At 36.3% G+C, this 64,688-nt stretch overlaps 1 protein-coding gene, 2 long non-coding RNA genes and 1 pseudogene across 6 annotated transcripts; 3 read left to right on the top strand and 1 right to left on the bottom strand.

The window, feature by feature from the left end:
- The first annotated feature begins 9,460 nt into the window (after positions 1 to 9,460).
- On the top strand, positions 9,461 to 13,260 carry LOC121386729. Its single transcript, XR_005959696.1, has 5 exons — positions 9,461 to 9,618; positions 10,657 to 10,902; positions 11,275 to 11,446; positions 12,329 to 12,466; positions 12,690 to 13,260. It is a non-coding gene; the product is annotated as an uncharacterized LOC121386729 (long non-coding RNA).
- Positions 12,950 to 51,550, bottom strand: LOC121386728. 4 transcript variants are annotated; one of them, XR_005959694.1, is made up of 9 exons: positions 51,450 to 51,550; positions 46,540 to 46,803; positions 44,823 to 45,083; positions 40,352 to 40,705; positions 21,366 to 21,695; positions 19,158 to 19,269; positions 17,851 to 18,975; positions 13,609 to 13,832; positions 12,950 to 13,082 (listed from the first exon to the last, which is right to left on the bottom strand). XR_005959694.1 is itself a non-coding variant. In XM_041517724.1 (8 exons), the coding sequence occupies exons 1-7, from the start codon at positions 51,535 to 51,537 to the stop codon at positions 18,852 to 18,854; spliced, it is 1,533 nt and encodes a 510-aa protein (XP_041373658.1). In that variant the 5' UTR covers positions 51,538 to 51,550; the 3' UTR covers positions 16,375 to 17,953; positions 18,846 to 18,851. The 4 variants fall into 4 exon arrangements, 2 of the variants coding, with proteins under 2 accessions (XP_041373658.1, XP_041373657.1); XR_005959695.1 differs by lacking the exons at positions 12,950 to 13,082; positions 13,609 to 13,832 and adding an exon at positions 16,375 to 16,913 and having other exon boundaries at positions 17,088 to 18,975; XM_041517724.1 differs by lacking the exons at positions 12,950 to 13,082; positions 13,609 to 13,832 and having other exon boundaries at positions 16,375 to 17,953; positions 18,846 to 18,975.
- On the top strand, positions 19,444 to 19,514 carry LOC121386985 (annotated as a pseudogene).
- Positions 51,551 to 60,105: 8,555 nt separating the features above from the next.
- LOC121386480 lies at positions 60,106 to 61,794 on the top strand. The gene is made up of 3 exons (XR_005959663.1): positions 60,106 to 60,212; positions 61,225 to 61,298; positions 61,725 to 61,794. It is a non-coding gene; the product is annotated as an uncharacterized LOC121386480 (long non-coding RNA).
- Positions 61,795 to 64,688: the final 2,894 nt, after the last annotated feature.

The raw sequence follows: 64,688 nt of genomic DNA, 5'->3' as shown, positions 1-64,688 counted from the left end.
AGAAAAAAAATGTCATTACTTTTTCTTAATTTGAATAAAATAATCACCGTATATTACTAACTGCTTACTGGAGTGTGTCAGCAAAGTCGTCTTATTCATGCCAGCTTTCAATTTTGTTGTAAAATGTATGATGTCTAACATTTTAATTCCACCAATCTCATAATTTTAGACCAAGACTTCTCGTTTTATTTTATCTGGTTTGCCATATACAATTAAAAAGCAATTTATTTATTTATTTATTTATTTATTTTAACTGTATCCGTATTGCTTTTACAACAACAACATAACTGCAAGTTTTGTTGCTGACCAACGTTTCAAAATATTTGCCATTTCAAGTATTTTTGGTTCTATATGTTGCACAATCATTTCTTCTAAGTAAAGTGAGAATGTTATACCAAATAAAGTGAAGCGATCTTCTCCCATTCTAGTTTACATGCTGCTAGATGAAAACCTCTTGAACATTTCTTACTTTCTATCCGTATAATTTGAGATTAAGAGTAGTTTATTTTCAAACCAGATACATCTCCATACATATCTAATATTGTTAATGTACTTCGAGAGATTGGGATAATCCATCTAAAATAAAAGTTGTTTCACCTACATATATTGATATATATATAGCATAACTTTCCCCAACTATAGTTATACTCTTAATGTCTTTGGAGCTATAATTCATATTGCTAATATTTCATAACAATTTATAAAAATATACGGTGACAGTGGCTCGTCTTGACTACATGCTTTCTATAGTAAAACTGCCCATAAAAAACACATTTTTGTAATACTGTCGACACTTGAGTTATTATGTAAAAAAGATTTTATCCAATTTTTAATTCAAGATTTAAATGAATGAGTGAATGAATGAATGAATGTTTAACGACACCCCAGCTTTTGGTGTCAAACCATGGTAAATGCGAACAGTAAGTGATGATCAACATCAATATACAAATTCAAGAGTCAAATAAAACACAGTGTAAAGAACTGTGAAAAAATACAAATATCACAGATATATAAAATTAAAATTTAGAGTAAAAGTATCACGTAAAAATTGTAAAACAAATTCTGGATGGAATCGAAGTTATTCCATCACATTATGTCGGCCAAATATACCTTTTCGTGTTTCTTTAAGATTACACTGACAGTGCTCACATTGAGGTGGAGGAACTTTCTTTAGGATAAATGAATGGGTCAAATATGTATGACCGATGCGAGCATGACACAATACTATTTCATCCTTATCATGCACTGTCTATATGAGGACTGCCACTCTCCCAAGACTGGCTTGATAGCATGAAGATTGTTCGCAACCGCACCGTCCCAATCATGATGCCATGTCTAAAAGATAAATTGGTTAATACTATATTTAAAATCAGTATAATGCACACCAACCCTGCATGAGGCAAAACCAAAGCAGACGTGGCAGCTGAATCTGCCTTTTCATTACCCCTGATGCCAACATGCCTGGGCACCCAACAAAATACAATGTCTTTATTGGCTATGAATGAAAAGACACACTTTCGTAAAGCTTGGAGACACGAAGGTGAGTCGGTAAAAATAATATATTTGGATGCACTAGAATCCTTTATTTCTTCCAAGGCTTTAATGACTGCCCAAACTTCAGCACTAAAGATTGATGCCGAGTCAGGCAGTCTCATGGAAATGATACTGTCTGATGAAAAAACTGTGGCACACGTCACAGAAGTCCCATCCCGTGATCTGTCTGTATACACAGGAATGTAATCACTAGTCCAGGGGCTGAGGGGAGTCCTGTGTGCAATCATATGTCCCCTCATTTTGACTGTTGATCCTTGTGAAAAGTTACAAGGGAATAATGATGCTGCGACCATATTGGCAGCCATATTGGATTTCGCCATCTTGTAATAATGTCTTGGGATTAGGAATGGTCTCAATGGATTCCTTGACTCACAAAACCTAGGTAAAGACACAAAAATTATCAATTTAGCCTAAGTATGTTAAAAGTTACAAAAAGAGAACAATGACGCGGCTGCCATATTGGCAGCCATATTGGATTTTGCCATTTTGTAATAATGTCTTTGGATTAGGAATGGTCTCAATGAATTCCTTGTTCCTGAAACTCTAAGTAAAGACACAAAAATTATCAATTTCGGTGTAACATTTGAAACGTTACAAGACAACAATGACGTGATGGCCGTATTGGCAGCCATATTGGATTTTGCCATTATGAAATAATGTTTCGGGGTTGAAAATGGTTTAATTGGATTCCTTGACCCTGAAAACCTAGGTAAAGACACCAAAAGTATCCATCTAGCTCAATTCCCTGTCACGTTATACCTAATTTAACGATATGGCGGCCATCTTGAATTTAACCCCTTCTGCCCATGATCTGCGATGTCCACCCAAGTTTTTCTTTATTCCCCTAGGGGTCCCCTGTTAGGAGCAAGAGTCAAAATGAGGGGACATATGATTGCACACAGGACTCCCCTCAGCCCCAGGACTACACAGTACTTGTCTTGAATTTCCATGAAAAATTGTTTGTACACAACAGCATCTGTACGATCTTTCTTCAGATGCACAAGATCAAACACAATTTTAGATGGTGTAATCCACCAAGGTGGTAAAACAAAGTATGAAGGAGTTTCCAAAGTGTCAGTGAAATCAATGTTGGAAAGCAACAAAAAACGCTTAATGCGAAGACCAAATGTACGGATAGCATTTAGCCTTGCATCAAACAACTTCAAATATTTGTTATCAAACACCGCAGTATGTGTAAGATGTGTTGGTAATGATCTAATCTTGGTCGGATACTGCAGATAAGGCTTTGCACGTCTAGCACCCAAACAAGATTCATGTGCATCAACGTGCAAGCTCTCTACAGGAGATGTTCTAAATGCACCAAGACAAAGACTAAATCCCTGGTTGTGTACAGGATCTAGCATCTGCAAGTAAGACTTGTGTGCCGACCCATACACAATGCATCCATAGTCAAGTTTTGACCTCACAAGAGATCGATACAGACGGAGCATAACCTTTTGGTCTGCTTCCCATTCCATATTGCCAATAACTTTCAAAATATTGATAGTTTTTAAGCCCTTCTTTTTAAGATATTTAAGATGAGGCACAAAGGATAGCTTTCTGTCAAACATAACCCCCAGAAATTTAGTATCCTCCACAACCGGAATTGAATTCTTATCGAAAAACAACTGTGGATCTAAGTGAATACCTCTTCTCTGCCCATTGATGAAGTTTATTCAAGCTGCAACATACGTTCAATGATACTCATATTGAACGATCTATAGCAAATCTGAAAATCATCGACATATAACGAGGAATCCACTCCAGGTGTTAAACACTGGGTACTGCTGTTAATTTTCACAGAAAATAAAGTTACAGACAGGATACTACCTTGAGGTACACCCTTCTCTTGTGAGTGAATATCGGACAAAGTCGACTCCACCCAGACTTTAAAAGATCTATCTTTTAAAAATTGAGAAATACAAACAGGAAGTCGACCTCTAAGGCCCATGGCATGGAGGTCATTTAAAATCCCATACTTCCAAGTGGTATCGTAAGCTTTCTCCAAATAAATAACCACTGAAACCAAGTGCTGATTATGGATGAAAGCTTCCCTACAAAATGTTTGAAATCTAACAAGATGATCAACCATGCTACGTCTAGATCTGAACCCACATTGCACGTTAGTAAGCAATTTGTGAGATTCAAGATACCAGACAAGTCTACGATTGATCATTCATTCCATGGTTTTACAAATGCAACTTGTCAAAGTGATAGGTCAATAACTAGTAGGATTAGTTGGATCCTTACTAGGCTTGGAAATAGGAATAATAATTGTTTTCCTCCAATCAGAAGGAAAGTCACCCGAAATCCAGATGTTATTAAACATATTCAAAAGAACCATCAAAGATGATTCAGGTAAATATTTTAATAACTGATAATGAATTTCATCCGGTCCTACTGAAGTAACATGGGCTCTACGAAGATCATCCTGCAATTCCTCCAAAGAGAAATGTCTGTTGTATGCTTCAGCATTTTTGGATGAAAAATTAATGGACTGCTTTTCAGCTTTAGTTCTGACAGATGTAAAAGCATCTGTACTGAAAGCAGAAGATGAATTATGAGAAAAGTTGTCTGCCGATGCATTAGCAATGTCACGTTGAGACGTAACACACATATCACTGACAGACAAATGATGAACTGTATTACTAGATTCTTTACCTTTGATTTTATGGATCTTATTCCAGACAGATTTCACTGATGTTTGTGAATTCAGCTTGGAGACAAAAGTTCTCCAAGATGACTTCTAACTCTGTCTAATCTCTCTATGAGCCTTGGCCCTAGCAATACGAAATCCATCCAGGTTATCCTCAGTAGGTTCATGTTTGAACCTCTCAAGTAACCTGTTTCATTCTTTGAATGCATCCTTGCACGTATCATTAAACCATGGTTTATTGAAACGCTTCGGCACTGCCGAAGTCTTAGGAATAGTTTCACCTGCAATGTCCTTCAAGATGGAAGTGAACAAAGACATGTGATCATCAGCATTAGTAATGGCAAATTGTTGCAGACGAGTGTTGGATAGATGCCGAAACTGACCCCAAAGTCCATCATTCTCCAAAATAATGTGAAAGTGGTCACTAGCACAAGGGTCTGAACCAACTTTCCGGGAGAAATCAAGAAAACGTGAAGGACTACAAAGGGTTAAATCTTTTAAAGTGAAAGAACCACTAGCAGAATGAAAATATGTATAACTTTCATAATTAAATAAAAGTAAGTAATTTGTTGAGAATTAAGTCTTCTAATTGTTTACCTCTAATATTAATATACTCGCATCCCCACAAAGTATGGTGACATTAAAATCCCCCATAAAAATAAAGGGAGTAGGGAGCTGGTTAATAAGATCTTGAAGATCCCTTGGATTAAAATTAAAATGGTTTCGAGGAGGTAAATAAACTGAACATAGAGTAATAGTTTTATGAGCCGTGACTTTTACAGCCACATGTTGTAAATTGATATTTAATGTTACTATACTCTGAGGAATGTTTTCATTAGCAATAATGGAAATATCCCCAGCTGCTCTATTTTCAGTTTCTTCAAATTTATGATAGAGGTTAAATCCTCATTGTAATATAATCAGTGTCCTTCAGGAGTGTTTCCTGAAGACACACTGTAAGAGGATTATGTTTTTGAATTAAAAGACTTAATTCGTCAAAATTAGGCGTAAGCCCACGGCAGTTCCACTGAATGACTGAATTAGTAATCAGGCGGACGTATGGGATTGATCTTTGTTTTTTCCTTCGACTGAGATCGTTAGTGAATTTGAGACAAATCATCCATCTCATCACCCACGTCCATCGCCAAAGAATCAAACTAATTATTCATCGGGACTGAACGCATTTCAAGTTTTTTCAAACGCCTTTTCCTGACTGAGGAGGACCACTAGGGCTTGGCACCATAGCATTCGACCTACCTGATGGATACTGCGAATCCAGTGACACTTGTGTAACTTCTGTAGATGTTTTAGGTGTTTGGAAAGCTTCCTTCTGCTTCTGCGAAACGTCATTGTGTGTCTGGGCTGCCTTATCAGCCTGTTTAGCAGCTTTTTCAATATCAGAAAGCTTTCGATATATCGCCAAGTGAATGAATGTTTAACGACATACCAGCACGAAAAATACATCGGCTATTGGGTTCTCGCCAAGTGATGTCAGTATTAGTTGAAATACTTCTTATGGAAACCTTGACTGCCATAGCATACGATTTACCTGCTACGACATGTGTTTCTGTTTACATAAGTTTCCTAGCCTCAGGAAATGGCAAGTTTTTGTCAACTTTAATCTATTGTACCCTTTTCTCGAATTTCCATCTCGCACATTCTCGCGAATATGCGAAATGGTTTCCCTTACAGTGGATACAAAGAATGTCATTAGTACATGTTTTGCTGTCATGGTCAAACTGACCACAACGAGCACGTTAGCTTGTTTCGACATGCAGTTTGACCATGACTAAACTTCTGACATTTAAACAGCGTAAGAAATTCGGTATAAATGGCACCACAGATATACTGAGATATCTGGCTTTGACTGATTGAAGAAGGACTGGTGTATTGAAAGTTAAGATCCAATTATTCGTTGGAACAAACTCATTGTTCCGACGAATATTAATCCTTTTCACCAATGTCACTCCCTACGATGATAAATGTTCAGTTATTTCAAGTTCGGTGACTCCTTGCAGATCTCTTGACCGGATTACCTCCTAAAATTAATTAAGGGAGGCGTTAGGCAATACTTTTACTGGCACATTACACAATGAAGTGGACTTGAGAAGACACGATGAATGCCACTCAGTCAAACATTCTACCAATAGCGAACTACATTTCAGTTTTTGCACAGACTTTGGCTCGCCAGCCAAGCCGATAAGCCCCTTCTGAATAGCAAATGGAGATCATTTGCTTAAGGCCCCATCAACAGATGAACTGATGACCAGGCAGCTCGACCAGGATTCAGAAGTAATAACTTTTGATTTGTTCAAGTTGAAACTAGTCCTGAATTCCTCATCAGATGATGATCAATCCGCAACCATGGTGTGGACCCTTTTCAGGGTCCCATCTGAAGTTTGAGAGTTGTTTTCACCCATACTATAGAGTCATGAATTCATGAACCATACCCCAACCCATCATAGAGTCCAACAAGGGGACATGAAGCTGCGGATAACCACCAGACAATCATGCCAGGGATACATGGTTGATATACCCAGGCAATAAAAAACACAAGAAATCACCTGATTGACCCTAGCCACCGCACAAGAGCAACAAATGCATATGGTCATTCAAGGAATGGTTGTACTTGGCAAATATAACAAAAATAAATGTTTGTTTGCTCTTGAGAATGGCGTGACCAGCCTATTGATCAGGTCAGGCCTCCCTGACCACCCGTCTGGCTGAATTCTAGGCCAAAGTGATGTGTTGCCAGAAAGAATACCCGTAGGTATGCCCCCCAACTCAACCACCAGGATCCCATCATCCAGCATTACGAGATGCACCTTACGGCCAAGAAGGTTTCCCAAAAGGGGACTTGTGCTGTATTGGCCATTCTCCAAGATAATGTTACACCCCTGTACCACGGTGAGGTTACAGCACGCGCAGGGGTTGAAGATTTAAAGTTAAAACTATCTAAAGATTTCTCAATAAAATGGCAGGAGGCGGAGCCGAAAGCTTTTTCAAAGTCTACTAATACTAACATTTCTGGTATGATATATTCGGTATATTGCATTATGTCATAAATTAATGAGTATTTTCACCTATACTGTAAGTACCTACCTTTAATAAAACTAGTCTGATCTTTTGCTATAATGGTATATAATATTAGTTTCATTCTATTCGCAGTGCATCCAGAAGCAATGTTGTATACACAGTTTAGAAGAGTGATGGGTAGCCAGTTCTTTCAAAGCTCTTTTTGTTTATTGACTTTTGGGACCTATTCTGTGTGTCATCAAGGCTGCTGTCCATGTCTACGACAATCCGGTTTCTTGTGTATAAACATTTGTGCTACGGCGTGTGTAGACATTCAAATCTGATGCACATCAAATGAGCGTTCACGCTTCTGATGAAATGCGCGTTCACGCTCCTGGTGAAATGCGCGTTCACGCTCCTGGTGAAATGCGCGTTCACGCTCCTGGTGAAAGGCGTGTTCATGCTTCTGGTGAAATGAGTGTTCACTCTCCTTGGGTTGTGAATCGTGGCATTGTCGTGATACACGTTAGATCTAATCTGTTGGTGATTTTTCATTGAACTTGTTTTATACCATATGTTTTAACAACTTTTGGTGAACCGATCAAAGTTGTAATACTATTTAATAAAGATTTCAATATATCTAAAAAAAAAAAAGGAAAAAAAAGAAGAAAATTCTGGATAACATTTTCTGAATGAATCCTTCGCATTGATATCGGAAGCCGATAAAGTTAGTTTCGTTTTTGTAAAGGCGGTGTGTGTAATAGTTATACCCACACTTTACGAGGTGTATCGGTGAATATCCCTACACTTTTTGTCTCACGACCAAAACTGTTGGGATATTCAGGGATACACCAAGTAAGTGTGGGTATAACCCCACTTAAGGTCGAGTTAATTATTATATTAGTTCTACGGCAAATAAAATCAATAACTAGAAAGTAGTAAATAATGAAACGAAAATGAAACGTGGACCAGACGTCGTGAGCCTCACATTTTGTTCTTATTTTACAGTTTGTACCTGATGCCGACTTTTATTGTAAATTTTAATATTATCTATCTGTGATATTTCTATTTTTGCACAGTTCTTTACACTGTGTTTTAATTTAACTGTTGAATTTTTATATTGATGTTGATCATCAATTAATATTTTCATTTAACACAGTTTGACACCCAATAGTCGATGCATTTTTCGTGCTGGGGTGTCATTAAATATTCGTTCATTCATTTAACAAAACACAGACACACACACACACACACACACACACACACACACACACACACCTACCTTTTATGAGCCCAATTATTGAAAATTAAATATCATTAATACTGCAGGTGCTATTGTGTTCGTAATTACAAATTAGTCCAGCAGTATTGGTTGAGAATCCTGTCCCTGGTCTTAATCCAATCCCCGATTTGAAGTCACCAGTAAAAAGACAGCAGACACAGAAATGTTTTACTTATAAGCCACAACAAAGAACAAGGAGGATACAAGTTAGACCAAAAACAAAGGATTTCTGTGTACAACACTGTCCAATCACCGTTTCAGTGGGTTAAACTTATTATGACCAGATCTTGGAGACAGTGGTGGTGATGATGATAACAATGATGATGATGATGATGATTGTGATGACCCAGATTCTATACCTCTATTTGACGAATCTTGTGAAGATGATTCTGAATCTGACGAAGAACCAGACACACAGTCATACATTCTCAATTCCAATTCAATGCCAAATGACGAGAGACAATATTTAATTGCTGAAAATGCACTTGCTGACTTAATGTCACTTTGTCATATAAATCCACATGCTAAGGGGAACTACAGAACTAATACTGGGGGGAGTGATGTGGACGAGAGTGACAAGTCCCCACCAGATCTGATATGTGATTTACTGTAATCATGTCATTTTCCTTTTGCATTTAATATTTTCTTTTTTATACTTTAAGTCAAGTTCCAGTGATAGCACAGCTGATTACTAACTATTAAAACAAACATTGTGAAGTGCTTATCAGTACTGATTTATCAGTAAATTGATGTGCATTTATATAATAGTGTGTGTGTGTGTGTGTGTGTGTGTGTGTGTGTGTGTGTGTTTGGCTTAAAACACATTTGATATGGTCAAAATTCATATCATACTTTACAGGTATTCATATGTTATAATTTGTTAAAGTAGGTTTGTGCTTGTTTGTACACTTATGTATCTTAATCAATTTTTACTTTTAGGTAAATGAAGTAAATAATTCGCAGAATGTGGAATTGTAGGGGTTGAAGAGGGCATCAGAGCAGTTTGGCTGTCATGTACTAGAATTGGTCACTGATCGCCATGTCCAGGTGAAAAAGTACATAAGAGAAGGCCAAACGATGCATTATTTTGATGTTTAGCACATGGCTAAAGGTTAGTTTGTTTAATTATTGGTTTTACAAATTAATTGCATCCAATAGTTATATAATGGACATGTATTTAAGAAAATAAATCAAACGAGATATTGTGTGTACTGAAAAATAGAAATGTGTCTACCTTATCATCCAGCGCCATTTATAATGAGGGTAGGTATGCAGGTCCCACACTGTCCACTGCCAAATTGTGAAATTGCTAATGTTCATAGAATGTGGCTACAACATTAGACTTTGGCTGCTAAATCTAGAGGGCCAGGACTAGGATCGATCCCAGTCGGTGGAACTATTGGGTTATTTCTCATTCCAGCCAGTGTACCATGACATAAAAGATCCCTTGCTACTATTAATTGAAAAAGTGTTTCGGGTTTTCGCTCCAAGACTATGTCAGAATTACTAAATGTTTGACATCCAGTAAACGGTGATTAATAAATCAATGTACTCTAGTGGTGTCGTTCAACAAAACAAACTTTATTTACTTTTTAAAAATTAAATTAACCACATTTTAAATATTTAAAACCTTGCTAAAATAAAATTTGTTCCAATGTGAGTCTCCATTTGAAATTTAATTAATAGACTACAAATTAATTATTTATACTTCTGTGTACATACATAGGCGTATATGCTCCGATTTGTCTATAGGTGTGGGAGCCAAGCTGATTTCCCCAGAATCTGGATAACAATTGTTTTCATATTAAAATTATTACTATATAGGGTTGCAAACAAACCACAGCATATTTTCGCTGGATTACAACTAATATTGCAAAAAAATGAAGACCTCCTTGGATGGCTACTGATCTCTCTCCACCCCCATTTTGTACGCATATTTATACAAACAAAGTCTGTGAATTCAGAAAAATAACCGCAGAACATTTTGTATCACACCTTGATTTGCTATGTAAGTCTAGAGATTGGTACACAATTGTAAAACATGTCAAATAATAGTTATTAATAACTTTTCTTTTGATTTGCAACTGATGTTAATATATATTTTTAAAACCACATCTTCCCTGAAAACAATTTTGTATTTTTCATACAGGTGTTCGGAAGAAACTTGAAGCTGCCTCTAAAAAGAAACGTTGTCTAGATATTGTGCCATGAATCAATTCCATTTCCAGTCATATGTATTGTGTATCGGGAACAAGCGGCGATGACAAAGACCTGAAGCTGGCGAAATGAAGGTCAGCTTCTAACCATGTTATCAATGTTCACATCAGCCATGGAGTGAACTTTGCTGCCTGTGAACACGAAGCCTGTAACATTGAGAGAGTGTGGCTCACAGCGGGTAAGTCAATTTTTTGTTTGTCTAATGTTTAAAAACTAGTGTTTATATACTTATATTTAGCGATATTCCAATGATCAATTATAATCCAAGTTAACTGGTTAGTGTATACATACTGATTTTAACCGATTATTGATTACGAAACTCCAACTAATTCCCAGCGCTTCAAATATCAGAGTAATAATTTATGCTATACTGTCCTGTATCATGTGTTACACATTTTATACATTTTGCAACAAAGATAAGTATTGCAAAAAAATAATAATAATAAAAAAAATAATAAAAAAATAAAGAATATTAAATTTGTAAAAACCTCTGCATTTGGCTGCTTTATGTAAATTCTGAGTTTCATTGTAAATATGTTTATGTTTTCAGGATCTAGATCCCAAAAGTTGGTGAAGGCTATCGTCAACAGCCCATATCTCATAAAGGACATCCCACATCTATCCAAACTGCACCAGACGTCATTCCTAGAGGTGTACCACCATGTTGTAAACCATTTCGCCCCAAAAAGTACCCATGTCTTCATTTCTGCTATTTAAGCTAGGTAAAGTATACCCTGATAATTATTTTTATTGATTATCTTGGTTTAGAAAATGTTTAGTAGTCATATATTATTTGAATGACGGATTATGCCAATATTTTCTTTTAAATAATTTGGGACGTCAGTGTTATATTGCTAAAAATAAAGATACGGTTTGTTTTGTTTAACAACATCACTAGAGCATATTGATTTATTAATTATCGGCAACTGGATATCAAACATTTGGTAGTTTTGACATGTAGTCTTAGAAAGGAAACCCGCTACATTTTTCCATTAGTAGTAAGGGATCTTTTATATGCAACATCCCACAGCCTTTGATATGCTAATCTTGGTGCACTGGCTGAAATGAAGGATAGCCCAATGGACCCACTGACAGGGATCGATCCAACAGCGACCACATATCAGGCGAGTGTTTTACCTCTTGGCTACATCCCGCCCCTGCTTAAAATAATGATCGGAATGTAATTACTAACGTAACATGTGATGGGTCGTAGACAAACCAAATGAAAGTTTTTCCCATGCAAATGTACATCAAAATGTCTTTCTAGTATGTGCAATTTTGTCTGGGCAAGTGTATAAAAGACATTTTGTTTAATGAAAGAGTAGCATATGTAATAGCAATATCTCTCACGTCTCTGCAAAACACAAAGCAGCGTTCTTGTTATACGATTAGTCACACCCATGTGTCAGCCCTACTAAAATCAAAACATACAACACTGAAGTTGTTATGATTTAGGTGTTCCTACAGTATGATTTGATCGCATGCGACAAGTCGGTGCAACTAATCGCATAATGAGAACGCCGAATACCATTCTCAAAATAAGTAACAAATATCAGATGTTCTCCAATATGGTTGTTGATATACAATATGCATTTAATTTTCAGACTGCATCTTGCTGCTTTCCATTATAACGGAAATGGAAATAAAGCTCAAGCCATAGCACTCCGTGTTGGCGATTGGTTTATCAAAAAGCAAAGAAAAGGATGCAGTCATGAAAGCTGTGAAGGAAATCTCTAGCTTCAGTAAGTAAAGTGTATATAACATACCTGTTGAAATACCTGTTGCAAATGATAAATAATAAATGTATCCTTTGTGGTAGTTACAGGTTTCTCCCAAGATTACCTGATCTTGGACACAGAATACTAGTAGCCATAATATAAAATGTTGGAGGTGTACATGAAAGAACTAATTAACAGTATAATGCTTCATTTTATGTATTTTTACATTTATAAACTTCATTTTCAGAGTATGTGCACACACTGATGGAATACTTAATGCAAAGACGATACCAGCTGGATAATTACTGAGTTGCAAGAATAGATGCCATACAGGCAGTGTTAAGCATGCCTGGATTCTTAACAAATGACTATCACAGGGTGGAGAAAACAGAAGCTCACGATTCAGTGCTATTTGATAAGGTGTATATGTGATGAATATCAAGTGATGACAAAAAAGAAAAGAAGATGTTACAGTGTTATGAAAAATTTTATTAATTTATTTATGGTCTAGCATATTGAAAGCCAGTAAATTTCCGATGGGAAACTGTCTCTAATCTTCACAACTCATACAGGAAGCACACGGCGATTTCTTTGACCAATCCATCTCGCAAATCGTCTATAAGCAATATATCTGTATGTCCTGTAAAGGAAGAAAGAGTGAAGAAATTAAAAATATTCAATGCATCGACGTATTTTATGGACACGTTACTGTTCCAGTGTGTTTCCATCAAATGATTTTGTTGTTAATTATCTTTAGAAACCCTAAAACATGACCATGTTTAATTGTTTATTAAATAAAGGTCATTTTGTGAGAGTTATTCCTGAGTGCACATGTACCTTGAAAATATTGGCATATAAATTTTATTTAAATCTTGAATTTTTATATTGATGTTGATCATCACTTTGTTTGTTTGCATTTACCGTAGTTTAACACCCAATAGCCGATTTATTTTTCGTGCTGGGGTGTCGTTAAACATTAATTCATTCATTCATTTTATATTTTTATGTGTACAATAAAGCTATTCTAGGAAATGCGTAAGAAAGATGAAATTGTGGTACTTGCCACTAAATATACTAAACTATGCCAGGGTCTACTATGTTGCATTTAACCATCTATTTTTTACTGTGTCAAGTGAATTTGATTATCTAAATTAAATTCATCTCACTCGTGAATGGGATCATTGTCATCGAGTGGGCCGTCCATACGAACACAGTCCAACATGGCCATCTCCAAGATATGCATGTTGAGGTAGTTTACAATAAATCCTTCATGCTGTGACACACACAATCACCATCTGCCATGTCGGTCTTGTATCTAGCTGATGGCACCTCCATACGACATAGGCATTCTTCTGCCGTGGACATCACGGCACAATTACCACAGTCACACCTGAAACAAACACGTATTTATTAAGCAAAAGAGAAGAAAATGGATTGTATTCTTAAAGATATCATGGATATTTATTAAAAGTAACTGACCTACTTTTGTTTCTTACTTCTTTCTTTCCATAAAGACAGGAGACACATAATTTTTGTTTGAAGTACTACATACACTTAGACGACCAGAAACATTTTGGATGTTTAAAAATGAATAATTTAAACAAGTTATATGCAGGATTTTCAAATAAACACTTCAAATAAAAAGCTGTAGTAGCAGAAACTGTTTTACACTGTCCAACTTACCAAGAGCCCCAACAATGACTCAATAATATTACCATAATCCATTAAAGTTTATATTGTTTCATTTTACGATTAAAAAACACCCTGTTATTGATAAATAGCAGATGTATATATATGTGTTTAATGTTTTTATTTATAATGTGTGTGTGTGTGTGTGTGTGTGTGTGTGTGTGTGTGTGTGTGTGTGTGTGTGTGTGTGTGCGTGCGTGTGTGTGTGTTTAAATTATTTATCGTAAAATACTTACGGAAGACCTTAAAAAGAAATTGTATATTTCTGGAAAATCAACACTACCAATATTTTTATTCTTGATTTGTTAAAAAGAGTTTGTGTGAAATGAGTACATGTACATATGTAATATTTTAACTGGACCAACATGGATGAATGTAATTATTAATAGCTTGTATTTGTGCAAATCTGGTGATAACTCTATAACATACAATGTACCTTTCACGAAAAAACAGAACTTCGAAAGGCCTTTGTTAATCGCATGGGTACCGCAACAGAACCTGATCATTTTAGTTATAGTTAAACTAAATCTTCAGCTCAATAACACAAAATTAAATCAGGTCTCAACTGTCAAATTCCTTGGGGTGACATTTGACCAAAATTTACACTTTAGAAGTCATAGTAATGAGGTTTTCGACAATTATGCCAGGTATATAAACATGATAAAAGTACTGTCAGGGACAACAGTGATTCTCATTTATAATGCCCCTGCAAATACCGTAACCTCATCGTAGTGCAGAGGTAAAACATTCTCTATGAGAATGGATAATACATTACAACTCCCCTATTGTGGTACCTTGTTTGCCGTGAGGTACATCCCGTAATGCTGGATAATGGTACCTCTGGTGGTTGAGTTGGGGACATAGCTACGGATATGTTTTCTGGCAACACACCACTTTGGCCTGCAGTTCAGCCAGACGGGTCGTCAGGGAACTCAACCTAATCAATCGGCTGGTCACACCAAGCTATTGAGCAAACAACCTATGTTTTTCTTCTTCAAATTGTATATATGGGGATGCAGAACAGGTGAGAGCCGGTACGACCATGCTTCCCCTTCACATTTTCCCTGTTACTGTACTCAAAAGACTTAAGATTCCACAGACCCTATTTTAACATCTGAATTTTTAAATGTGAGTATCTTTAGATAGTTTTAATTTTAAATCTTCAATTAAGAATAAAAATTGGATAAAACCTTTTTTTTAAAATAATAATTCAGTGTCGATAATATTACAAGAAAATTATTTGTATTGAAGTCTTAATATAGAAAGGATATAGACAAGGTGATCCACTGCCAACTTGCATTTTTATAAATTGTTCTGAAATATTAGCAATACAAATTAGAAACTCTAAAGACATCAAGGGTACAACTATTGATGGGGAAAGTTATGGTATACATCAATATGTAGGTGAAATAACCTTTAGTTTAGATGGATCACCCGAATCTTTCGAAGTACATTAAGAATATTAGATATGTATGCAGATGTTTCTGATTTGAAAATACACTACTGTTAATACAAATCAATAAAATGTTTCTCCATTTTATATAATCCAAAATAAACCAGATAAAATACAACGAGAAGTCTTTGTCTAAGATTATGAGATTCGTGGAATTAAAATGTTAGACATTATACATTTTACAACAGAATTTGAAGCTGACATGAATAAGACGAATTTTTCTGCCACACTTCAGTAAGCAGTTAGAAAAAGGAAATTCCTTTCCGAATCTAAAACGTTTTCTAGAAAGATGTACTGAATAGCTGGCTTATATTTCAACCTGCAATAAAGATGACATACTAAGTCCTAATATTTGGTATAATTGCAATATATTAATAAAAATAACTCCCAATAATGTATAATAGTATATTAAAAAGGGCATAATATTTATACATGATTTATGGGACGACAAATGACCATGCATAAACTTTGATATATTTAAAGGCATACTGTCACGGATTTAAGGACCTTATTTCTTAAAAAATTTATAATAAATAAAAATTACATTAATTGTTGAAAATCCAAGGCAACCCTCTCGGCAATTTTAGTTTTTGAATTAAGGACCATTGCCATAATTCAATAATTTTTACAAAATATCATTAATAAATGGAGTATAGTGGTTATGAAGATGGTTGAATAAAGTACATTTAAGGACAAATCAAATTATTTTTGTTCAGGCAATACTTTGTTAAATAGGTCTGTGGTCTGTGACAATATGCCTTTAAAGAAAAATATAACATAAGATCAAATGTTTTAAAATATATGTAAATCTTTATTAATTAATAACAGGGAAATCTTTTATACAGGAACAAATTAATTCAAATAGCCAAACATTCAATTTAGGTAAACAACCTATATTCTAATTCAACACATTTGTAAGAACGAATCTGATTGGATGTCTATTAAAAATTTCAGGTGGTAAAATCACCGATAAAACCGGTCGCAAATATTCTGGCAGAAATACGTCATAGGTTAAGCAAAGAACAGGGCTGTTTTGTAATGGCGTCATAAAGACAATTTCTGTAGCGTTCATATTACATACAGAAGTCGTTAAATACTGAGAAGTTTTTGTCACAAATGAACATATTATTCTTTATTAGTCATATTTAAATATGTCAAATTACACATCTATGTTCGAGCCGCTAACTGTTCGTCCACCCATCGTCTGTTAATATGCTGCCCAATGACGTCACCAGCTGGTGACGTTTAAATATTCTTATTCTTACTAAAAATGCGACAATTTCCTATTGATAATCAACCAGCAAACAGTTTAATTAGAATAGGGATAACCTTACTGTGTTTTCCGATTTGTAGACGTATATCGGTGGTTTTACAGTCGCAAATTTACCGTTGTATTGGCTCCGCTAACGCGTCGCCAATAAAACTAAATTTACGACAGTAAAACCACCGATATACGTCCGCAAATCGGAAAACACAGTAGGGTTATCCCCTAATTTACATAACAAATTAAGCTCCTCTTAAAGGACAAATCGGCAACTAAACATTTCAAATCATCTATTGTTCCAACGTCACCTGTTAAATATTCTGACGATAGGTGTGTTTATACCTGTACAGAATGGGCAAAGTATTACGGTTTACTATTCTGCTCTTTGAAAAAAGTCAACTCTGTTGTGGTTCCAGTATCAAATTTTACATATAATTATAACGATAAGTTATTAATAAACAAATACATATATTAATAAAACAAACGAGTTACATACAAAATACGACAACTATGAACCATGGATGAGAGTTCTAGAACGCTATAATTTGAATCACTTAATATTACATGTTTTTAATCACGATGCCAGTTTGGGAAGTTTATCTACATGTACTTATCCTTTATCTTTTCGGTAAATATTTATTTAGTTTCTATTTCATTCTGATATCCATATGTTAAATTATTTTCAGATTAAGATTATTTAACGTATGTTTGCTATATATAACATGTAACATAATGAACTAGGGACCCTATCCCTCATATTACCATAACACATTTTGAGACAATTAAAAAAACCCCAAAAAACCCCCCAAAACCCCAAACCTAAAACAAGGTAAGTCGTTTATATAATATACATATATAATGAAATTTCACTGCTATGGTATGCTGCATTGTAGTAGATATATTATCACGTGTGTGTGTGTATGGGGGGGGGGGGGGGGGGTGTTAAGATGAAATAAAATACATATTGTCTGAAAATTAAACATATCTGTTTCAAAGCAGTACCTAACTAGGATAACACACGTGATAACTCCACTTCGACTGCCCTCTGCAGATAAGATTTTTCACTGAGGTAACTGTGGTGCCGTTGATATTAACATCGACTATGCTTTACAGGGAAGAATATGATAATTGTTGTAATCATGACATATCACAATATGGGTTTCCTGCATATCATAATATGTTATAAAGAAAACCCATGATATAAGTAGAAATTAAATATTTGGATCCCTTTTATCAGGACTTTGAACACAGTTAAGAAAAGCAATCGAATATAAGAGATCAATGTTTTTGTCTAATAACGAACTTAAAATAAGTAAATTAACGATATTTATATAGGCGTGGAAATAACTGATTATTTTTAATAGACAGGTCTGGAAATAATGCCCTCTAATTGACCACCAACTCAACTCCTTCTGTAGACTGATTGGTCCCTGAAAATATATATTATTTCAACCCGCTTTCAAATAATAATTAATTAATTAATTAATTTGTAATTATTGGTAATTATTAATTAATTTAATTAGTAATTAGCATTAATTCGTAATTAATAAATAATTCGTAATTAATAATGAATAATTACTAATTGAACTTGAATTTAACACTAAACATATTCATTAGACATTCAAAAGCCAAAGAACAAGAAGAGAAATAATTGTGTTTTGAAATGTCGATCATAAAACCTGCACTCGTTTAATTGGTTAACTGTTTCGAGTGAGCTATAGTTGGTGGTAGTTACAGGGTTCGCAGTCCGGTACTGGCTTAGCGAGTTCTTAAGGCCTCAATGCGTAGGTGTACAGCCACTACACCCTCTTCTGTATCACTAACAAGTAGCCAACTAACAACTAACCCACTGTCCAGGATTGGCAGCCCATATAGCTGAGGTGTGTACCCAGGACAGCGTGCTGGAACCGTAATTGGATATAAGCACGAAAATAGGTTGAAATGAAATGAAATGCTCAAATGGACTGCTCCGAACATTCACTAGTAAGCAAGTTTACAACTAATTAATTTGACTGTTCCAAAACTGGATTGTCAACTAGGACGCTCTCATCATCTTCCTCTTGAGTTGTCTTTTCAGTTTTCTCTTCAGTTTTCTCTTGCTCATCTTTCGGTTGTCGGTTCACTCTTCTAAGGAGAAAGTGTTAAATTTATTAGACATCAGTTACTGAATGGGAGAATGATTTAGTTTTTTACAGCTCACATAATACTGTTATTATTTTCCACAATTTAGATGTATTTAAAAGAAATATCAAACAGTCGTGTTGGTTAAAGCTCATTAAAACATATCTGTATTGAAGAGATTGGATTACCTCTTGTAACAGCACCAACATGCTGGAACAGCGACGGCCAGCAGAACAGCAACCACTACTATTATAATAATGGTGGATTCCGAAAGCTGACTCTCTGGATTGTCTGGAGTAGCTGAAAAGAAATATGAACAAATATATCATATAACTGTGACACACAATCTGCATTACTGCGGTTGAAGTAGAGGGTCTTGCCCCCCCCCCCCCCCCCCCCCCCCCCCCAACTTTGAAAATTGTGCCTCCAGTTGAAAGAAAGAAAGAAAAAACAGTTTTAGTTAATATCGTAATAAAGATCATACTTTTAGGGATCATTTCTATAGTATGCATCGCCAAGACAATATAAAATTATACACATATTTCTCGCTACTAACACATTTTTATATACAATACATTATATTAATTCAAATAAATGTACTTTTTGTAATCGTATGCCAGAGACAATTGAACATCTATTTTATGATTGATGATTTTGGAAAGATTACAAATTGTATATTCAATACTATGGAAGAGTGAATAATTATAGATAAACATATTGCCATTTTGGGTCTGCTTAGCACACACACTCACACACACACACACACACACCCGAATACATATGCAATAAATTGGTTAATTATTAACATAAAATATTATATTTATTCCATGAAAATACAAAAACAAAAATTAAACTTCTCTGCCTTAAAAACTATAATTAAAGAAAAGTTGGAAACTGAAGAATGTATCTTATATGAAAAAAGGTAATTATGAAGATTTCAAGACAAAATGGGAGCAGTGGTATAATTTATTTCAAACATCATAAAAGTTTATCTATCAAATATTGAGATATATTTATTTCAAAAATACCTTCTTCGCACTTTATACTCCTTCACACACCTTTTCATAATACTTTCTTGTATCAATACTAATTCCGTACATAACATCATTTCCTTTTTCTTTTCTTTTTTCCTTCTTGGCCCCAGATAATAATAATTTAAAAAAATTAATAAACCCCCCCCCCCAAAAAAAAAAAAAACACAACAAAAAACCCCCCAAAAACAAACAAAATATCAACAACAACAATATACATAAAGTGTGTGTATTATATCTATTCATGTGTATATACTTTGACATTTATATGTATGTATATAAAACTGTGTATACCATATGAACTTTAAAAAAATATTGTGAGACAGTGAGCTCAGGGCACCCCAACCCTGACACTGCCATTTTATATTCTGGGGGCAATTAAAAAAAATTATAATAAAAAATAAAATAAAATAAAATAAAATATTGTAATAAAATAAAATAAAATAATTCATGATTATAGTAAGTACCACACGGGTAATGAAAGTAAACTGGCTTCTGCAACTCTATGTGCTACTCTTTTCAGCAGGAAGAGATTTTTTTTATATGTACCATCCAAGAGGCAGGACTATACCTACCACGATATTTGATACCCCAGTGGAGTACTGGATAGCACTAGAAATATCACAGTAGGTCATGTAACGGGGATCAATCCTAGATCGATTGAGCATCAGACGAACACTTTACCACTGAGCTATGTCTAATCCCTTGTTGTCTGGGTATTAGAAAATTAAAACCTAATGTATGGCATATAATACTGTTTTGAAACTAGGTAAAATTTAATTTAATTTTGCTATAGTTTGGTTCTTCTGACACTATTGGTCAATTGTTAGCCGACTTATATTTTTTACATCACAGTGGACAGGTTCAGGCTCTCTAGAGTTAATACGCTTTTAACACAATCTTTTTTTTATCAGTGTGTAAAGTAATTATTAAACTGAGTGCATTTTTTTTTTCTTTAAACAAAACAATTGTACCATTATAATCATTTATTTGCTCAACTAATATAAAACCATTGCATGACTTATCATTGGTTGAAGAGGAGAGTATTAAGTATTTTGTAATTTTATCTTTTAAAAAAGAAGCGTTTTCTTTCATTCTTACAAGCAAGTGAATTGTTTATTTCCATTAAAATTTAATACTGAACAATTTTGTTTTGGAAAGGTCTAGCAGTTGGCTACAACTAAACATATCACCTATCGAACCAGGTGATATAGTTAACAATGTATTAAAAACAACACGCACGCACGCGCGCACACACACACACACACACACACACACACACACACACACACACACACACACAAAACAACAAAGCAAACACGCAATAACAACAACAAAACAAGGAACAAAGTAAAGTCGACTTACTGTTGAGATTCATGTTACATGAAAATGGACCAGCTCCTGTTGATCCATCTCGACAAATCCATTCTCCAACATCTGTTTCAGTACTAAAAAATTGTATTGTAAGGTCATACTGTGTAGATGATACAATAGTTCCAGTGTAGCCAGGTATTCCCCCAGATTGGTTACATTTTGTGTTTGCTGTGTTGCATAATATAACCGTTTGTGGTGATCCACCATTAGGTCGTATCCATCTGATTCCACTAACTATAGTACCGGATATTTTGCAGGTTAACGTTAGACTCTCTCCAGGTCTTCCACCATTCATACAATCAATATCTGTAGTTGCAGAGCCTGTAAATCATATCAATCATACAGATAGAAAATATCAATCAAATGACATTTGATTATAATATATACGACAGCAAACCACATAGTGGAGGACTGCCATTGGTAGAGTTGTTATAAGTATTAGGCAGCGCCGAAGTCTATTGCATTGTCTGTATCTTTAAAGGATATAACAAAAATAATAAATAAATTATTCAATAAATATTGCACTACAATTGGAATATAGATGGGGGGCATCAATACCTACACATTGTTAAAACATGGATGGAATCTGAATATGAGCACATGAACCACGCACGATTATTCACACATTTGTTTTTGCAATGATATGTTTATACACTGAAACCAGTGCTCTACGTTCGTGTTTATACCTTGCTCTTATTTGGTTAATGGCACAAACGTTTTTTATCTTTCCTGGCTAGTCTTTAATTGTTACTAGCCACATTGTCTTGTATGTTATACATGTGTTGTAATCATCATAATAGTATGGTAGGTTTTCCGCAAAGACGTAATTTCTGGAGGAATGCTAAATCAAGACACATATTCAGAACTGTTTGTGATATTGAAAGTTATAGTAGAAGACAATTCATTGGTTTTATACCAATAGCTATTCCACCTGATGAATTTAAAGGCACACGCTGCACATATTTCTACCACTCAAAATGTTATTTTTCAACTATTCTGAACAGCAAAAGAAACGCAAGTTACAATAAGAATACGAATGGTATTTATTTTTAGGTAGCATTGTACAAAACTGATGTAAACTAATGAAACAAATTATTAAAGCCAAAAGTTTGTTAACTTCAAGGAATGTTAATGGGCATCAGTCATAAATTATAACAAGGGCAGACAACCCAGACAGAGTAATCAATAATCAATATCGTGTATGTCCACCATTTGCATTCACAACTGCGACACGCCTTCTATACATGGAATGGATCAGACGGTTGATAAAGGCCATGGGGATAAGTGGAAAGCTCTGAAGTATGATTGCCTGAAGCTGAGCTGCATTTCTTGGTCTTGGACGAACTTTATCAATTATTCTTTTCAGCTCCTCCCATAAATGTTCAATTGGATTTAAGTCGGTACTAAGGGCTGGCCAAGACAACATTCTGATGTTATGCTGCTGTAAGAAGTGAACCGTAGCCCGAGCTGTGTGTGGTCTGGTGTTAACATGCTGGAATGTCTATTGCGGATGACGAGCCAAAAAAAAAGCACTCTATGGGGTCTGAGGGCCTGATCAATGTAACGCTGAGCTGTAATACCATTACCTCTTCCCGGATCAATATTCTGGAAGACAACTGGGCGAAGTCTTTGATTCAGGCCAATTGCAGCCCATATCATAACACTTGGACCACCCCATGAATCAATTTCCATCACACACTGATCATCATAACGATGTCCACGTCTGCGCCATATTCGAACTCTTCCATCAGCATGGGATATGCAAACCCGACTTTCATCTGTACAGATCACATGTCTTCACTTCCGGGGAAATGTGGCCCACTGTAAACGGTTCTGTCGGTGCTTCTGAGTCAAACTGGGACGACGGGCAGGACGACGACAACTCAGAGTGTTTATACGGAGTCTACGTCTAACTGTGTCACCACTGATGGGTCAGTTGTGAACAATTGTCTGTCGAGCTGTTTCACTGGCTGTCAGGAATGGATCGCGAAGATGCAAGCGATGAATATGTATGTCCTGTCGTTGGGTGGTGACACAACGATCGTGGAAGGTCAGTAGTACTGTTGGTGGTGACAAAACGATCTTGCAGACGATAAATGGTTGTCATGTGAACGTTAAAAGCATTAGCAACATTACTAACGCTGTCACCTGCCTGTAGGCGTCCGATTGCTTGTTCCCGCTATTGTGAGGTAAGTCTTGGCATATTCGTACGACATAAATATTGGTGAATACATTTTTAAAGATTGGGTATTTTTATACCCTATAATGTCATGAACAAAGCATGCTTTTTGATTTTCACGAGGATCTCTTACTTGACAATCCCATGACATTTTCCTATGGTATGTTTTGATGACATGCTTCAACCGTAAATGCGAACAAAACGAAATGAAAACTGTTACAAGGGACGATTTGCTTCAAAATACACCCATTACATTACATGCAGGTGAACAATCTAACTTTTCAATACATTTTTAGCCTCTTTAAAAAACTAGCGGGGGGAGGAAAAGGGGTCTCATCGAACTCATGGGGAACTCATGGGGATTTTACACTATACCTGGTATTAAATAATAAATAATAATCATTAGCTAAAGAACTGTGATTTGAGAGAGAGAGAGAGAGAGAGAGAGAGAGAGAGAGAGAGAGAGAGAGAGAGAGAGAGAGAGAGAGAGAGAGAGAGAGAGAGAGAGAGAGAGAGATGACGATGGAGGGGGGGGGGGAGAGAGCTACAAACATGAATGCAGGTACTACTGATATAAAATGGTAGGTTTGGTCAGTAGCTCTACGTACTGTTCTTGAATGCACACCTACATCATAGGCGTACGAGATCTCATTATTATAGTGTGTGTGTGTGTGTGTGTGTGTGTGTGTGTGTGCGCGCGCGCGCGTGTGTGTGTGTTTTTGTGTGTGCAGGCTGATTTTTGCCCGAATTAAAGCAAAAGGCCCAAATCTGGATAACAACATTTATCCATGTTAACATTGTTGCCAAACAGCTATATAAGTTGCAAATGAATTATCAATACGCATTTTTACATATGAAGAAAGGAAATGTTTTTATTTAACGACGAACAGTAGTCCTATCGGACCTCCATAGCTTAGGAACCATAGTCCTACCCGGGCTTTCATTCCTGGTTTATTTTTAAGTTGTTTTTATCGTAGGACTTGTATTCCTACCGGACATAAATTCCTTCTACAGCAGTGACAGAAATACCTTCTACAGCAGTGACAGAACTACTAGTCTGGCAAATTAGATGTCCGTTTATTATACTCTGCTATTTGCACGAGCTGCCAGGTTTTGTTAGCCTTCCCTCGTAGTGTGATGGATAAGTGTACCAGTTTTTTAAAGATTACTGTGGGTTCAAACCTCCATGTCAAAAATATTTTTAAGTTTGAGTATCAACTTAATTTTTTTTTTTTTTTACATCATAGACTTGTGGATTAGACACGTGAGTGAATTTTTGTAGTCGTCTTACATTTTTGTTAGCATATTGATGCAGGATGTATATCTTGCTTTTTTTCAAAAGTATATAATGCAACTACAGATATAAAGTAGGCTATATGTCCATGTGTTCAACACGAAGAAATATACCCCCCCCCCCCCCCCCCCAATATGTAGCCAAAAAGTGTTTTAAAAAATATATATATATATGAAAACTGGTAACTCCAAAAAACTTAACATTTGGTGAACAACAAAAGACAATTCCTATATACACCAACATAATTTTTAATAATATGTTTTGTAGGTTTATATTTTGACGGTAAGTCACAATCTGATTAATTGTGATTTTCTTAATCTTTTTCCGATCGGACTTCCATTCCTCGGAATCCTAGTCTGTGGGACCTGCCTCCCTAGGAATTTAAGTCTGTGGGACGTGCATTCCGAGGAATGGAAGTCCGTGGGACTTTTATTCCTGGTACTCCTAGTCTACAGGACTTTCAGTCCTAATATTCCTAGTCCTCTGGAATTTATTTTGCTTATAGATAGTTTGCTTATTACATATATATGATTCCTGAAAATTCCTGAAATAAAACTTTAAAAACTGTACTTAAATCTAGTAGTTAGTACTTATAACTAGTACTATAATGACCAGTTACTACAATATAAAATAACAGGAACAATAAGCATGAAACTTTGACTTTTATTGATGAACAATTAAAAATAGCATCAAAACACTTAATTATCACTGACTGCCTTAGGGCAGTTTTGACCATAAAAAGCATAAGATATGAGTTGGGGAAAGGGTCTGTATTATTATACCTGGTCGTGAGGAACACCATAAGCATTCGAGACTGGGTGGAGGTGGGGGTCGGGGGTCACTCCCCCAGTGGGGGGGGGGGGGGGGGGGGCAATGGACACGTTCGGGCAAAATGAGCTGGCCTAAAATCTTCACCATGCAATTCCATAATTTTACTCACAATATTAGTTGTAATCCATGTAAAAATGCAGACTGATTTGTTTGGAATCCTATTTAGCGTCTTGGTAGCAATGCGAATATACATATACATTGTGTTCCAGATTCTGATATTTTCGTTTCATTTGGCCAATAAAAATCAGCAAAAAGGGAGCCTGAATGCCCATTGCGACCAAAACTGTCAGGTGTAAAAGTGTCATGAGTAGTTAGTCTGTTTAAAAAGATCTTTGTAAATTGTGTGTGAGCAGAGAATACGTTGAAATAAATACTGCTAATTAATGGAAGTGTGCTTCAGAGTTTAGTAAAATACACTTTTGACATGTCGTCACCTTCAGGAAAAATTGCAACTGAATGTAATTAAATTAACCGTTCTCAACAAGTTTCTTTTCTCTTTCCATTTAATTATTTAATTTCTACTTCATGCGGTGCATTGTCATAGTAAGTGAATCTACAAATGTCAAGCGTAGCCTGCTCAGAGGCAATTAGATGCTTTCCATGGTCATGTCGGGACTGAATGGGTACTAGTATTCCTGAAGGTGTGAAGATCGGTTATTTACGGCACGTTATCGCTGTTGTTAAATATCCCTTTTATATAATAGTAAACATTTACTGTGGCCGCTTAATACAGGTATTTTAGCGATTTGGGATCCGATTTGGGTGGCCGCTGGCCGCGTTAGACAGGTGACCGCTTATTACCGGTGCATATTTACGTTATAAATCATCTGTGAGGGAAAAAAGTGGCCGCTAGGACATGTTTGACTGTATATATATATATATATATATATATAATATATATATATATATATATATATATATATATATATATATATATATCGTGTTGCCCCCCAAGAACTAAAACCCTACTGAATTTAGACCTGTTAAAACATATATTTTACACTAAATACAATATGGATATTTGCCACCTTCAGCCAAATGTATAGGCCCATAGGTTAAATATAGTTAAAATGTTAACGAATTCAAAATTCTAAGTAAAATTGCGACGTCGAAAATCTATGTAAAATGTTATCTACTTTTGTCAGATTACCCTCAAACTTTTTTTTCCATTAGCAAATCGATCTTTTGATTTCTTGCAACATGATTTCTTGCCATTTCACTCTTATTTTATACTTCCATTCATTCTCAGTGAATACTGCTGTGCCGTAAACAAACTTTAAAGTACATAAAATTTAACTTAGCTTTTGGCGTCTCATTTGTTTTACTTACAAATTTGAATCTATTGTTATTTTAACCTATGTGCCTACAATTTTCACTGAATGTGGAAAATATCCATATAGTAATGAATATTAAAATTGCAGTCCCCATAATTTTTAGCCAATTCCATATTCAGTAGGGTTATCGTTTTTTTGGGAGGCCACTCGATATATACATTGACACACAATGAAAACGCAAAACAGATATTTTTCAAATTTTTTTTGTGATTAATGAAAAATATATTTATTGGACTTAAAATAACAATTTATGAGAGGAAGCCATTGATTGGTACTTTTGTCTGGGTTTTAATCCAGGTTTTGTTCTCGTTACACATACAATAGCAGAAACACACAAAATGGTGTGAAATGCGTTCACTACATGCCCAATCATGATGCATGCGATGCACGTGAAATGCCAGTATGTGGACACATAAAAAGCACGTAACGGTGTCATATTCCTCGTCACATTAAGAATGCCACGACTCAGAGAAGAACAAAGTGAGCGAGCGTTGGACATGGTTCAAGGGGGGACTTCGCAAAGCCAAGTTGCTAGGACCTTCAGTCCATCCATCAACTATTGGACGACTTGTAAAAGTCATCAACAGACCGGGATTGTCCGTGATCGACCTCGACCTGGTCAACGTCCCGTTACGATCCCACGCCAAGATCGGCAGATTCGACGACACCACCTCCGTGACCGATTCAGAACTGCGACGATGACAGTAAGCAACACGATAGGACGTCATGGAAGGCATATCCATCCGATGACGGTCATCCGTCAACTCAGAACGGCTGAACTCAGATGCAGACGCCCGTACAACGGTAACATCATGATACCGCGAGATCGTGCTGCGAGACTACAGTTTGCTCTCCAGAATGGTAATCATCCACCAGCCTTTTACTGGAGCATTGTTTTCTCAGATGAGTCCCGTTCCTCTGTCTCCTTTGCCGATGGAAGAGCACGTGTGTACAGGAGACTCTATGAACGGTACACTGACGGATGTGTAAGGGAACGTGATCGGTTTGGCGGCGGTTGTCTTATGGTATGGGGGGATATCAACTGTGATTTCAGGAGTGATCTCATCATTGTCCACGATGCCCTTACAGCCCAGCGTTATGTTGACGTTATTTTAAGACCAGTTCTCCAGCCACCTTTGGGTCGTCACCGAAGACCAGGAGGTCCCCTTCTGTTTCAACAAGACAATGCCCGTCCACATACTGCAATAATTACCCAGACATTCCTGCAACAAGCCGGTATCATCATTATGAACTGGCCCTCCGTTTCACCGGATTTGATCCCAATTGAAGATATGTGGGATGAGTTAGGACGTCGTGTACGTCACCGACAGCCACCACCGCGTAACGTCGCTGAGCTTGCACAGGCGTTGCAGGAGGAGTGGAGGAACATTCCTGTGGCTTATTTGAGATGTTTGTGCCAATCCTTTCCCCGTCGTGTTCACGCATGCTCACGGGCCAATGGTGGAAACACCAGATACTGGGGGGGGGGGGGGGGGGGGGGGGGGGGGGGGTGTTGAACTTTTCGATTACGAATGCAACTCGATTACTGATGATAACTGGCCATGTTTCCATGTGAATGTATCTCATGAATACCAGTCATTAACGTCATATTACATTATTCATCAATTCATTAATAGTTTGTCGTTAGTTGCAATGAAAAGTTGTTTTTGCGTTTTCGTTGTGTGTCAGTATATAATGCCTTTTATTATCTTTGGCACATTAAACGATTACTTTACAACAGAACCGTAGGAGCTTTTTATTAACGTGTGTGTTTGGGGTGGGGGGCGCGGGGTGGGGGTGGGGGATGATCAGGGCTATTACTAAGCATGGGCGATCATCCCCCAAGACGTGTTGCAGATTCGGTTGTATTTAAACGCTTTATTGTTTTGGCATCTGAGTAGCAAAATTAGCCATTTGCAAGTACAGTTCTTAACAAGTATATGGGACAAGGGCCTCTACTTCATATACGCCCACAATATTGGCAACATTCATGCGCCTATATCAAAAACAAATAATCTACTATAAACACATGATCTGCATAATAAATAAAGGTAAAAATATGGCTTGTGAGACATTCCATATCAAATCAATCACGTTTAGGATGCACCGTCTCGGATTTAAATGAAATTTGGTACACTTATAATAGTCAACAAGAAAACCTCGGAACGAAATGTTTTTGTATCCTGTGTTTTCATTTGACGAAGAATATGTTTGACCAGCAGCAGTCTGTGGATCAACTGTGATCAAAACACCACGTTTTTACAGTACATCATTGTAGTCTTCCACAGCAAAAATTTCCGTTTATCCGATAAACTAATTTTGCTGTGATGAAATGTACAATTCAAGAATTGCTGGGAAGTTGGACTGATCTTTGGGGTGTGTGGGGGATTACGTTTTAGATGGACTGTTCCATAACTGATCACATGTGGTGACAGGCAGTTGTTTTGTTATATACTAACAGGGCTTCTAGATTATGGCAGCCCCACTCCCATGGATAGTGATATTCAATGTTGGGCTAGTAAATTACTACCATCGCCATGTCCGACAGCTAGTGAAAAAAAGTTGTCAAATGCTGTATTTAAGTATATTTTGTAAATATGAATATCCTGCCCCCACCCCATCCACCAAATTCTTAGTGTTTTGAGCTCTATCTCCCTCTGTAGGTGACATTATTACTATTAGTAAAATTGTATTAACTTAAAATAAAGAAAGAAAGAAGTGTTTTATTTAACGACGCACTCAACACATTTTATTTACGGTTATATGGCGTCAGACTTATGGTTCAGGACCACACAGATTTTGAGAGGAAACCCGCTGTCGCCACTACATGGGCTACTCTTCCGATTGGCAGCAAGGAATCTTTTATTTGCGCTTCCCACAGGCAGAATATCACAAACCATGGCCTTTGTTGAACCAGTTATGGATCACTGGTGGGTGCAAGTGGTTTACACCTAACCATTGAGCCTTGCGGGGCACTCACTCAGGGTTTAGAGTCGGTATTTGGATTAAAAATCCCATGCCTCGACTGTGATCCGAACCCAGTACCTACCAGCCTGCCACGACGCCACCGAGGCCGGTTAACTTAAACTAAATTACGGCTAGTGAATTTTTAATCGTGGCTAGTAAATATTGAAAATCACTGATCCCATGGCTAGTAGATTTTATAAAAATTCGAGAAGTCTTGTATATACCTACCATAAATAACATAAATTTATATTTCAAATAATTATAAGTAGAGAAAATATGGGAGACCCCCTACTTTTTCCACATAATAATTTTGGGCACAATCATAACTTATTCTGCAATTGACTACTTGTATTTATAATTGATATATCAGTTATTCACCTTTGAAAATATCAGGCGCGTGATAAATCAATCGCCTTATAACCTCCAGGTAAGTAACTTTGGTTTTATATGGAAAATCCCCTGCGCGTGCTGTAACCTCAATGTGGTGCAGGGGTGTAACATTCTCTTTGAGAATGGCCAATACAGCACAAATTGAAATTTTGAGTAAAAGTCAGTATCTATCTGTGATATTTGTATTTTTCACAGTTCTTTACACTTTTGTATTTAAATCTTGAATGTTTATATTGATTTTGATCATCACCTTATTTGTTTGCATTACCATAATTTGACACCCAGTAGCCGATGTATTTTTCGTGCTGGGGTGTCGTTAAACATTCATATGGAAAATCTTGAGTAAAATTTGCACACATTGACAAAAAGACGTTTTGAATATCACACATTGAGTATAATGATATTGAAACATTGAGGCTAGCTGGGATGGGAGATGCGTGGTTACTATGTTTTTAGGTGGACATTAAAAACACTTCTGAGCTAAATTTAAGGTGTGCTTGGCACGTAAACACAAACACGTACCTCAGATGTGAAGGACTGGTGTATTAACTATAGAATAGTAAAGTTATACCTTTAGAACTCTCATTTGCATTTTCACACAATGTTATTATTGTTTTAATAATTTATTAATTTAATGTGTAATAGATTTTATTTTTATTTATATCTACTTCAATACCAGACTATTGGCAAATTTATAATATTTTAAACAACAAACATCATTTTCAGTTAAATAAAGTTCACAGGTGTGCTATACTGAACACCTTTTTGGGGGCCACAATATGTGCTATTCTTACTGGTAAAATATCATGGAATCTTTTGTATATCCTTTCCCATAAACTGTATAGTACATACCACAATCGTTTGAATTTCAATCGTGGGGCATTTGCATGGAATAGGAAAATCCTGAGTTGATCGTTCTTGGACACATCACACAAACTGCTAAACACTACAGACAGCCCACATAGTTGAGGCGTGAGCCCAGGACAACGTGCTTGAACTTTAATTGGACATGAGCACAATAAGTATAAGTGGATGAATGAATGGATTTTTTGTTGTTGTTTAGCATCACCGGTTGAGCACATTGATTAATTAATCATCGGTTATTGAAAGTCAAACATTTGGTAATTCTGAATCGTAGGAAGGGATCTTTTATATGCACTTTCCCATAGACAGGAAAACACATACCACAACCTTTGTCCAATCAGCTGAATGAATCCACCAATTGACTAAATCCCGCCCTCAATGAATGAATGAATGATTGAATGAATAAGCATGCAGCTAATGTATAGCCCATTGCAGTGACTAATAAGTATACATATTTTGTATATGTTTCTAATGTATTGCATTGTTTTAGATACATAAAATATTAAACAAATTGTCTCCTTCCTCAGCATAAGTTTAACACAGACATAATAAACATCATTTTAAAAAATAGATCATTCTTAAAATAATTGACAATTATTATATACGAACTGAGAATTGTATACTCTATTGACATTAAAACGTATTTCTTAAAATAAATAAATTCCATGTCAATTATTATTTATTTTGTTGTTGTTGTTGTTGTTGTTGTTAACTGGCTCTTCACTAATTAATATAGAGGCAATTTATGTGTCATAATGTTGATCCTGGAAAGAACTTTAAATGGTGTTAGGTTGAGCAGATTTGATTTTGACAAGTATTGCAATGTACATCTTTACGGTTTGAAAGTCTGAGACATTTGCTGACAGGTAGCAGTGATGTTTGTTTTGACACATGTCACATTTGTTTAATAGTCTGCCAAACTTGAAAAGTTGTGCAGCAAGCAATTTCAGTCCTGTTTTGTACTGCATTTGCATATATCGTAGTAATTAATTGTCCATCAGGCTAACTTAAAGTGCTGTGCCAGATGTATGATGTATTGAGCTATATCAATCAAGATATTATTTAATGATTAGAAAATTAAAAAAAGAAACGTAAAAAAATTATATACCGGTATATTTTCCATTTAAAAATATTCCCCTGAAAAACAGAACCAGCTGAATTCGTTTCGGGAATTTCCGTAAGATTTGATCCGTGACGTCACGAAGGGAACTCCTTTCGACAGTCAGCATCATTGTTCATTGCTTGTTTTGTGTTTATTATGGTTAAACGGCGTACAATACAAAAACCGATAAATTTAGTCTACACGCATTTCCTAGTAATGTTGCTGTGAAAAAGCTGTGTGTGAATTTGATTAAAACAAAGTGGAAATACTGGACAGGAAGAAAATGCCGGAGACCGTTGCGACAGCAGACACTTTATTTTCGATTCGTCCGAACTGGGTTGTCGGCTTAAGCGAGATATGGGAATACCATGTGTTATGGCTTTTAAAAAAAGATGCCATACCAACAATTTTTGTGCGACACAAAACAAATGACAACAAGCAATCAAGTTCAAGTTCCTTTTATTGCCTTAAGTTTTACAACTCATCAGCATCATACAAACAATATAGCATATATTATACAGATATGTACACAATAATGTACAGAATAATGGTGGAGAGTGATTTAACATTATAGACATATATAATACAAAGTATCACAGTACTGCTGACTTATATCACATAAAGATATAGGTCGTTATTACATAAGAGAAAATGTTAAATACTTGAGGTGCTACCGGGATACACATGTATGATGCACTACATTGTACATCACTATTAGCATTACGTCTTTATTCCACTAGTTCATTTCTTACCTTATTTGCCCGTTGTAAATATTTCCCAAGGTTATTAAGATCTTTATTATTGTCAGTTCTTAAAAGTTGTATAAGCTTGAAAACACTTGGACGTTTATAATAATATTGTTTTATAAATTGTGTTCTTATACCATTGTATCTTGGACATTGTAGAATGAAATGGTACTCATCTTCTACTTCATTTGTATTACATACTGTACATAATCTTTCTGATCTTTCAATGTTTCTGTATCTACCAAATTCTATATTTAATTTATGGGCGCAGAGTCTAAATTTTGTAATTTCTTTCAATTGTGTAACGTCCAACGGTTTGTAAGATAACTTTGCAATTTAAATTCAGTTAATAAATATTTATACAAATTACCTTTTGACGTTGCTGTTATTCTATTGTAAGATTGTTGCTTGAACACATCACACAATCTTTGCTTAATTACACTGTAAGTATTGTTATCAACTTCCGTTAGACTCCATATATAATTTAAACTAAGTGCATTTAGTTCCTGTTTAACATCCATTAACCAATTGTTATCAAGCTGATCCATTTCCTCATATATAGCCATTAATATGCAGTTATTAGTATTACGTAGTTTGATCCAGTATTTAAAAATTCTTAGTTTTCTAATAATATACAATGGAAATCTTCCTAATTCACTATATACAAAATCATTACATGTCCCTTTCCGTACACCCAGTAACTTTTTTACAAAATTGTAATGAATCTTTTCAACGTCTTGGCCAGGGTGGAAACCCCATACTTCCGATCCATAACTAAGAACACTGTTGACATAGGTATCAAATACAGATAGCATTGTTTCAATATTAAAATAATTATTTTTACATTCGTTATGAATTGAGAATAAAGCTTTACGACCTTGTTCCGCTGCTCTTTTGTGTGTCCTACTAAATGTTCCGTTATAATAAAATAAAATACCAAGGTAATTAAATTCATTGACAACCTCTAGTTGGCAACCATTATAAAACCACTTCTCATTATCTCGAAGTTTGCCTCCATTTCTAAAAACAATAATTTGGGTCTTAGTTGTATTTACTGTTAAATCCCATTTACTTGTATAATTAGATATTGAATCAAGCATTTTTTGCAATCCTTCGGGTGTTTCAGCTAGAAGCACCATATCATCGGCATACATTATTAGAAATATATTTAACATTTGTATATCAACATATGGACAATTATCTGATAGTAGGTTAACATACATAGAAAATAATATTGGTGACAAAACCTCACCCTGAAATAAACCGTTCTTGCACATACAAAAATCAGAAAGTTCATTATTGTATTTTACACAACATTTAACATCATTATATAAAGACCGTATAATAGCTAACATTCTTCCTTCGATACCTTGTTGAATTAGTTTTGAACCACAAGTTTTGTCTGTTAATAAAATCAAAAGCTTTTTTGTAATCTACAAAGCAACAATATAAACGTGTTCGATTCTTTAGTGTTCTATGTATTAAATGTTGTAAGATAAAAATGGCATCTATAGTAGACATTTGGTTTCTGAATCCTAGTTGGGCGTCAGTAATGATATCATTATCTAAGTCGTAATCTAGCAATCTTTTGTTTAAAATAGAAGTAAAAAGTTTACCCAAAACAACTGACTAATGTAATGCCCCTGTAATTGTCAGTATCATTTGTATTTCCTTTTTTAAAAACAGGAACAATACAGCCAACTGACCAAGACTGAGGATAGTGACCAGAATTAAAAACATTATTAAACAATAAAGTAGACATGGCATCAAAACATCTTTACAATTTATAAGATACTCATTTAAAATATGATCATAACCACAGGCTTTGTTCTTCTGTAACCCTTTAATCGCAACGACGATTTCTTTTTCAGTAATGTCATGATCTAATGCAGTACATGATGTTTGACTAGTGTGTGTATCATAACTCGATAAGAACTCATCTACTTCATGGTTAGTGGTAGGTTCGGTACCAGCCAGATTAGAAAAATGGTTGAAAAATGCATCATTACTCAACTCCGATCTGTTATTTTGTTTTCTTTTCTGGAAATATTTGTAAAACGTTTTAGGGTTATATTTTCTTAAATAATTCAACATGTTACCCTGTTGGCATTTATATTTCTTTTTCAATTTATATTCTAATTTTTTGTATATTTTTTTTACCCGAATAAGTTCAATGCGATTGTCATTACTTTTGTTAGCGTTAAAATTTCGTATGGCTTTTCTGTATTCATTGTATCGTTGTTTCAAAACTTCGTTAAACCAAGGTTTATCTTCACGTTTGGTCTTAGATGAACTTTTCTCTGTTGTACTAGTTTTGTAAGTCTTAATGGAACAATAAGGTAAAATAATGTTATTCAGTTCATTTGTAAATTTGTCTACACATGTATTTATATTTTCATGACTGGTTTCTTTTATGGTACAGATATTTAATAAAGCACCCATACGCTCAGCAATTTTGAGAACAATCTCTTGATTATTTTCATCATTCCATTTTACACTAAAATGCGTTTGTTCTTTTACATTTGGAACATAATTAATTTCTTCTACAACAGGGTAGTATATTGTAAAACAAACTGGCGAATGGTCCGAAAAACAATTAAAGTTACCTGACTCAAACTGTTCAATTAATTCAAAACAAGATTCATTTATAAGTACATAATCTATAAGGCTAGAGCCATTAGCATTATAAAATGTTATATTTCCCTTTCTATCTCCAGAATGTCTAACATTTAAAATCCGTAGACCACTAGTTTTACATAAAGATAAAAGTTTCCTGCCGAACTGATTTATTGTTTTATCTTCATTGAAACGTGATACGATATCAGCATCAGGTATGTATTCTACAACGTTAGATAATATATGTGCTGAGAATTCAGATAGTCTATCATTTTCAATGAAGTCAGAACCAGTCCCAGTACGACTGTTAAAGTCACCAATAGCTATAATGTTACCTAACTCGATATATCTAGCTATACTATCTTCAAGCACTGGAAATAAATCAACATCATTGTTTTTATAATATGTACTATTGATAGGGGGGATGTAATTAATAAAAATATAAATATCTCTACCAACATTAACATTACCTACAAGCTTCAGTATAACAATGCTGTCGCAAACCTTCTCAATACAAAAACAACAATATTTTAAAGAGTCTCTGATGAAAATAACTATTCCTCCTCCTTTGCCGTGCTCTCTAGGTATATTGCATGTAATATAATTAGGTATGGTTATATCATTAGAATCTATCCAGCATTCATATAAACAAATAATATCGTATTTACAAATGATGTCTAAAAATTTCACATCTTGCAGTTTGTTATTTAAAGACCTACACACGTTCCAAGATAGTACACATAAACCACCCCACTCGAGTCCCTATACTGCATTGTCACTGGTATCCGATGGTCCAGATGCGTGATGGTGATCCGATGTTGGTGTAGAAGAAGCACGCTGTCTTTTCGCTGTAGGTCTCCTGTCACGTTCGCTGGACTGTTCACGCTGGGTATTCTGTGACGCACGTGGCGGTGTAGACTGCACAACAACATCCCTGTAAGATCTAGGGTCAGTTTCCGATGCGGCCGTGTTTTCGTAAAGTCGGCCATCTACGAATAGTTTGTCTCTTACCATCTTTGTCTTGTGACCTGCTACTCTGAACCTCTTTGCTACCGGGTACAATTTCTTGCGACGCTCTTCGACAACGGCGGGAAACTGCTCATTGATTCAGTATGGCTTATTTTTCAGTCTGTATGCTTTGGATTTGACCATAGCAAGATCTTTAAAGTAAAGAAAACGCGCAACAATAGGTCTAGGATTACCACCACGTCTTCGGCCGAATCGATGGACATTGCCAAACTCTATATCCCATTCCACTCCAAGTTCATGACAGATAAACTCCCTTAGTACATCTTCTGTGTTTTCGTTATTGTTTTCGGCAAGTCCTGTGAATATGAGATTGTTTTTCATTGATCTACACTGTAAATCAGTAATAGTAGCCTTCAATTCCTCGCGTTCTTTTCGTACCGTCTCGAGTTCTGCTTTTATTTCATTACTGTCCTTATCTGCAGATGTGAGTCTGGTTTTTATCTGTGCAATATCAGATTTACTTTTGTCGCATGCACTTTTCACACCATCATAAAAATTACTCAGTCCTTGGATACTATTTTCCAGCTCCCTGCTATTCTTGTGAGCAGTCTTAACGTCAGCTTCTAGCGTACTCACTTTTGCTGTCAGCGATGTAATGGATGACTGAACATCCTCTATTTTCTGAACATATATCTCTATATGCGACAGTCTGGAGTCCATTTTTGTCATAAGTTCAACAACATAATCAAGTGTGAACTTTCCAGCTTGCTCAACATTATCCCCATACATCACGTCTCGTGTGTTCCCAAGAACCGTAGATATATCATTTGTAGCCATTCTAATCATACAAATAAAACCTTGCTTTTTACAGCATACAGCTTGGTCAGTTTCAAACAATGCGAGTGCGGAATGTAAATAAACACTGGTGACTTTCAGTATAGCCAATCAAGCGTAACGTCAAACTCGACTTGAACCAACTCAAATGTAAACTGTTCAATGAGATAACACATGCTCATGCCCATGTCCAAGAACATTTTGAAACGTATATCAGTTTAACACTTACAAATATTTAAAGTCTGCATTCACTCCGAACATATTTCTTCTTTTCGCTTGTTATTTCATCTTGAAACTATATTTTGGCCAATCTACTCGGAGCCGAGAAAAACACGTCCACCATTACCCGCACATGCGCCGACGCCATCCACACCGAAACGACTTTGGGGTGCATATCGTCAATGTTCGTGCAATCATCGAGATCCGATTTGTTGTCGTTTACATCTCGTTCATTTGTGAGATTTTTCTTTACAGTTCGAGAACATTAAAACAATAAAGTAGAGACAAGTAAGTATCTATAGCCTAGTCCGTCCCATCCAACAAAAATGTAGGGTTTTTTTTGTAAAAAAAAAAAGAAAAGAAAAAGAAGCTAATTTTGTATGCATCTTAGAAAACAATCGGCTCAGAAATAAATGACTTGTAAATTCATTAGTATGAAAAAAGGCGTTCCCTGTAAAACAGACTATAAATACATTAAATTAATTTTACTATACCTCCCACAGAGAAAACCTTTTTTCATACTACGGAATGTGCTATAGGTTATTTATTTCTGAGCAGACTGTTTTCACAACTGCACACAACAAAAAATAGTATTGTTTTGTTATTTCCAAAACACTTTTACTTTTTTTTTTTTTTACGTCAAACTAAAGTGAAATTATTCACACAAAAAACCCATCTTCATAGAGGGATGGGATGGACTAAAAGTAGTTTTTGTCTATTTCTTAAAATTACCGATATCGGGTCCACTTGACTCGTAGAATTCAAGAGTTATTTATCGTCTTTTCTACTACATCAAGCGTCCCACAGGCAGGATAGCACAAACCATGGCCTTTGTTGAACCAGTTATGGATCATTGGTCGGTGCAAGTGGTTTACACCTACCCATTGAGCCTTGCGGTGCACGCACTCAGGGTTTGGAGTCGGTATCTGGATTAAAAATCCCATGCCTCGACTGGGATCCGAACCCAGTACCTACCAGCCTGTAGACCGATGGCCTAACCGCGACGCCAACGAGGCCGGTCGGAAGGATCAGATACACCACAATACTTGAACCAAAAACGAAGTCCCGAGTACACTTTCGAGTTGTTGACTGAATGGTTAGGTCGAACTGACCGACGGGTCGAACAGTTCCACGAGCAGCGACGGGGTTCGAGCCAACGGGATTCTTACGTTTACAGTGCAATCAAAGTAAGTGATATTTTTCAGATCACATACTTTAAGAATTTGATAATTCTGCAAATTAGAAGTAAATTAATCACGGTTACGACACTAGGTTTATTGAAATTTAATCAAATGTACTAGGGTGGCACTCCATAATTGATGTATGCATTCATAGTCATCAAATAAAAATAGTTCAATAGCAATTGTACACTGAAAGCTGTCCAGCGTTCAGATCAAAACCCCACCCAAACCCCAAACAAACCGTAGTCACTAGTATATTTTGATGTAAAGACATCCAAACTGACTTCATTCGAGTTTCCATTCAAAAAGACACCGTGCCACATATTTGTATTTCATTTGAATTGATATAGGATCACCAAACCGTGCATACAAGTACACGTTGGGATGGCGGTGTGTCGCGTGTACCATAACTAGGTCGCTGTGACCTACTTTTCTTGTCCAGGCTATATCGATCTTCCTTATCAATTCATAAAATCATGCATGCAGGTACAATTTGGGATGACAGTGTGTTGCATACCATAACTAGCCAGGTCACCTACTTTTAACAGACTTGTGTTTATGTACCTTACCAGTACTCGTTATATGCATATATGATGTGGTGTATTCTATAAAATGTGTCACACACACACACACACACACACACACACACACACATGCGCGCGCGAGCACAGTGGGAGGTTACAATTTATTTGATGTATCTGATAACAGAGAAAACAAAATATAAAAGTATGTATCTGATGACAGATAGCACAAAATCCATCCTGTAATAAATAACCCTAACCCTAACAACCCCACCCCGTTGTTACATTTTCACAATTTTTTTATTTAGCAGATCTTTATTCATTTAAATAAAATGTAATTTGTAGGTGATAGGTCAACGTTATGCTGTTTTTATTTTTGGGGTGAATGTGGGTAAACGTGAAGGCGTTCTAGTAACAGTTCCATAAGCTTGTGTATACTACATATGATATGGTCAGAAAACTATTTTAATACGTACTGCATCGAACTGCTTCAAAACTAGTGCTAGGTGCACTTAAGTGAATATCTTTCTACGTTCGTTTCAGAATATGGCAACACAGAAATAGTTCATGTTGTGTAGGACAAAATGATTGCTAATATGAATGTAAGTTTGTGACTGTTAAAGCTTGACACATGATAAATTTCCGTGACAGGCCACTTATTTCCGGGCTTGAAACACGGGTAAAACACACATGTGAAATGTGCCACGGATGTGAGTTTGGGTCATGTTTTACGTAAACCAGTTTTAACTCTAGGTTGTCATATAACCCAAGTTACAAAACCCAGACATATGAAGTCAGATCATCAGAGATCCACAAAGATTTAGTGACGTTAACTTTAATGGTTTAAATAAACAACAAAAAACAAACAACAAAAACAAAAAGAAACAAACACAATAATATATGAACAACAGATATAAGTTAATCACTTACCGAAAGGCTGTACAGTTAAACTGCTGCTGACTCTGTGGTCTGTATTCAGAAAACACGACCAATTTGTATGATCAATTTTTGCAACTTTGTCAATCACCAGTGTATACTCTTTAGTGTCAGCGTTGGCATCACTTGTTCCTGTACCACAAGCTGCACTGTAACCAGCTGGTGTTTCAATGACAACAGAACATACACCCAGGTTCTGCTTGAGGGTTGCAAAAGTACTTTCCACTGTTTTCCGAGAAAATACAATCGTATTATCAAAGTTAACAGCCCGGGCCACTGTACATGTCAACGTATATGATTTGTTAGTGATGGCATATGATGAAGAGCCAGACATCTTCAGTGTAACATCTTCAAATAAAATTATAATTACTCTTACTGTCAACTTAAATGCAAAAAATATAAATTGCATTATAAAAAGTATACAAATCATTAATCCTACATGTATAACTTAATGTAGGAAAAATATCAATGGTCAAAATGTCAACACAATTTAAATGTTAGTGATCAAAATGTCAACGGTTTAAATGTCAATGGTCAAAATGCCAACAGTCAACATGTCATTGGAAACAGTGTCAGCGATCAAAAACGTCAACTATTAAAGTGGTACCCAGGTCAAAATGTCAACTTTCTGATTATACATAATATATAAAAGAAAAAACAACACAAACAACAACACCCAATTTACGATTTATAACCTTTCATTTGACCAATCAAAACACTGCTTGCATACATTTGACAGCATTAAAAGTGTATATGATTTTCTCAATAAGAGAACAACATGGGTGATGGAATTTTGTTGTCAAATGCAAGTAACTATTTTCTCTCTTTTTTTTTACCAGAAACAGACCGACTAATTATGAGTTATACAACCAACAATGATGCGTCATCTAATTATCAAAATTTTGTAATGAGCAAGGAACTCAATTTTTCCAACCCTAATCCATACCTCCATCCCCACTCTCTCTCTCTCTCTCTCTCTCTCTCTCTCTCTCTCTCTCTCTCTCTCTCTCTCTCTTTCTCTCTCTCTCATAGAACACACATACACAAACACATACACACACAGAGAACACACATACACACACAAACACACACACACACAGAGAGAGAGAGAGAGAGAGAGAGAGAGAGAGAGAGAGAGAGAGAGAGAGAGAGAGAGAGAGAGAGAGAGAGAGAGAGAGAGAGAGAGAGAGAGAGAGAGAGAGAGAGAGAGAGACATTTTGATCCAGATACCACATTAATGTTTGACATTTTGACCACACAACCTACCCATAATATCCATGTCATAAATCATTGTGATATTATAAGTTGTAGAAGCATCAGGAGGGGTTTATGGATTTGTATACCCTCTGTATGCTCTTGTACCCCATAAACCCCTCGTGATGCTTCTACAATGAATTTATTTTGCCGACATTTTTAACTAGTAAGCAATACTTATTAACAATAACAAATTGACGCCAAACTTTAAGGACTACTAACCATCATTTATATAATAAAAACATGACTACGCGGAGATGATGGCAATCGGATGACAAAATATAGTTCGTCAGAAAAAAAAAAGTTATTAACTTCAAATGTTTTCAATGTGTCACTGTCCAAAACAGATATTAATTGAAACAATAACAAATTCTCAAAACTAATGTAGTAAACAAATAGCAATAAATAACACCAACGATGTCACACTATAGTGGAACTTGAAATCAGCTGATCATTTTCCTATAAATAGATTTGCTCTGGAAGAGAGGAATCATTTTTTAACATAAATTATGTTAACATTTTGAGTAGAGCAGTTTTGAAAAATAGACGATTGCTGGCGTGTCATGCTGTACGATTGCGCTTTGTAGTGAACTCGGACAATAAAATGTCCATATCTACACCATCAAAGCTTATCTCGGTTGTATGACGTGTCTCCCTGGTGTGCGACGAAACAAAGTCGACTGTAGTGATGTTATTGGCGGCAATGCTTTGGGTTGTAGGCCTACTAGAGGAACATGTGTGGTGATGTTCTGTTGCTGCAGATACGCGGTGACCAGTAGACTCAGGTGAGCACGGACATAGTTTTACTGAAAAACAAAATGGCGTGCAGCCTGACGTGCGAAAGGCACAACGATCGGTGCAAGGATGTTTTCATGGTAGTATTACCCTGTGACCCTCCCATGGCCAACAAGCATCTGGCTTCTGGCAGTCATCGTGATGACACCCCACACCATAACGGACCCTCCACCAAATCGGCCATGAGGACGAACGTTGACGTTGGCGTAGCATTCATTGGCACGTCGCCAGACACGCTGTTGACGATCATGGAAGTTTAGTGTGAATCGGGACTCATCTGAAACAATTATGCGAGCCCAACGCCTGTTAGCCCAATGTCTACGATGTGTACATGATTGACGTCTGATAGCAATGTGCTTCGCAGGGTCGACAAGCATGGGTCTTATTTCTATGGAAGCTGGTACGAATAGTCTTGCCAGACACTGTAACGCCACTTGTATCACGTGTTCTCTTGCGAACTTATTGGCTGATTGACCTCGATTCCTCCACGTGTAAGTCATAATGAAGTGGCCTGAAGTGGTCCTGAACCGGACTTGTGGCCCTTGGCCGTCCTGAACGGGGACGATCATCCACATTTCTGGTTTGTCAATATCGGGCCCACAATCGGCTAATGACCGATTGTGACACATTAAGTCTATGCGCCACAATTCGCTGGGTGGTGCCAACTTGAAGCATGCCTACAGCCCTGAGACGTTCCTAACGTTGGAGACGTCTCATTGTTGAAACATTACACAATGTTGTAAAGAAGGTGACAGCAAGGTTATGATTTTGTGTTCCAGTAACAAAACAAAAAAAATATTGCCACAGTGTGCACACAACTTACGCACAAACTAATGCTACAGTCACATATCCACCGATTCGGGATAAGGCGCCCGCATGGGCCCAAATTTCGGGGGAAAATTTGCAAAATCTCAAGGCGGCCGCAAGGGTACCGTGGCTATCCTGGGGGCGTATTGGCGTTCTTTCCTCGCCGTAGGGCACATCGGAAGCTTTTAACGCGATGTTAAAAGTTCCCGATGTCTCGTAGAAATTTTTATTGGTCGTAACCCCGTAGACACGTTGTATACAGCATCGCACGGGCCCAGTACTGCTCTCGCAACATTCGTACGGATGCCGTACGATTTGGAGACTGAATTTCGGGCCCCTCAAATCGTACGACACCCGTACGATTTTCAAGATCATCGTAAGATAAGAATATCTTCGGATGTCCGTGCGAGTCACTCACGAGCCCCGTACGATGTGTAAAATTCGTACGGGCCTCTCACGGCTCCCGTCCGACTGCATTGCGGCGTCCGTAGGATTATCCTGCGGTACCCTTGCACCTTACCCACGGGCGCCTCGCGATTGAAGTCGAGAAAACTTCAAAGGGCACCGCGCGGGCACCGCTGAATATGTGGCTGCTACACACAGATGCTGCGATACCCCCGAGTTCCCGAAATCATAGAAATCCGCCGTAAGTAGAAAAATTCTTACGGGGCCCGGTGGATATGTGACTGTTGCATAAGTGTTCAATTTCAAATCGTACCCATCGCACGTGCAACGTCATGCCACGTGCTTCGCGATTAAAACAATCAACAATGGTGCCTTTTTTTCATGTTCTTTGAGTGGGAACATTAATGCACATTGTGCACTTATTTTTACGTTTATATCTCATTTCATTCTATAATTATTGATATTTGAAATGGAATATCCCCTACTTATTTTTAACAGTATATATGTTATTAATACAACTATACATAATACCTATGGTTATGGATGTAACTTTCCGTCAATGATCCAAATAAAATCTGATTTTGGAAACTGATTCTCCCCCCACCCCCAACCCGAAAAAAAGGTTAATACATTAAAAAGAAGCATGAATAATAAATAATAATAATAATAATAATAATAATAATAATTTGTCAAGTCTACATACTTTCATACATTTTTTCCAGTGAATGAAAGTTGTATAAAATGAACAATTTCATGTTGATGACATCATTTCACTACATGTGCATATTTGTTGAAATTAATGACTGTAATCATGATTACTGAAAAATGTATTCGCAATCGTAATTGATTACTTTCAATTTTCTTGTAATCGTAATCAATAGGAGTGTAATTTGGAATATTGTAGGTGCCCTTTATAAAAGTTGTTCCCCTTGCTAGAAACTTCCTGCATCTACCAATATTGCAACTAATATAATGGTTTTTAAACATTCCAATAGCAATATATATAAAGAAAGAAAAAAAAGGAAAGACGATATGTTATTTGTTTGTTGTTTTCTTTTGTTTTTTTTTTTGTTGGGTTTTGGGTGGCTTTTTGTGGGGTTTTTAAGTTCGACTGAATTGCAAATGATGCTAGTGTAGTGTTTATACAACTCGAGACATCTATGATGGGTCTGATTTTTTACTTTTATTAAATATGTTTACTTACACTTTACATCCAGAGTAATGGTCTTGTCTAATGATTTCTGTGTGTTTGTGTTTCTAGCAGTACACGTGTAGTCACCGGCTGATGCTCTCTGTATGTTATTTAATGACAGCACGGAACTGGTTGATTTTATCTGAGATTTAAACTTCAAGGTAAAAGAACAGGATGGAGAACAGTTAGTCGCTTCACATATGAGAGATACATCTTCACCTTCCTTCACTGTCAGTGGTGAACTGGTGTTTAGCTGGACACTGTCTGGACCATCTACACATGAGACAATAACATATCACAGCCATACTGACGGTAGTACCTAGCATACAGTTTACGAAGGTAGGAATGAAAGAAATGTTTTACTTAACGACGCACTCAACACATTATATTTACGGTTATATGGCGTCCAACATATGGTTAAGGACCACACCGATATTGAGAGAGGAAACCCGCTGTCGCCACTTCATGGGCTACTGTTTTCGATTAGCAGCAAGGGATCTTTTATTTGCACCATCCCACAGACAAGGTAGTACATACCACAGTCTTTGTTACACCAGTCGTGGTGCACTTGCTGGAACGAGAAATAGCCCAATGGGCTCACTGACGGGGATCGATCCCAGAACGACCGCGCATCGAGCGAGCGCTTTAACACTAGGCTACGTCCCGCTCCTTAAAGTAACGAAGCTGCAGTAAACCAGTCTAGGAAGTAAAACGAAATCAGGACACAATAACAGAGAGGCTTCTCCAGCTAGACAAAAATGCCACTTCTGAAAAAATAGAGCACTCGTATTCACTCGGCAATATATTACTATGATACAAGATATATCAGATATTGCATGTGCTGTGTTGTTCACAGTTTTCAACTTGAATACAAGGGAGGGAAACAATTCAGAATAAGTCGCAACGTTTGTTCTGTCTGTAATTCTGGTAGGGGCGGCAGCATTACGAATTAGGTCCCATGATATTAACTGATTTAACCACACGGCCAACTGATACATACCATACTATGTCAAAGCATAACATTGACACAGCATAAAACTCGCTCCGCCCAATCTTATTTCTGAAGAAACGTCTTAATGCCTTCTAACCTATACGTAGATGTTTCAACAAGATATGTTAGTTGTGATTATTGTTGGAGAAATGTGTCAAACATGTACACAATGCATTTAACTACCTGGATTAAATGCTTATAGACGGAATTGGTAAATTTTATGCTGTGACATTTTATGGTATGTGTCGGCTGGCCGTGTGGTTAAATCAGTTAATATCATGGGGCCTAATTCAGTAAACTCTCTCAGCTTTGCGATATCGCAGTGCAATGCTAAAATACTTGCAAAGATGATGTTTTGTTGCCTAGCAGAGCCTAAGAGAGCTTTGTGAATTAGGCCCCTGAACTATCAAATGGAATGGGAATTAGAACAGCAGGTTCGAATCTCGTCATTATGCATTGCCTGTTTTTTTTTTATTATGTAACACATACAGTAAACTTGTCTTGAGCGATAACCACTATCAAAATCTAAGTATTACGTGAACTTGTCTTGAGCAATCACCACTATCAAAATCTAAATATTACATCTTAATAATGTTCCCTGGTTATTGAAGACCAGTTAAATGTATTACAGTCAATATTACGAAGAATATTAAAATGGACTTAAGATTTCAGGAGAATCAATTGTTTACGAAGAAAAGCTAACACATAGCAAAAGTATAATATTAGATTAATACTCACAGTACACTGTCAGTGTGAACTGTTTACTTTTAGATGTTGGTAAAACTGAATTGGTCGCTGTACACGTGTACACATTCCCTGTCTGACTTCTGTTGATGTTTTTCAGTGTTAACCGAGAGGTTGCTGAGATCTGCTGATTACCCTGAGTCCAGGAATAAGAACATGGTGGTTTACAGTCAGTAGCAGCACACATCGCAGTCAGACTGTCTCCTTCTGCTACAGATCCAGGTGGTGGTGGACTGATTACAACATTTTTTGGACCACCTGTATAACACAAGAGACAGGTAGTCATTTGAATATTTCCATCAATATATAAACACCTGATTGTGTTAACACTGTCGAAGATGCATGGAGAAATAAAACGCTGCTGTGTGTTATGCTGTATCGTTTAACTGTTTAATACATAGTAGACAGTTAACCTTATAATTGAATATCTCCACTAATATACAGTCTCTCATTTCCATTAACCTTAGGGTAGGGCGGGGTGGTTGAGAGAAAAAAAAAAGTTGTGTTTTATGCTGTACAGTTTTCTTACGAAACTTAAATGTGCAGCATCACAGTAACGTTAGTGCCATAGAACGTTATCTTTACACTTGTTAAAAATAAATAACTACTGTCTTCAGTACAGACGCAGATTCAGAGGGTGAATTCCGGGGGTGCGCAGCCCTTCCACGTACTTTGGAGAGACCTGAAACATTCGATGTTTGAAAAGCACATGCATTCCAATTATTAGTAGCGTAAATCTGTTATCTTGGTTTTGTTATTGCAATTGTTACGTGATACTGACTTTTATTCTAAACTTTAATATTACCTTTCTGTGATATTTGTATTTTTGAACAGTTCTTTACAATGTGTTTTTATTTGACTCTTGAATTTTTATATTGATGTTGATCATCACTTCATGTTTTGAATTAACATAGTTAGACACCCAGTAGCCGATGTATTTTTCATGCTGGGGTGTCGTTAAACATTCATTCATTCATTCATTCATTTGGTCGGTTTTGGGTTTCTGGGCAGGATTACCCGCTAAGAGCCGCCAATGACGGCTAAGTCCTGGCATCTGGATCATCTTTTACACTATTATTAAGCAAACATTTCCTACGCCAGTGAAACGCACATAAATGCTTGCAGGTTTTGCTTTCCATCTTATTTCTAAAACATGTTTCCGGCATATCACAGAATTCTTGATTCGTGTTTAATATTCTAAAACATTAGTACATTTATACCGACATCGTCGACGCGGCCAATTTACTTCGGTGCGCACACAAATAATGGAAGAATTATCTATCAATAAAATTCTTGAAACTCATTCGGATCACATAGGCTGATTACGGTTTTTCAAATCCGAGTTCAGCGACAGCGAGTGATGCAAACGTCGTGAACTATATATTTAGACTGGTTCTCGGAGTGGTTATTCGGTTTAACATATAGCGTAAAAACTAGTCTAGCGAACGTTAGCAAACAACTACTGGCTGAAAGTGATAACGGCATACAGTCATGTGAATAATCTGTCACTCTCTCAGGGTCAGGGTAATAAGCATATATAGTCCAGTAGCAGAACAGAAAAGCATGTTTTAGGGTATATACAGTGTTTTATTGTTTGTCTGGTAGATTGGACCTTCCTGAACATATGTCAGCCGGGTGACAAGCTGTCACTCTTGAGCAATTTGTTTTACAATCTAAATTCAAAATGGCCGACAGCACCAGTTGTTATTGAGCACACCTCTACCAGGCCAGAAGGTGATCCTAACGGTCACACCAAATAAGGTTCAGCTCATCAAACTCGTGTGTACTTCCTCAGAGGCCATGCAGATATGTTGACACAGAATGGAAACACCCTAGTGATAACAGGACCTGGTCCCACTCTGGTCGATCTGGCAACAACAGACGTTAACTGCATTAAATGTGCTTGTGCTGTTGCTGTATTATTACGCCACCCAGCAGTTGACCTGTAATCTCGTGATGGCAAGACATCAGTTGAAATAAAAGCCACTGCAGAGAAGCATAGTGACATCATTCCATACCTGTTGTCTGCACATGTTCTCTCCGGCTGTGCCATTGTTGCCTACCTGTGGGGGATCGGCAAAGTAATTGTTCTGGGAAATAACTAGGGAAGCTAGGTGACCTACAGCTACAAATGGTTGATGTGATATCTGAGTCTACCCTATTTGTTGCTGCTTGTTATGGATCACCGGGATCAACCGACATGACTTCGTTGAGGTACACTGGTCATCTAAAATGTCCAATCCAAAGTTGACAATGGCCAATGTTCTTAACTAAAAGTGAACACAAATATATAATGGAGTAATTTTACTCTATTGTAATGTCTGAGCTTCTATTGGAAATGACATAATATAACTACATAAACAGTATATCTTCATTGTTTTGGTGTCTGACATTTCATTTTTCATTAAATACTAACATAAAGGACATGATAACACCATCACACACCTTTTCAGGCAACAGAAATGGATTCCTGGTGTATGAAAACCTACAGTTTGCCACAAAAATCATCTCTCTGTGTGCATTATTAGCGAAGATATGGCAAAAATTATATTTTGCGGCGGCCATTTTGAATTTAGGCTGTCAACCGACAAAATGAATTTCAAGCATTGCACACACACACACACACACACACACACACACACACACACACACACACACACACACACACACACACACAGACATACACTCACACATACAGAAACACACACATACAGACACACGCACACATACACACGCGCACACACGGACACAGACACGGACACAGACATGCACACACACACACACACACACACCATCGAGATGCACCTCCAGTCACCGCTTCTTGATCCTCTTCCTCCACCTTGTCCATAAACTATGGATAAAGTGACAGTTTAGTCCATATGGACTAGTGGCGGATCCAGAAAATCCATTTGGGCAATGACATGAGGCGGAATGCCAACGGAACTTAGGGGAGGTTTGGAGGGAATTGTAAAAAAAAAAATGTATAATACAATTTTAACTGTCGCAAAGTTTGAGGGGCCGGGATCCTGCCCCCCCCCCCCCCCCCCCCCCCTCCCCCCTCTCTGTGTGGTCCTTAACCATATGTCTGACGCCATATAACCGTAAATAAAATGTGTTGAGTGCCTCTCTCGTAATATTAACGCGTCAGACTTTTCGTCGAGAGCGGAAGCTGGAAAACTCCTTAATGAATAGGTAAACCACAGAGGAACACTTAAGTTTGAGGAGTATAGTTTCTAAAAAGGAATGCTCGCGCAAAGCTTTTTGACTGGTATGCATATTCAACGATATATAATGTAAGTACAATATTTTATTTATTAATAAAACGGTTAAATCTGACGGCTATCATGATATATAACGGGTGCAGCCAAATATATCTTACTACAATTTTATAAATATATATTTTTGTACTTTGATTATCGGTGTACTGTAGTTAACACGTCATTTATTATGCTACTAACTCGAATCATAGCAACCCATAAAAAACCCCACAACAAAAAAAAAAAAACCCACCAACCTAATGTAATTTTAAATATGCATGCTTTACCTCGGTAAATTCGAATTAATAAGCCCTCGAGCATGATGTGTTCAGCTGCAAGAGGCGCGCTGTGTAAAAGGAGAGATGAGTCAGCACATTTGGACCCCCTACCCCTTTCAGAAATGTTATATCCGTGCCTAGAGAGTAATTTATCGTAGTTGTTAATATCACTTTTCGCACACTTGTTTCGGCTTCGTACACAATAAATATAGCATATCTTACCATTATTTCATTCTACAAGTGTGTTGCGTCCATATGGGGTCGGAATATCACCAATTTCACTTGAAATGCATATTTCGTAAAAGGTACAATGTTTAAATCACAAGATTTTGTTCAAACACATTCAGATGCATTAGTAATGTTCAATTTTTTTATTTTTTTTTAAATCAATAGCAATTTTGCATTGAACTTTTTCCAACATTCTTAAAAATGAAACGTCATGTAGGCCTACCCAGTTTATGGTTAATGTAAGGAGACGAAAAGTGACGCCGTTGGAATACTGACGTCATTCAAATTAAAAATTAGGTCTCACTACACAGATGTCATCTGCCATTGAAACCCATGTTAAACTGCCCAACTCCAAGCGAAGATTGCCAATAGAACGGGTTCTCGTTGGCACTAACAACATACACCATTGCGAACATATATTATATAAGCATTTATTTTCACTCCAAAATTGAGCACATTTCCGTCTCAGTTTTTTTGCTATATGACCGCATCTGGCTGTAGCACCGGTCCGAACAGGTGGTTCATTAACATATTCACTCCTACTGTCACTTGCGCTATATACCCATGTCCCAAAAGATTGATGCACAATATTACAAAATAACATGGGCAAAATACAGCCAGAAGGCTTACCATTAAACATGCATATTGTTTTAATTCTTCACCATTTCCTAGAAGTGAATATGTGAACCATAACATGTGTCACAATTAGGAACTATAGTGGACCGTGATGAATGAACTCTCACCCGGACGTCATCTGTGTAGTGAGACCTTAGCTATATTATTACAATGCTTCGCCACATTAAAATAAAAACTGGTCTAATAACCTTGACCCCTGTCAAATTTCTGTAACAAGCGGATTACGCTGTTTACAGGTCGGTATTTTGTTTTTTAAATTTCATAATTCTGGACAAAATATTAATTTTAAGTTTTAAAATATGAAAGACATAAAAAGTACCTTTTGTCAAATATATCATATCAAACAATTATCGTTGGATAATATATGTTTCATTTATTGTGTACGAAGCCAAAACAAGGGTGCAAAAAGTGACTGCCGTCCACCGTAACAATTTGGTTTTGACTTGTAAGTGCCTATGAAACACGCTATAATAGCAGCAAACTTAGAACCGCCCCCTAAACTCACCTAAACAAACATCAATGTTTATCAGAAGCGCCAAAATAATTAATTTCTTCCCATATAATTCGGAGACCCACTTTAAGACCGACGCCATAACTCAAACGAAGCAACAGGCAAGTTAAGGGACACAACTCTAAACGGATTATAGTCGTTTTCTTGTCATCGATTTCGAACCATACTGGCCACAGATCACCAATACTTGGGACCGACACCCGATATAGTAAAGAAAATAATTGTTAATGTTTTTTACTTTATTAATGACTTAACCCAGCACGCATACATCGTCGGCCCGATGTTGGCGAATGGTCGGAGATGAGCGTCTACCAACGGCAAATGTTTCCTGCAGCGGCCCGATGTTGCCTCGACGTAAGCGCGATGACGATATTTTCTGTGACTACATTAACACGAATTTACCATCGAGTATTAAGCATAATTATGGAAATAAATCCATAGTTTCTTTTAATTAAGAAAAAAATATAACATAAATTTGTTTTTGCCTACAACGTGGCTACGTCGGAGCGATGACAATATTTGCTGTGGCTAGATCAACACTAATATAAATAATAATGTAGACCAATATATGTGTTTACATTTTGTTTGAATTAAAACAAACAATTTAAAATTCATAAAATATGTTTACCTACATATACAGCGACCCGCTGTTGGCCCAACGTCAGCGCCATGGTAATATTTTCCATGGCTAGTGTTACGATATAGCCTACATATTGTCGCTCACTATACTATGTAGTACTAATGTGTATTACGTCACAGTTTGTGTGTTCAGAGTTTGCGCATTAAAAGATCAGTCTAACAACATGGTGTGTCATAAGTGGTTTCGCTGTTAATTTGTGATGTTAAGAAGCCATTACAAAGCAGTGAAGACTAAAAATGGAATGCATAGGACAGTTAAGTAACCCGTAAACAATCAGCACTGATTTAAAGCCTAGTACTGTCTAAAACTGCCTAAATAGCCATGTGAAATGTCATCGGCTCATGACGGGGGGGGGGGGGGGGGGGGGGGGGACCGCGAAAATCACGTTGCAAAAGTGAAGTCCACAAATACCAGCGTCGTGTGACTCACGAATAAACCCCCCCCCCCCCCCCCCCAAAAAAAAAAAAAAACAAAAAAAAAAAACAACAACATCTATACAGTTTAATCATCGTTTCGATTCGAGTGACACTAATAAATGTTTCGTTTGTGATGAAAGCAGGCACAAACACTTGAAACAGTTAAAAGTTATACTGCTCGAAAAAAACAACAACAATTGGACGGTACGGAAAACAAATCTTGATTATGGCATCAGGAGGCATTCCCGTTCCAGCACCAATGGTAATGAAAGGTGATTTTAAAAGCAACTGGAAGTTTTTTAGTTCACAGTGGAACAATTACAAAATAGCAACTGAGTTAGATAAGAAAAATCAGAACATTAGGGTAGCAACACTTTTAAGCGTGATGGGAAAAGACCGCTACATGATTTATCAGCATCTAGATATATCAGAAGAAGATAGAAACAAAGAGAGTGAAATCCTCAAAGCACTTCAGAAACATTTTGAGCCCAAAACAAATGCTATATATGAACGCTAGTGATCAAGCACCATCGGAAAGCATAGATACTTACGTCTCTGCGCTGCGAGGTTTAGCCGAGTCATGTGCATATGACATACTTCGAGATGAACTGATCAGGGATAGAATTGTCTTAGGTACTAATGATGGAGGTGCAAGGTCTAGAATGCTGCGAGAGCCAGAACTTACTCTTGAGAGAGCAATAGACATGTGCAGAACCAGTGAAATAACTTCTCAACAGATGAGAAAGTTGAAGGAATCTGAAGTTCAGTCCGTGAACTATGCTGCAAAGAAAAAAGAATCGGGTAGAAAAGATAGAAGCAAACAATCTTTTCAGTTGCGATATGGAGCAAAGCCCGAGAGAGACAAAAGAGAAAACATATCTTGCAAATACTGTGGGAAAACGCACGTCAAAGATAAAAATGAATGTCTTGCATATGGTCAGACTTGTTCGCAATGCAACACGAAGAATCATTTTTATTCAGGTTGCAGACAGTCGCACACACAACTGTCAAAGAGAGTACATGCAGTAGAAGATGACTGTAGTTCCGAGTGCTCTAAATCTAGTGAATCGTTGTTTTCGGTTTATTCAGAAAAACATGGCAAACAGTGGTTCGTGAATATGAAAATGACTGTCGGAAAAGGACTGTCAGAAAATTTAATCACAAGGTTAAATGTCAGCTGGACACAGCCTTCACTTGTAATGTAATCAGTTTAAATGAATACTGCAGGATAGTGCAAGATGGCAATCCTAAGCTAGAGCGAAGCAGTGTACGACTAAAGTTCTATGATGGCACAAGAATGCTGCCGGAAGGACAGTGCATAATTAAGTGCACAGATGGACACAAATTGCATGACTTTGTATTCCTAGTAGTTGATGTAGACCAAGTAACCTTGTTGTCAGCTGATGCTTGTACAAAAATGGGTCTGTTGACATTAAACACTGTAAACAGTGTGACTGACCACGAAACTTCGCTGAATCACAAACAACTGATGGATGAATTTGGTGATATGTTCGAAGGATTAGGTTGCTTACCAGGAAAATACCACATAGAGGTTGACCCTGCGGTAAAACCTGTACAGCATCAACCACGTAGAGTACCAAAAACCTTAGAATCTGATCTTCGGAACGAAATTGACTGCGTGGTCAAACGAGGGGTGCTAGCAAAAGTAATCACTCCCACAGATTGGATCAGCAGCATGGTAGCTGTTAAGAAACCCTCGGGTAAACTGCCCATTTGTATAGACCCGAAGGACTGGAATGTTGCGATAAAGAGGTCTCACTATCCTATGACCACTATTGAAGATATCCTTCCAAGGATTACAAAAGCTAAAGTGTTCACAGTGTTAGATGCAAAAGATGGATTTTGGCAAATTAATCTTGATGAATCTAGTAGTTACCTAAAAAACATGTTGGACACCATTTGGATGTTACAGATGGCTCCGCATGCCATTTGGAATCAAGTCTGCTCCTGAAGAGTTTCAGCGTAGACAGCATGAGGCATTATAAGGACTCCAAAGAACAGAGGTTATCATTAATGATATCTTAATCTATGGTTGTGGCGACAACATGGATGAGGCTATCAAATATCATGATGCAAACCTGAGAAAACTGAAACTGCATCAAACAGAGGTCATGTATATGGGACATATACTTACCTCGGAGGGAATTCGCCCAGATCCAACGGTTTATTATTCTTGTTACTTACCTGGCGAAATTCCTGCCGCATCTGTCTGAAGTTTGTGAACCTCTCAGACAACTGACAAATAAAGACACAATCTGGTCGTGGCAATCGCAACAGGAAAAAACATTTCAAGAAATCAAAACTCTTGTTACCAAGCAACCTGTTCTAAAATATTATGATCTGGCAGAGGAGGTCACAATACAGTGTGATGCCAGTGAAGTCGGACTTGGAGCAGTTTTGCTTCAAAATGGACAACCAGTCGTCTTTGCATCACGAGCACTAACACAGGCAGAACAAAGGTATGCTCAAATCGAGAAAGAGTGCCTTGCAATAGTTTTTGCATGCAAACGATTTTACCAATACATATTTGGTCGCGACTTGGTCACAGTGCATTCAGATCATAAACCATTGGAAATAATTTTCAAGAAGCCATTACTTGGACCACCAAAACGACTGCAGAGAATGCTTTCTGAGATTGCAGAAGTACAGCTTACATGTAGAGTACAAGAAGGGGTCGCAACTCTACATTACAGATGCTTTATCACGTGCATCACTTCCTTTTCAAAAGGTGGAAACTAGCACTACATCATCTCATATCTTTCGTGTTGAAGAAGAAACGTTCAGAGAAGAACTCGAGTGCATTAACTTCACAGATTCTTTAAAAGTCAGTGTGTCCAGACTGCAACAGATACGAATAAACACACAGCACGACGTAGCTCTTCAAACACTGAAATCCGTTGTTCTGTCTGGATGGCCTGAAACAAAGAATGAAGTACCAGTTCAGATACGAGAATACTGGAACTTTAGGGATGAACTTACAATTCAGAATGGAATTCTTTTCAAAGGAAACCGTGTTATAATTCCGAAACTCCTTCGCAGTGACTTCATCAGACAATGTAGTACATGCAACGAGTTTGGATCACAGCAACAGAAAGAACCGCTCTTAACACACGCTGTTCCTGATCACCCTTGGAGTAAACTAGGTATAGATATCTTCACACTGCACTCACAAGACTACCTAGTGACAGTGGACTACTACTCCGACTTCTGGGAACTTGACATTCTTAAAGATACAACTTCGACAACAATCATTGATTGTCTCAAAGTATACTTCAGCAGACATGGAATTCCGGGCATTGTGGTTACAGACAATGGACCACAACTTGCTAGTAAGGAGTTCAATGAGTTTGCACGCGAGTTGGAATTTGAGCATGTTACATCTTCACCGTGCCACAGTCAGTCTAATGGCAAAGCAGAATCGGCTGTGAAAATTGCCAAGAAACTGGTAAAGAAATCACAGAAAAGTGGTAATGATCTCTGGAAATCTATTCTCGATTGGCGTAATACCCAACTGAAGGTATGTCAAGTAGTCCAGTGCAGAGACTTATGTCACGAAGAACACGACACTCACTACCGATTGCAGAAGTTTTACTTAAACCGCAAATGATTGAACATGTGTACGACAACATCAAATTGAAACGCCAGAAAGCAAAGCTTCATTATGACAAACACGCCAAGGAGCTCCCAGAAAATCAAATTGGTCAACAAATTCGTATGGCTCCTCTTCCAAACGACCGTGACAAAATATGGAGGCCAGGCAAATGTGTAGACCAAGTTTCATCAAGATCATACATTGTTGATGTCGGTGGACAGTTATATCGCCTAAACAGAAAATACTTACGAACAACAGCTGAAAAGACAATTAACCAGCCCAACAACCTGGATAATATTCCACCAAGACCAGTGAGTGAATTTGACAATACTAACTCTGATAATTCGAAATCGGTTAAAAATCACACATCAGACATGATCGTGAAAGATTCAAATATTTCAAACAATGACAGTAATTCACTAAGTCTGAAGAATTCACAGGAGACACAGGAGAACTGTCTACAACAACACATACCAGAGAATCTAGACAACACAGACTGCCAAAGAAGTATGACTGCCAAAGAAGTATGACATATACATATATATACATATATATATATATATACATATATACATACATATATACATATATATATATATATGTATATATATATGTATATATATATATATATATATATATGTATATATATATGTATCTATATATGTATCTATATATATATATATATATATATATATATATATATATATATATATATATGTGTGTGTGTGTTGGACATCTGAGAAATTACGTTTTATGGTTCAAAATGGCCGAAAACAAAATGGCAGAAAATTGCCTATTAAAGTGCTGTTCCAGATATATGATGTATTGAGCTATATCAATCGTCCTGATATATTTTTAGAAAATACATTCGATACATTACCGTGCAAAACAAGAATGCAGTGATTTCTTAAAATAGGATTTTTGCCAGAAAAAAACATGGCGGATTCGCATATGCATTGTGGGTAAGAATATATATATATATATATATATATATATATATATATATATATATATATATATATATATATATATATATATATATATATATATATATATATATATATCTAATCAGTTGATTCGTAAATACATGAACTGTATGAATGTGCTTTGTCACGTATTGTGGTCTATTAGTATATGAACAAACAAAAAAATATAAGAAACAAACGAACATTTACGGAATGTGTCGACACGATTCGTAAACACACATTTTAGTTGACGATAATTTAAAACAAATCATAAAATGTAAATAGTACATAGCCAAAATCATGTAATTTTAAAACAAATAATTTTGTCTTGAAAAATTGCTTTTGTACAAGGAATCTGACAATATGTTTTTATCCCATCGACTGACTTCCTTTTCAGTAAGCATTTAATATTTGAAAAATGCGATATTAACACCTCGGATGCACGATGTTAACATTGTTATTATTACATGATGTGTTTATATTAAGAACAATTAATATATTTTGCTATCTAGTTTGCTTTAAAATTTGCATTAATCACAAGTGATTATTTGAAGCAACGCTAAATTACTTTGAACTAACGGTGTAAAGAGAGAAGTTTTATAGTTGACGACAATACAATTTTACCGATCAAAATAAGTCTGACAAATTACACGAATTCTCAATTCATCGCTGATATCAAACCTGAACAATATTTCTTGTCATTGTATTGTTCAATTATTTCTATTGATGGTCAAAGTTCATATATTGTGTTTATAACCCGTTTGCTTAACGCTTCTTTGACTTGTCCTTGTAATATATCAACTAAAATGGCAGCAGCTATCAAAGTAAGAAAGTAACTATAAATGAACGCCGGCGATTCTGCAGAAATAATAAAATATCATATGTGCTAGAAAACTGGCGAAGTATAATATGTGTAATTAAGATTAATCATTGCTGTATTGTTACTTTGTGAATTACTAAAACGTCTATCAAAAATAGCACTAACAATACAGGAACGATGTTTAGTCCGTCCTATCCTCCTACAAACATATTTTTATTTGTAAATAATTTCAGTAAGAAGAAAATTAAATGTTTTTGGGGAAAAAAAAGAGTTTTGTTTTGTGATTTCCAAAACACTTTTAGTTTTCTTCTTACGTCAAACCAAACTGAAATTATTTACAAAAAATAAAAAAATAAAAATAATAATATAAAAAACTCCACAAAAAAAGCCACCCAACATTTCCGTAGATTGGTGGGACGGACTATAGGTGTGGTCATTACAAAATAATATTATATACATATATATGGCGCCGTTCAACAATTACGTAACGCTTTAAAGTCCATACCACGTTGTTAACATTTACGATACTCTCCTACTTTTAATTACCAATATATATTCCTCACATCTGCCAAGACAGAAATCGTGACAAAAACATGACAATGACAGAGATTCTACATACCAGATTGTAACCATGCCATTTATATCGACTTCGCCGAGATCTAGTGCAAAAGACATGTAATATCTCGCCATCTGCCATTTTACTTAATTATGGAGTACCCTTCAAAAGGGGTGGAAGCCTCTTAAATATGTGACGTAATTAATGTGCCGTCATCACGATTGCATTATATCATAATCATTGCATGTCGTGACGTATTAGATTACGTCACATCTTTCCATCCCTTCGTTCAATAATTATGTAACTCTCTAAAGTCCAAACCTCGGCCCGGTTGTTCAATTCCAATTCTTTATTGACTCAGACCATATGCATGGTACATGAGGTAATATAATATTATCGAACATTTGTTCGAAACCTGGGTTAACTTAATCACTGATTAACACTAACTATGAGTTAAATTTCTTAACCCAGGGTTGGCTAATCACTGGTTAAAATTCCGTTGCTGAAACACTTTTAACTCTGGGTTAGCAAACCCAGGATTAGTTTTCACTAACCCAGGGTTAATTGCAGTTGACCAATGAATGCAAAGTAAACAACTTCTTTTCTTTATTTACTTCTGTCAAATTTGTTCGTTTGCTAGGCAATTTTTTAAGAGTTATTTAATTACATAATGAATAGCAAACGCAATCCGAATTTTGATATTCGAGAAGTCTCTTTTATCGTGGACTATGTGGCACAACATATAGAAACGTTAAGGCGAAATTGACTAACAATGTTACAAACGAAAGAAAACAAAAGCTGTGGACTACGCTGACAGCTGAACTGAACTCTTTGGGCATTGCACAAAGAAACCCGACACAGGTGAAAAAGAAATGGAGAAATGTGTACGCGGCGGCAAAAAAAAAAACAGAATGCCGAGAGAATTAAGCGTACGCGTTTGACAAGTGGGGGACCCGCCCCCAAAGAACTGTCGCCAGTGACGGCGAAAATCGTCGACATTTTTGCGGACGACCCCAGCTTCATTGGGCTCCCAGACGGTCTGGAGACCGTCATTGGTCCCATCGGTAAGTATAACTTTCAATTACTTACTATTTTTACTCATTTTATATATTCATACCCGGTCCGATCAGGTATTAGGGTGACGTTCACCTGGGAGCCGAACATGGCTGCTTCCTTTTGTCATTTGTCGTCTGCAACAATCTTCCGATGTGCTATACACAATCATATGGCTACAAACTTACATTACTCACGAAATAAATTTTATAAAAAAATGTGTAATGGTGATACAAATTTCTATTAAAAGTAATTATAACATTTCCATAATGAAATAAATAATATAAAACAGACATTATCCCGAATATCCCCACCCCCACCCCCCCAAATTATTATTTTTTTTTTTCTATACATATCGAAGGTCAAGGTGAAGGATTAACCCCCAGTAATGAGGCCTTCCTTGGGAGTCGCTTAAAATAAACTTAAATAGTATAATTTCCTTTCAGATCAAGTAGGCCTATGACATATATTTAAAAATATAAATAAAATAAACGATGCTGATAATAATAATAATAATAATATAAAGAAAAATACAAATAATAATAATTTTAAAAAGGAAAAAAAGAAAGAGAGTGCATTAAATTACTACTGAAGTACTAAATCCATGTGACAGTTATATGCATTTGCATTTCAGAAAATTCATTGACTAAAGAACAAAAGAGTGTTGATGAAGAAGTGGAAGAAGACATTATTGGTAACAATATAAATTGTGTGTGATATTTGGCAAATGAATATATTAAAAGAAATTGGCTAAATAGATGATAGGCTTGCTTGTGGTGTTGACTGGATTAAAAAAAAAGATCAAGAATTATTTCATTATATATATTATATAAATAGGGCCTATGTATGTATGTGTGTGTGTGTGTGTGTGTGTGTGTGTGTGCCAGGGGCGTATGCTGGGGGGGGGGGGGGTCGGGAGGTTCATCCGCTGAAGCAAATGGTCCGCTTTCAGAACTAAAACATACAGGTTTATACATATGGAGTTTCTGGTGGTGCAAAAACAAAATAGAAAAGGTCCACTGGGTTCATATTCGACCCCCCCCCCCCCCCCGCATCCCCTCAGGTCCAGCTCACGCTACGCCCCTGCGTGCGCACTGGTGTAGCCAGGATTTTATAGTGAAGGGCGGGAACAATGTATGTATATATGTATGTATGTATGCATGGTTTTATGAAATGTAGTACGTTAAGAAAAGTTTTGACTGGGGAGGGGCAGGGCTCCTGTGCCCCAACCCTCCTCTGTATGCCACTGTGTGTGTGTGTGTGTGTGTGTGTGTCAAAAAAATAAATAAAATGAAATAGCTATCTTGTTCTCCGAATCTGTATGCAGCCATCTAAAGGTAAAATGTTTGCCACCACTATACCTTGTGCCCCAAATTCCTCTCACTAATATATATATATATATATATATATATATATATATATATATATATATATATATATATATATACACACATACATACATACATATACATTGTATATGCACACACACTATTCCTATGGGCCTGCATTTATTTCATTTGAGCAGTTTACACATGAATTGTATTTCATACTAGTACATTTATATCATGTCCATTTTTCATACTTCATTTTACACTACATAAAGTTACTTACATTTGCACAAGATTATAAAAAATGTAACAGAATATGCGTATACATGTCAACTCTGTGAAGTTAACAATAAGAGACACCATTTTCATTTATTTAAGACTTAAACCTCAGTGATGAAACGTCATTCGCCCCAGGTAGCAGCTATGTGGACATGAGCACTAGTCCAACTGAGGTTTGTGTGTATGTCTGTAAATATGTGTGTACATGTATTTGTATCTGTATATATGTGTACGTCTGCTAGTAATGGAATAAATGTCAAAATTACCAAAAGTTTTGCATCCAATAGCTGATGATTAATAAAGCATTGTGCTCTAGTGGTGTTATTAAACAAATACAAACGTTAGCTACCAATGTACCGACCAACCTCCATGTGCCTACACAAATACACATACAAATGTATCAATGAAAAGAATTACATAACACTTTTTTTTTTAAAAACGAAACATTTATTTGAAACAAATGACCACTTTTAGCAATCATATTTATTTCACTGCGTTGAGTAAAATATAAAACATTACCAATTTTTTCCTCAATTGTACAATATTAAACATTGCATATTACATTGTATAACAGCCTCTAATAATTATTATTAAAACAGGTTCAGTTGGAGCCAGAAACGTCACAAAATATGGAAAACCCCCAGAAAAAGGAAACATTCTTTGGTATGACACATTCCATTATATATAAATCGACTTGTTATTAAATATTAAATACCACTTTGTTCCTACACAAACAATATTGTGTTTCTTATTCTTCCTTGCACAGTCAGCATAAGTACATTTCTCTTGTTAATATACTTTAAGATTTGTACAACTTGTTGTTCATTTGTGATAAACTACATAAAAAACAAATGTTAACAAATTTAATGTGTTATTATATTACTTTCTTATTAAGTAACAATTGCTAATTTATCTAAGCACATGCCTGTTATGAAAAAATAGCTGGTTATAAATGAAGATGATTTGACTTTTATAGATGAAATCCGATGGTCAACATAATGATAGTGATCATTTGAAGAAAACAAGAACAGGGATGGTACATAATATTTTTACTTCCATTGCTAATTAGAATAGGAAACACTTTTTCATTTCAGTGAAATATGTCACCTCCCTTAAGTGGTATAGCAGTAATATTATTTTAAATGTAATATGTTCTTTGCAAAAGAAATATTAATGGTTGAATCATTTGAACATTTTATGGAAATTATATTACTGAACACACGTCATTAATATAATATATAAAGAAAAATACAAATAATAATAATTTTTAAAAGGAAAAAAAAGAAAGAGAGTGCATTAAATTACTACTGAAGTACTAAATCCATGTGACAGTTATATGCATTTGCATTTCAGAAAATTCATTGACTAAAGAACAAAAGAGTGTTGATGAAGAAGTGGAAGAAGACATTATTGGTAACAATATAAATTGTGTGTGATATTTGGCAAATTATATATTAAAAGAAATTGGCTAAATAGATGATAGGCTTGCTTGTGGTGTTGACTGGATTAAAAAAAAAGATCAAGAATTATTTCATTATATATATTATATAAATAGGGCCTATGTATGTATGTGTGTGTGTGTGTGTGTGTGTGTGTGTGTGTGCCAGGGGCGTATGCTGCCAGGGGGGGGGGGGGGTTCGGGAGGTTCATCCGCTGAAGCAAATGGTCCGCTTTCAGAACTAAAACATACAGGTTTATACATATGGAGTTTCTGGTGGTGCAAAAACAAAATAGAAAAGGTCCACTGGGTTCATATTCGACCCCCCCCCCCCCCCCGCATCCCCTCAGGTCCAGCTCACGCTACGCCCCTGCGTGCGCACTGGTGTAGCCAGGATTTTATAGTGAAGGGCGGGAACAATGTATGTATATATGTATGTATGTATGCATGATTTTATGAAATGTAGTACGTTAAGAAAAGTTTTGACTGGGGAGGGGCAGGGCTCCTGTGCCCCAACCCTCCTCTGTATGCCACTGTGTGTGTGTGTGTGTGTGTGTGTGTGTGTGTGTGTATGTGTGTCAAAAAAATAAATAAAATGAAATAGCTATCTTGTTCTCCGAATCTGTATGCAGCCATCTAAAGGTAAAATGTTTGCCACCACTATACCTTGTGCCCCAAATTCCTCTCACTAATATATATATATATATATAATATATATATATATATATATATATATATATATATATATATATATATATATACACACATACATACACACATATACATTGTATATGCACACACACTATTCCTATGGGCCTGCATTTATTTCATTTGAGCAGTTTACACATGAATTGTATTTCATACTAGTACATTTATATCATGTCCATTTTTCATACTTCATTTTACACTACATAAAGTTACTTACATTTGCACAAGATTATAAAAATGTAACAGAATATGCGTATACATGTCAACTCTGTGAAGTTAACAATAAGAGACACCATTTTCATTTATTTAAGACTTAAACCTCAGTGATGAAACGTCATTCGCCCCAGGTAGCAGCTATGTGGACATGAGCACTAGTCCAACTGAGGTTTGTGTGTATGTCTGTAAATATGTGTGTACATGTATTTGTATCTGTATATATGTGTACGTCTGCTACTAATGGAATAAATGTCAAAATTACCAAAAGTTTTGCATCCAATAGCTGATGATTAATAAAGCATTGTGCTCTAGTGGTGTTATTAAACAAATACAAACGTTAGCTACCAATGTACCGACCTACCTCCATGTGCCTACACAAATACACATACAAATGTATCAATGAAAAGAATTACATAACACTTTTTTTTTTAAAAAGGAAACATTTATTTGAAACAAATGACCACTTTTAGCAATCATATTTATTTCACTGCGTTGAGTAAAATATAAAACATTACCAATTTTTTCCTCAATTGTACAATATTAAACATTGCATATTACATTGTATAACAGCCTCTAATAATTATTATTAAAACAGGTTCAGCCGGAGCCAGAAACGTCACAAAATATGGAAAACCCCCAGAAAAAGGAAACATTCTTTGGTATGACACATTCCATTATATATAAATCGACTTGTTATTAAATATTAAATACCACTTTGTTCCTACACAAACAATATTGTGTTTCTTATTCTTCCTTGCACAGTCAGCATAAGTACATTTCTCTTGTTAATATACTTTAAGATTTGTACAACTTGTTGTTCATTTGTGATAAACTACATAAAAAACAAATGTTAACAAATTTAATGTGTTATTATATTACTTTCTTATTAAGTAACAATTGCTAATTTATCTAAGCACATGCCTGTTATGAAAAAATAGCTGGTTATAAATGAAGATGATTTGACTTTTATAGATGAAATCCGATGGTCAACATAATGATAGTGATCATTTGAAGAAAACAAGAACAGGAATGGTACATAATTTTTTTACTTCCATTGCTAATTAGAATAGGAAACACTTTTTCATTTCAGTGAAATATGTCACCTCCCTTAAGTGGTATAGCAGTAATATTATTTTAAATGTAATATGTTCTTTGCAAAAGAAATATTAATGGTTGAATCATTTGAACATTTTATGGAAAT

This window comes from Gigantopelta aegis, chromosome 12 (genome assembly GCF_016097555.1).
Source record: "Gigantopelta aegis isolate Gae_Host chromosome 12, Gae_host_genome, whole genome shotgun sequence".
Classification (NCBI taxonomy): Eukaryota; Metazoa; Mollusca; class Gastropoda; order Neomphalida; family Peltospiridae; genus Gigantopelta; species Gigantopelta aegis.
Note: the sequence above shows the minus strand (reverse complement) of the source record. Positions and strands in the feature narration are given on the sequence as shown.

What these genes read in the sequence shown, in the direction of transcription:
- LOC121386728 (XM_041517723.1), bottom strand. Translation starts at nt 51,537, where the DNA reads ATGGCGTCGGTCTTAAAGTGGGTCTCCGAATTATATGGGAAGAAATTA. An exon ending in GTTCACACTGACAGTGTACT is followed by an intron (nt 45,084 to 46,539) that starts GTGAGTATTAAT and finishes TCTCATGTGTAG; the next exon opens with ATGGTCCAGACAGTGTCCAG. An exon ending in TTTAACTGTACAGCCTTTCG is followed by an intron (nt 21,696 to 40,351) that starts GTAAGTGATTAA and finishes TATGATTTACAG; the next exon opens with GCTCTGCAACTACAGATATT.